The sequence below is a fragment of the Labeo rohita genome, chromosome 11 (genome assembly GCF_022985175.1).
Source record: "Labeo rohita strain BAU-BD-2019 chromosome 11, IGBB_LRoh.1.0, whole genome shotgun sequence".
In the NCBI taxonomy this organism is placed as follows: Eukaryota; Metazoa; Chordata; class Actinopteri; order Cypriniformes; family Cyprinidae; genus Labeo; species Labeo rohita.
This window is the reverse complement of record NC_066879.1, coordinates 10285398-10357486: the sequence shown is the minus strand read 5'-3', so window position 1 is coordinate 10357486 and position 72089 is coordinate 10285398. Positions and strand designations below refer to the sequence as shown.

Genomic DNA, 72089 nt, shown 5'->3' with positions numbered 1-72089 from the left:
AGTACAATTTTTAGGGGACTTGGACTTGTCATGGACTCGGATGCATTTTTACTCGGACTTGACTCGGACTCGAGCCTTTCGGACTCTGAAAATATGCCGAGTCCACCCGAGTCCAGAGACAGTTGACGGAAATGTCACTAGATGCATGATCACGGAAGTGATATTCAGTAATTGTATGTGTTTTTAAGTCTTGTCCAGCAGGCTACTTGAAAGCCGAAGAGTTTATGTGCGCACACTCAAAGTGCGCTCACAGAACGTGCCTCTCAGTCAGTGTGCGAATGCTGAGTTCTCTTTCGCTTCTAATATGGTCTGTTATTGTTACACATTTGCTCGTCTTAGAGACTATTCATGTAAATGAAGTCGGTTTTGTCTTAAGTAAACCTGAACAGTTGGGAGAAATACTGATGCGTCAAAATATTTTATCTGTGCGTCAGATCTTAAAGTGACAGCAGCATAAACCTGCAGCCGCCGACAGCGTCATAAATATTAATCAAACACCAACAAAAAAAGAGAAAGTCACTTTTCTTGACGGAATCACTTATTAACTTTAATAAGAATCATATTTAACATATACAGTGAAGATCTTGCAGTTTTATTTTAACATTTATTACTTCAAGAAATGTCTGTAGTAGTCTATTTCTGTAATAGCCTTTAAATAGACCTACCTAAAAATAAAAAAAAACAACTAAAATTCTATTTTTAAAAAGATTCTATTTTTTTTTTAATATATTATTTCATTTGTATTTTTGATTAATATATTTATTTATCCTTTTGTTTGTGAGTAATAGGCCTACTTGGAGTGTTTACTTGCCTTCCATAAGCTTGAGAGTGTTTTACTTACATTAGTTGATTATGTTATTATTATTATTATTATTATTATTATTAAATATGGTGGCAGTTTCTAGCTTCAAAGAAAAAAAAATTCTAACATCTTTGCAGCAATAGTTTTTATGGGTCCAAAACCACCTTGGGTGTGCATGATTTTCTAATAATTCAATGGCACATCATATTTTTTTATATAATTTCATTTATAGTAATTAATGTAACTATAAATGCATTCAAAAATAAAACAGGTGTGAGTTTGCTGTGACTTATGGAAACTATATGTAAGGCTTTATACACAGTGTGTGTCATTGTAAAGACTAAGTTTATCCCTCACAGCCTCATTTTCATCCAAGAAAAAAAGTCATATAAAACCCAAAACACACACAGCCACAATCAGAAATAAAAGAGGTGCATTTTCTGCTCTTAAAGGGGTCATCGGATGCCCATTTTCCACAAGTTGATATGATTCTTTAGGGTCTTAATGAAAAGTCTATAATATACTTTGGTTAAAAATTCTCAATGGTTGTGTAAAGCAACACCCTTTTTACCTTGTCAAAATCAGCACTGCAAAAATCATCTCATTCTGGTCGAGGCTGCTTTAAATGTTAATGAGCTCTGCTCACCCCGCCCCTCTCTTCTCTCTGTGGAGAGATGAGCCTGTTTACTTAGCCATGTTTAGCCGCGTTTAGCCACTAAACTTGCTAACTAGCACTTTATGAGGAAAGGCGATCACAAAGATTCATTAAAAAAAAAAACTTATACTCACTTCTGCTCTATGTGAAGCTGGATCATGAATGATTTGCGCGAGCATAGACGGATATATGTAGATTGGGAGGTGCATTCCCTTCACAAACAAACGTAATCTACTGCATCTTTAGCGGCTCAGATGTCGGGAGTAAATGACAACCACTATGTTCATTATTACATCCAGCAACACAACACCTCAATTGCTCAATCAGAGATATTCTTGTCTAACCTACATCCCTGCTCCGGCATTGAAACAAAAGAGGGCAGACTGTTTCAGCTGATCTGAGGTAAGACGCTAATGTCAATCAACTATCGTGGGAGCGGCCTCTTTCGGTGTGATGCCACAACGACAGACATCTACGAATGGCTCGATTTGAAAAAAGCAATATTATTTTTACAGATTAATTAAAAACCACTGCATGGATTTTTAGCATTATAGGGTAGATTTGTACATACACTGCCAACACACATTAATGTTCAAACAACATGTAAAAGTGAACTAAGCATCCGATGACCCCTTTAAGGTCCCATCCACCAAGATACCTACTCCTTTCCCCCCTTGAATTTATACATTTACTATATCAATGAATAAAATCAAGTACTGCCCTATTTATTACATTCTAAAACCTGTTACACTCTAAAATATGTCACAAGACATAAGTCAGACATAACATAAGTTTGCTAAGCAGAGCATGTACACTAATTATGAGATGTTGTGAAATCAGAAATCAGAATGGCAAGATCCACTAGAGGTTTGCTTTTTTAACATTTCAATTGACATTGTGTTTTTCTAGTTGTAAAGGTTAAAAACAGGGGTGCCCAAACTCGGTCCTGGTCCTTGGTTTAGCTCCAACTTGCCTCAACACAGCTGCCAGGGGGTTTCTAGTATGCCTAGTAAGAGCTTGATTAGCTGGTTCAGGTGTGCTAACTAGGGCTGGAGCTAAACTCTGTAGGACACCGGCCCTCTTCAGGACCGACTTTGGGCACCCCTGGGTTAAAACAATGTTAAGATACTGACAAACAGTAGTGTTTCCTTGAACTCGGACTCGACTCGGACTCGGCCCTTTGGGACTCGGACTTGAGTCCGACTCAACTTAGGTGGACTCGAACCCAACACTACTTCAGACTTCAGTCAAGACAGAGTATGTCGAAAAACTTTGACCGTATTTTCTCCCTCAACTTCGACATACCCTAACTGTCTTGAGCTAGAATGCACATAGTTCAGGGAGAGTAATACAAGATGAGCACTTGAGATTAAAAAGTATTTAAATTGTATTTTTTTAATGAAAATAACTGATTGTTTCGCTAGACCCTTCTTCCTCATCTGGGATTGTTTACAACTGCATTTGGGATTGTTTGAAGCCGCATTTAAACTGCATTTTGAAAGTTCAAACTCGGGGCACCAAATCTGTCAATTATATGAAGAAAAATCCTGAAATGTTTTTCACAAAAAACACAATTTCTTTACGACTGAAGAAAGAAAGACATGAACATCTTGGATGACAAGGGGGTGAGTACATTATATGTAAATTGTTGTTCTGGAAGTGGACTTCTCCCTTAAATGATGTGTGTTTCAATGTTACTAGTACGTTGTTCTTTCTTTGAATAGCAACGTGAATCTTGGAATGTGGTTCTGATTCTTACGTTTTTATGTGTTATCTTGAAAAAAAAAAAAGAAAATTGTTTTCCACATATGGTTTGGTTACACAAGCTTTTGTTTTCTATGTAATGTGTCCTTGAAGAACACGCTGTGTAATTGTATAGCTTGTACTGACATGTATGCCAAGTATTGCCTTCTGTGTGTGAAACGTTGATGGATTTCCAAGTTTCCATGTATGGAGCTGAATTCAAATGTTATCCTTATGTTGTGTATGGCTGGGGACAGCCTTTTTTTCTTAGCGGGGAATCTGTAACGGCCAAAACTATGTATTTGCGTGCATTATTTTATTGTGCAGTGTGCCCTTTAAGAGACTGATCACTTCACGTATAACTTGTGCAATGTGGTCATGACGCAGAAGGACTACGTGACTGTGCCTAACAACCACTGTGGATGAAGCTTGCTCTGTCTTCTTGTTATTATTTTCGTCTTTACTTTTGTTTGTAACGCCCTGAAAAAGTTAATCTCTCATGTATGAGAGGAACACATTGCCGTGTACCCGCCCTTAAATGTGTGGGACACAACTCTTCGTCTTCCATGTCTTTCATTCCATTAACTTAACGATTTATCTGGTTCAAAGCGTTACAGGAGCTAATGGACTTACAAGGTTTAGTGGTGGTGGCGTCACTTTTTCTGATCCAGGATCAGTGATCCTTAGCGGTTATATCTGATTTGAGCTTGAGCTTCAGAATGCTTTGTATAATGTAGCTTTTGTTGACACTACTTGATCAAAAAAGAGCTTTGCTACTGAAAAGCTATTTAATTAAGAAAACAGCAACGCTACCACCACGCTACTGAGAAATGTAGTTCTGTCATGACAACTCTCTGAGGGATTGCCATGGTAATGTACATGACATTGTAAATAGAAATAGATCGGAATAGATCTGCTACGCTGCTGCAGCAAAGCAAGTACAGAGACTTTATTGGCTACTGCCAATACATCCACAACATGCTGCTGTAAGCATGTAAGAAATGTTGCTGCTGCACATATAACATGTATGAATAACCCCTATAGCATACATAAATCACCTTGTAGCAGATCTATACAGGTGGAGCTGGGGAAGGTGAAGGGTTTCTAAAGCATGCAGTAAAACTGCTACAGCGAACACTAGTCATATATTTGAATGTTGAGCAGTAAGCTCATTGGCTATTGATACAGGAGAGAACTAATCAGCTGTGCCATGTGATAATGATAAGTACTGAGACGTGCTACTGCCAATACATCCACAACATGCTGCTGTAAGCATGTAAGAAATATTGCTGCTGCACATATAATGTATATGAATAACCCCCCACAAAGCAGGAGACACAGAACACAATACAATACAAGCCAATATATGCATGCCGCTGAATATGAGGATAAACTGCTGTAACAGCTGATTTGGTTACACTTTATTTTGATAATCCACTTTAGACATTCTACTAACTATAAGTAACTGTGCAAATACATGTCAACTAATTCTTATTAATTTGCAACTACATGTCTACTAACTCTCAAAGCAGACTGTTAGGTTAGGTTAAGGGTTAGTAGAATAAGTTGACATTAGCTTGCAAAGTTTAGAAGAGTGTTAGAAGATGCTAAGCAGACAGTCTACTAATACTCTAATAACTAGTTGACATGTAGTTGCAAAGTTACTTACTGTTAGTAGAATGTCTAAAATGGACTATCAAAATAAAGTGTTACCGTGGACTTGCATGTATCCATACACATGAAGATGAATAGACAAGAAGACAAGACACCCCCAACAAAACAGATCTATTGCCAAGACATATGTACTGCTGCTGCGCCGAAGAACCATGTGAACTGCATGCATATATATGTGTGCCTTGGCTACCACGCCAACCGGCTTAACGCCAGCACATTTCTCTGTAACTACTAGACTCATAATGCATTTCACTACAACAACTATGACTCCGATAAGCGTGTGCTCCTGTTACTGTGTGCAGCTGAAATCAACCACACGCTCATCACAGCTAATGAAAACATCAACCTTAGAGTAACAAATGTGAACTATATTATAACTATATTAGACTGCCAAAACAGCATTCTTCCATCCTAGAAACATTGCCAAGCTATGAAATATGTTACCTGTTTCTGATGCAGAAAAGCTAGTTCATGCATTCATGATGTCTAGACTGGACTGTTGTAATGCACTGCTAGGTGGTTGTCGTGCATCTTCAAAGCTACAGGTAGTCCAAAATCCAGCTGCTAGAGTCCTTACCAGGTCAAGAAAATATGATCTTATTACCCCAATTTTATAGTCTCTGCACTGACTACCTATTAGGTACCGCAGTAGTTACAAAATATTACTTCTTACCTATAAGGCCCTTAATGGTTTAGCTCCTGCATACCTAACTAGTCTTCTTCCATGCTACAATCCATCACACTCTCTAAGGTCGCAAAACTCTGGACTTTGGTAGTACCTAGGATAGCAAAGTCCCTTAAAGGAGGTAGAGCTTTTTTTGCATTTGGCTCCCAAACTCTAGCCTTCCTGATAACGTTCAGTGTTCAGACACACTCTCTCTGTTTAAATCTAGATTAAAGACACATCCCTTTAGGCAAGCATTTAAATAGTGCAGCTCAATCTTGTACTGCAGTTATATCTGATTAAATGCACATTATTATTATTTAGTTTGGGTTAAACAAATAAATTTTGCTTGTTTGAACAGCAGCTACGCTAATTATGTCCCCATTTGTTCTTCTGTTTCTGCAACGGGATTGACATCCCGTGGTAACTAGGAATTACACAAGCTTCAGCCTGGATCCAGAACACCTAAGAAGAGATGATGCCAACCCTTCAGAGGACCTCAGATGATGCCAACCCGGAAACAATATACAGCGCTACCAAATTTTGCTTTTGATTGCAACATATAATTCATTACTGTTAATAGTGTTTATTGTCTGTTTGATTACGTCATTAACTGATTTTTACCGTACATCTCTGCCATATGTATGTCAATTTAACATAGTCACCACTAGTAAACTAACTATATTGTAAGAACTTTAATTTTTTTGTAAAGCTGCTTTGCAAAGATTTGTATGTTGATAAAGCGCTATACAAATAAACTTGAATTTAATTTGAATTGAATTGTCACTATTTTCATAGCTTTCACTGCCTCTGAGACACTTGCATGGTATTTCTCCAGCTCTTTTTCTAGCAAAAATTCACCCATCACTAAATGAAGTGAAGACCTGATTATTGTCACAAGTCCATTGTTTTTGAATGTCAGTGCTACTTCTGCTATATTTTCACACTTAAAACAATAATATGGTATTCCTTGTTAACAGCATTAAGTCTGACTATGAGTATGATTCAGTAGATTATAAAAGACTTTTAATTGTCAGGAAATTACTTGTCTTTAAAAGTTTTGATTCAATATACTTACCTATTGATCAAAAATTGCCTTAAACCTACACAATTTTTTGACAATTTTTTTGTTTTATTTAGTACCTTTCAGGAGGGTACTTTTTTTTGCACCACATTTTATCACTCTTATAAAAAAAAAAAAAAAAAAAAAAAAAAAGCTTATTTTGCTTAATAATTTTGACAAACTTCTTTGGAAACTGATCAAGCAGGCTTGTTGGAATATTATATCTCCAAAGAACTGTTGTGATTTTTTTCTTAGAGACCAGGAGACGTTTTGGATATCTTGAAGCAGAAGTTTCTCTTTATTCAGATACTCGCTGCGTTGCGCTGCAGTCATCAAAAAAGTTGTCTGACAAAATCTCAGCACAGCAGAGTATATAGGTTTGAAGGAGTACATAGAGGTGGAATCAACCTAAACAAAGCATGCAAATGCAGTAGGAAATCAGCCCAGTAAAAGATTTTTCCCAGCCTTGATCTATTTAGCATACAAGTGTCATTCAAATGCAGAGGTGCTAAACAAAAGGCACAGTTGTACCTTGAGCTTAGACTTCACACTTAACTTGGGAAACCTGCCAGATGTTCAGGAACTGCATAAAGATAAAAGGTTACTGTCTCAGGGCTTGGGCTGTCTGCTCTTAGAATGTAAAAAATGTAAATCACAACCTTTTATAAATTTGTAATCCAACAAAACCCTAACATGTCTTCTAAGTAAAGAGTAATTGCTGAATTTGTTAGGTTTTAGAGGGGGTGTACTCATTTATGCTGTGCACTGAAAAAAGTGCAAATGCCTTGTTGTTACTTGAAAAAAAAAAGTTATACTTGATATGAAAAAAAAAAAAACTTTTATTGAGCTAAAGTATATTATTTAGTTATTTGAAAGTAAAACTAAGTTTTGCTGGTGTAAATTAAATTTAAAAAGTGTAATTTAATTTAAAAAGTTAAAATTACATGCTTTGTGGTGTGTGGGCTCGCCGTTCACTGTGGGCGTCACGGAGGAGGAACGCAACAACGTGGTAATGATGGCCACAAAGTTTAGTCAGCCACGAACCCCGGGACATTCGGCTATAATGATCACTACTCCGGTGCTGAAACATGACCGTGAAATGGTGGCCGCACTGGAACGCGCTCAAGTAATGGCGGTGACAGTGGAGCACGTTCACAAAATGGCGCCGACAGCGGAGCACGTTCACAAAATGGCAGCGAAAACGGTGCTCCGTCATGTCACAACTGCCACGAGTCAAGCAAAGTCACTGCTGTTGTTCCTGAGTCAAGCAAGGTCACCGCTGGTCTTCACAGGCCAAGTCAAGCCATAGCCGATCTCCGTGAGCCAAGTGAAGTCACAGCCAGTCTTCACAAGCCTAGTCAAGCCACAGCTGGTCTTAGTGAACCAAGCCAAGTCACGGCTGTTGTTCCTGGGTCAAGTCTTGTCTCACCTGGTCGTCCAGAGTCAAGTCACGTCTCGGCTTGTCTCCATAAACCAAGTCAAGCCACAGCCAATCTACATGAACCAAGTCAAGTCACAGCTGACCTTCATGAGCCAAGTCAAGTCACAGCAGTTCTTTATGAGCCAAGTCAAGTCACAGTTGATCTTCATGAGCCAGGTCAAGTCACAGCTGATCTTCATGAGCCAAGTCAAGTTATTGCTGTTGTTCCTGAGTCAAGTCACGTCCCGGCTGGTCATCCTGAGTCAAGTCACGTCTCGGCTGGTCGCCCAGAGCCTCGCCACGTCTCGTCTGACCACCCAGAGCCTCGCCACATCTCGTCTGACCGCCCAGAGCCTCGTCACGTCTCGTCTGACCGCCCAGAGCCTCGCCACGCCTCGTCTGACACCCCAGAGCCTCGCCACATCTTGTCTGACACCCCAAGCTCACAACCTATCATGAAGGCGAGCGTGCTGGATCCACCACTAGTGTCTGTGCGGGCTGCAAGCATCCGAGTGGCATCAGTGTGTTTAAACCCAACCATTAAAGAGGTCCTGCCATCCGCTGCTGCACTTCCCTTAATGGCGATAGCCATTTGGTGTGTGTGGGCTGCACACTGTGCTCCAGAGGTCTCGTCTGTTCACAAGTCTGCTCCAGATGTCTCGTCTGTCCACAAGTCTGCTCCAGAGGTCTCGTCTGTTCACAAGTCTGCTCCAGAGGTCTCGTCTGTCCATAAGTCTGCTCCAGAAGTCTTGTCTGTCCACGAGTCTGCTCCAGAGATCTCGTCTGTTCACAAGTCTGCTCCAGAGGTCTCGTCTGTTCACAAGTCTGCTTTTGAGGCCCTGTCTGACCGTGAGTCTGTACTAGTGCCCCCGGAGGTGGCAGTGCTGGCTGCAGATCCTCCTAATGGGGCCGCAGATACCACCATTGAGTCTCCAGAGGTGGCGGCTTACGCTGCAGAACCTCTGGAGATGGCAGCGTCATCTCCGGCATCCTCAGCGACTGTGATGCCTGCCGCAGTTTCCCCCGGAGGTGGCGGCTGAGGCTGCGGAACCTTGTAAAATGGGGACGTCTGTCCTAGCTCCCTTCACAGTGGCAGTGCCCAATGACCCTCACCTAGCCAGTATACTCAAGCCCAGTCCTGAGCCGACCACAGAGGCCATTTATGAACTCTCACCCTGTCCTGTTCCGGCCATGTTTGGACTCTCTTCTCCCGCCATCACGGCCACGAAGGCCGCCAACGAACTCTTGGCCTGTCCAGTCACGGCCAAGGTGGTCATCAACAAACTCTCTGCCCATCCTGTCACAGCTACGAAGGCCGCCAACGAACTCTCTGCCCGTCCTGTCACGGCCACACAGGCCGCCAACGTACTCTCTGCCTCTCTCCTTGTCGTTCTGTCTGCCTCTTCTGTCGCTGTTCTCCCCAGGTCCCAGTCCATGATGCGGGTCCCTCCTGCTCCGCTCTGGAGGGCTCCTGCGCCTCCTGCTCCGCCCTGGAGGGCGTCTGCTTTGCCTGCTCCGCTCTGGAGGGCATCTGCTTCGCCTGCTCCACCCTGGAAGGCGTCTGCTCCACCGCCCTGGAGGGCTCTTGCTCCGTCTGCTCCGCCGTGGGGATCTTCGGTTTCATCAGCTCTGTTATGGTGGTCCCTCGCTCACCCTGCTCTGCCGGTACTGCCTCAGTCCCCAGGTCCTCCACATTGACCTGGTCCTCCTTCCCTCGCCTTGCTCCGCCTCTGCTTCACCGCTCACCTGGACTGTTTGTTAAGAACGTCTGGAAGCCACTCTTTGGGGGGGGTTATGTTACGAATCTGGCTGGTGACCTTCGGTCTGCTCACCACTAGATGTCACCCACTCACATTCATATTACATTGACTGTTACACCACACCCCAGACTACGTTCCCCATCAGCCATTGCACTTACAGTGGGGAAAATAAGTATTTGACACATCAGCATTTTTATCAGTAAGGGGATTTCTAAGTGGGCTATTGACACAAAATTTCCACCAGATGTAGCCATCAAGCCAAATATTGAATTCATACAAAGAAATCAGAACATTTAAGTATACAAGTTGAGTCATAATAAATAAAGTGAAATGACACAGGGAATAAGTATTGAACACACTTTATTTAATACTTTGTAGAAAAGCCTTTGTTGGTGATTACAGCTTCTAGATGCCTCGTGTATGGAGAGACCAGTCGTCTGCATTGCTCAGGAGTGATTCTGGCCCATTCCTCCACACAAACAGTCTTTAAATCTTGAAGGTTCCTTGGGCCTCTTTTATGAACTTTGATCTTCAGTTCTCTCCATAGATTTTCTATGGGATTTAGGTCAGGTGATTGACTGGGCCATTCAAGCAACTTGATTTTCTTTCTTTGAAACCACTTCATTGTTTCCTTGGCCTTGTGTTTGGGATCATTGTCTTGCTGAAATGTCCACCCTCTTTTCATTTTCAGCTTTCTGGTAGATGGCAGCAGATTTTTATTCAGAATGTCCCGGTACATTTCTCCATTCATCCTGCCTTCAATAATATGAAGTCTGCCAGTACCCCTTGCTGAAAAGCAGCCCCAAACCATGATGCTTCCACCCCCAAACTTAACTGTTGGTATGGTGTTTTTGGGGTGGTGGGCAGTGCCATTTCTTCTCCAAACATGGTGTGTAGAATGCCAAAAAGTTCAATTTTGCTTTCATCTGACCATACTATAGTCTCCCAACATGCTTTTTGCTCAGCAATGGAGTCTTGTGTGGTGAGCGTGCATGGATGCCATGGCGGTTCAGTGCATTGCTTATAGTTTTCTTTGAAACAACAGTACCTGCTGATGCAAGGTCTTCCTGAAGTTCTGCCCGAGTGGTTCTTGGCTCTTGGAGAACTCTCCTGATTATTCTTTGGACTCCTCAGACAGGGATCTTACGTGGAGCACCTGATCGTGGCCGGTTTATGGTGAACTGATGCTCTTTCCATTTCCGGATAATGGCCCCCACAGTGCTCACAGGAACATTCAGCATTCTGGAAATGCGCCTATAACCATTCCCATCAGAATGCTTTTCAACGATAAGATTACGAAGATCTTGGGAGAGTTCTTTGCTTTTACCCATCATGAAGTCTTTCCTGTGTGCCTCCTGGGTAATGAGAAGCCTTTATAGGCCATCAATTAGGACTAAAGCAGCTGATATCAATTAGTACTGATAGGGGGCAGGGTTTCTCTCTCAATACTGACAGATTTCAGGTGATCTCCTGGCTTTCTATGCCATTTTGCACCTTGTTATCTTCATGTGTTCAATACTTATTCCCTGTGTCATTTCACTTTATTTATTATTACTCAACTTGTATACTTAAATGTTCTGATTTCTTTGTATAAATTTCATTATTTGGCTTGATGGCTACATCTGGTGGAAATTTTGTGTCAATAGCCCACTTAGAAATCCCCTTACTGATAAAAATGCTGATGTGTCAAATACTTATTTTCCCCGCTGTATCACCTGCATCTAGTCAGAGACCCTATTTAAGACCCGGACTTCCTTTCACTAGTTGCCGAGTATTGTATTTGCATTCATACAAAGCCTTGTCCTAGTGATCCTGTGTCTAGTTTGTTCTTGTTTTGCCTTGCTTTCTTAGTCTTGTCTCCTAGCCTTGTTATATCGTTTAGTCTGTATTACTGCCTGCCTTTTGGAACTCTAGCCTGTCTTCACGGATTACCCTTTTTGCCAAATGCAGTTGTAAACAATCCCAGCCGAGAAAGAAGGGTCTTATCCACCGAAATGATTGGTTATTTTCATTAAACAATACAATTTAAATAATTTTTAATCTTGTGGACTTCTCCTTTAAGTCTAAAAGATTTTTTCATCTGTATCATAATATTGCAGACGCATACCAGCCAGTATCCGGACAATTCCTAAGCAATACATACATGCTCAAGGTAAGCTTTTTTATATATTTTATGAAAGTGTATGAGATGATTTAATGAAAACTATGCTATTATTAAGGTATTGATCTCAGACATTTATGTGTATACTACTATTAATTCTAATTATTTTGCTCAAAATCTCTCACAGCAAGAAAAAAGACACTTTGGAGAATGTGATAAACGCATTTTTCCATCTCAAAAAATATATCTAAATTACAACCTATGCTCTCAATGGAAAATGCAGAAATGCTAATTTATGCGTTCATGACCTCAAGGTTAGATTTTTGTAATGCTTTATTGTGTGGTTGCTCTGCACGCTTAATAAACAAACTCCAGCTGGTCCAAAATACAGCAGCTAGAGTTCTTACTAGAACCAGAAAGTATGATCATATTGGTTTGGTTCTGCAAACGCTGCACTGAATTTTGCAACCCTATTAAACATCGTATACATTTTAAAATCTTGCTAATAACTTATAAAGCCCTGAATGGTTTAGCACTTCAGTACTTGAGCGAGCTCTTATTTTTATTTAGCTCCCAAACTCTGGAATAATTTACCTAACACTGTTCAGGAGGTAGACACACTCTGCCAGTTTAAATCTAGATTTAAGACCCATCTCTTTAAATGGGCATACACATAACACACTAAGGATTGTTAGGCTGCATTAATTAGGTCAACCAGAACCGGGAACACTTCCCATAACACACAATGTGCCTGTTACGTTGTAAGAAGAATGGCATCTACGCTAATATTAGTCATATAGTTAGTTTCATTCTTATTCCGAGGTCACCGTAGCCACCAGATCCAGTCTGTATCCAGTTCAGATGGTCAGTGCAGTCACCTGGATCCAGTCTGTATCTAGCCCACATGGTGGACCAGTACCTAGAGACGACCTCTATAGCTCTGGATGTCAGCTGAGACCAGGACAACTAGATGTGCCCCAGAGATAGGTCCTCTCCGAAGACCTCATCATCTAGATGCTATCAGGACAAGACCACGGGAACCAGATCCTCTGCACAATCTGACTTTTTTGCAACCTAGAATTAAACTGTTGGTCTCGTATGGCTAGAAGAGAACGGCACACTATTTCCTTTTTAACTGTAAAGCTGCTTTGACACAAACTGCATTGTAAAAAGCACTATATAAATAAGGGTGACTTGACTTGACTCTGCAAGTACAAGAAAAGCCCAGCCTGTTTGGAAGAAAAACAAACTTTTTTTCTTTGTTTGTTTCTACAGATGGACACAGAGACTTCAAGAGTTAGGTTCACCCAAAAATGAAAAATCTGTCCTTTATTAACCCTCATGTTGTTCCAAACCCATAAGACTCTGGTTCACCTTTGAAACACAAATTAAGGTGTTTTAAAGAAACCTGAGAGATTTCTGTCCATCCATTGAAAGTTCAGGAAACCAAAACTCTAAAAGAGTTTTAAAAATATTCTATATGAATTGAGTGTTGTTGTTTTTTTGTAAAGATAAAAGAAAGGTAAGATTGCTTTATGATGGACAGATTTAATTAAGGCTTTACAAATCAAAATAAAAATACACTACTATAGTTAAACCATGTGTTGTGAATTTTTTCGTAGAGACCAGGAGATGTTTTGGATATCTTGAAGCAGAAGTTTCTCTTTATTCAGATACTCGCTGCGTTGCACTGCAGTCATCAAAAAAGTCATCTAACAAAATCTCAGCACAGCAGAGTATATAGGTTTGAAGGAGGAGGAGTACATAGAGGTGGAATCAATCTAAACAAAGCATGCAAATGTGGTACAGGAAAACAGCTCAGTAAATGATTTTTCCCAGCCTTGATCTATTTAGCATACAAGTGTCATTCAAATGCATAGGTGCTAAACAAAAGGCACAGTTGTACCTTGAGCTTAGAATTCACACTTAACTTGAGAAACCTTCTAGATGTTCAGGAACTGCTAAAGACAAAAGGTTACTGTCTCAGGGCCTGGGCTGCCTGCTCTTAGACTGTCACAATATATATAACTTTTTCAGTTCATGTTGTTATATTGGAACCTATAACAAATATGCATAGGATCAGCATATTTTAAACAGATTCTTAAATTTGTAATCCCACACATGGTAAATTAAAAACACTAACCATACATTAACCATATGACCATTAACCGATGCCAGAGAATGTCTCGGGTTACTTGACTGTAACCCTGTTCCCTTAAAAAGCGGGAACGTGATGCCGTGTATCAATACGCTCACGGTTATGTTCACGGTTCCCCATCAAAAGCTACACTCGATGCTGCGTATCAATACGCTAATGAGAACAATCTTTGTTCGACCGGTTGTGAAGCATGTGTGTCAAACACGCCAAGAATTGGCCTAAGTAACCTCAGCAGGTGACGTCATTTGATTACGTGCACCTGAGGGTTATAAATAGATGTGAGACGTACAAATCTTCAGGTTACAGCTTTGTCTGAAGAGACGTCCAGGCACGCCTACAGTGCGGCATTGAGGCGCAACATCTCGTTTCCGCTTTTTAAGGGAACAGGGTTACAGTCAAGTAACCCAAGACGTTCCCTACCAAAAGCTACACTCGATGCTGCGTATCAATACGCTAATGGGAACAAGAATACCAACGCCGCTGCACTGGAAGTGTCTGGACCCGTCAAGTTTGTGTAGTGTGCGTGCACAAACATCGAAGAGGTCTCAGACATGACTCTGGGATGTTGACTCAAGGACATGAGAGCCGGAACATCATTGACATCCAAATGATAGAGTCTGCGAAATGTGTGTGGAGAGGTCCAGCCTGCCGCACCACACACTTGCTGCAAGGGGACACTGTCAGAGCCTTAATATAGAATGCAACCCACCTGGTTGAATGGGCCCAACTCCTAGAGGGGAAGCTTGACCGCTCTCCTCATAGGCTAGGGCAATAACATCCCTCACCCAATGTGACATTTTTAGTCTAATGACAGCCATAGTTTATGAAAAGCTGCTCTGATTTACACCACTAGCTAGTGCGGTGGACGTAAATCTGAAGAGCATGTACTGGATACAAAAGGTGAAGTCCTTCTTGCTCCGGTGTCGTGAATGGCAGAGGCAGAAGGCTTCAAGAATGGCTGGATAATAGGGTGAGGATGCAAAATAGCTTTGACCAGCCCAGGGGCAAAGCCTAAGCAGGATGACAAGACTGACAGAACCTGCAAATCCCCATTTGTCCTCAGAGAAGTAATAGCTATGAGAAAAACCATCTTCAGAGTCAGAGACCTGATAGGCGCTGACTCTCATGGTTCAAAATAGGGTCCCAACCAGACCCTTTGAGCACTAAGGCCAAGTCCCACGAAGGGACTGTCGCTCTGGTGAGCGGCCTCAACCGCTTAGCTCCATGAAAGAAGCGACCAGCTCAGGGGCAAAGCCTAAGCAGGATGACAAGACTGACAGAGCCTGCAAATCCCTATTTCTCCTCAAAGAAGTAATAGCCATGAGAAAAACCATCTTCAGAGTCAGAAACCTGACAGGCGTTGACTCTAGTGGTTCAAAAATAGGGTCTCAACCAGACCCTTAGAGCACCAAGGCTAAAGGCCGGGGATGATACAGTGGGTATGGAAAGTATTCAGACCCCCTTAAATTTTTCACTCTTTGTTATATTGCAGCCATTTGCTGAAATCATTTAAGTTCATTTTTTTCCTCATTAATGTACACACAGCACCCCATATTGACAGAAAAACACAGAATTGTTGACATTTTTGCAGATTTATTAAAAAAGAAAAACTGAAATATCACATGGTCCTAAGTATTCAGACACTTTGCTCAGTATTTAGTAGAAGCACCCTTTTGATCTAATACAGCCTTGCGTTTTTTTGGGAAAGATGCAACAAGTTTTTCACACCTGGATTTGGGGATCCTCTGCCATTCCTCCTTGCAGATCCTCTCCAGTTCTGTCAGGTTGGATGCTAAACGTTGGTGGACAGCCATTTTTAGGTCTCTCCAGAGATGCTCAATTGGGTTTAAGTCAGGGCTCTGACTGGGCCATTCAAGAACAGTCACGGAGTTGTTGTGAAGCCACTCCTTCGTTATTTTAGTTGTGTGCTTGGGGTCATTGTCTTGTCGGAAGGTAAACCTTCGGCCCAGTCTGAGGTCCTGAGCACTCACATTTCGTCCAGGATATCCCTGTACTTGGCTGCATTCATCTTTCCCTCAATTGCAACCAGTCTCCTGTCCCTGCAGCTGAAAAACACCCCCACAGCATGATGCTGCCACCACCATGCTTCACTGTTGGGACTGTATTGGACAGGTGATGAGCAGTGCCTGGTTTTCTCCACACATACCGCTTAGAACTTTTTGGCCTTAATTCTATCTTGGTCTCATCAGACCAGAGAATCTTATTTCTCACCATCTTGGAGTCCTTCAGGTGTTTTTTAGCAAACTCCATGCAGGCTTTCCTGTGTCTTGCACTGAGGAGAGGCTTCCGTCGGGCCACTCTGCCATAAAGCCCCGACTGGTGGAGGGCTGCAGTGATGGTTGACTTTCTACAACTTTCTCCCATCTCCCGACTGCATCTCTGGAGCTCAGCCACAGTGATCTTTGGGTTCTTCTTTACCTCTCTCACCAAGGCTCTTCTCCCCCGATAGCTCAGTTTGCCGGACGGCCAGCTCTAGGAAGGGTTCTGGTCATCCCAAACATCTTCCATTTAAGGATTATGGAGGCCACTGTGCTCTTAGGAACCTTAAGTGCAGCAGAAATTTTTTTGTATCCTTGGCCAGATCTGTGCCTTGCCACAATTCTGTCTCTGAGCTCTTCAGGCAGTTCCTTTGACCTCATGATTCTCATTTGCTCTGACATGCACTGTGAGCTGTAAGGTCTTATATAGACAGGTGTGTGGCTTTCCTAATCAAGTCCAATCAGTATAATCAAACACAACTGGACTCAAATGAAGGTGTAGAACCATCTCAAGGATGATCAGAAGAAATGGACAGCACCTGAGTTAAATATATGAGTGTCACAGCAAAGGGTCTGAATACTTAGGACCATGTGATATTTCAGTTTTTCTTTTTTAATAAATCTGCAAAAATGTTAACAATTCTGTGTTTTTCTGTCAATATGGGGTGCTGTGTGTACATTAATGATGAAAAAAATGAACTTAAATGATTTTAGCAAATAGCTGCAATATAACAAAGAGTGAAAAATTTAAGGGGGTCTGAATATTTTCCGTGCCCACTGTATACTGTCTCCTGTGCCTGAGATAAGACAACTCCCCCGACCGGAATCGCCCACAGCGAGCCGTCAAGGAGGAATATTAAATCTGGGAACCACACTCTGGTTGGCCAACAAGGTGCTATAAATAAGCAGCAAAACCTTTGTTGACAACCATGGCCAGGACTCCTGGAAGCAGAACAATCAGGAGAATGCGTAACAACGCAGCTTGGACCACATACGGGTGGAGCTGGAGAAGACATTGTGCGGTACATTGTGCTGTTTTCTGTAAAGCAAAGAGGCCCATCTCTGCTTCATAAATTTATCAAATGTGTCACAGCTTGGACAGTGATTCTGCTCCCACATTCATATGCCCCAGAATGTAAATCGACTTGATGGACAGTAACTTTCCCAAGCAGAACCTGCTGTGCTAGCCTGTTCCGGCAGCACAGATGCAGTCTGCCCTGGTGACTTAAGTGGCTACCACAGTATAGTCCCCCCGCACTAAGACATGGTAGCCCCTGCTGGAAGATGTATTTCAGGGCCCGAAATACAGCCATCATTCCGAGGCAACTGATGTGCCAATCAAGAAGATGGCCTCTCCAGATCCCTTGGGCTGGATGGTCATCCAAGACCGCGCCCCAGCCCGTGAGGGAAGCACCTGTTGTTAGCATATTGCGACGACAACACGTGCCTAGAGTGGGACCCAAAGTCAAAAACCGGGGGCTGAACCACACAGAAAGGGTACGAAGTCCTTAGCGTATAACCCTTGTATGACTCTGGGGATTGGCCCTTAGATTAAATCCCCTGGCTCTAAGCCACAACTGCAGCGGTCTTATGTGCATGGCATCCAAAGGTTTACGTGGATGCAGTCACCATGAGACCTAAAACGTTCTGAAAGTATGTAGAGTAGCTTTCTGGCCTTGCCTGAAATTCCTCAGGGTGTTTAGAATGGATTCGACACGTGTAGGAGACTGCTGTGCCCACAGTAGGATCGAATCTGTACAACCCCTAAATACATTGTCCCCTGGGCAAAAGAGAAACACTTTTCTTGGTGTTGAGTCTCCATCCCAGAGAGTCAAGCTGAGCGAGGACGACATCCCAATGTCAAAGCACACACTCCTAAGACTGGGCCAAATCAGCCAGTCATCGATGCAAAAGCTGCATCCATGCATTTTGCATATGTGCGGGGTGATGAGGCTAGGCTGAATGGAAGAACGCGATACTGGTAAGCTTTACCCCCAAAGCGAACCTCAGGAACTTCCTGCTTTGTGGCAAAATTTCTAAATGGAAAGTATGCATCCTTGAGATCATTCGTCGATAACCAATCCCCTGATTGGGTCGAATAAAACAATCACTGATTCTCAGCATTCTGCACTTGTACGTTTTTAGAAAGCAGTTCAGCCCACAAAGATCTGGAGTGGACGCAACCCCCTTCATTTCTGAGAACCAGAAATATTGGCTATGGCAGCTCGACTCTCTGTCTAGGAGGGGAGATGTTCTACGACCTCCTTGTTCAGCAGAGCTTACAATTCCAGTGTCAACAAAAATGCTTGTTCTGGTTTCACGGTAGTGGAGACCACGCCATTGAAACGCAGAGAACAATATGCAAATCATATGCTGTAGCCCCTTTGTACAGTGCTGTTGAATTTTCTGAAAGGGACACCGTTTGTGACACTTTGTTTTGCCGGGGGGGAATGTTAAATGTCTGGTGTCCTGAAACACGGCAGGACACAACCAAACATGTAACATCTTACTGGAGATCGCTGACCACCGAAACACCAGTGGTGGCGGAAGTTGTACAGCGATCCCCTAAGGGTGCCGGGAAGGTGCTCTTACTCCCCGTTGGATGTTAACCATGGACCTCCCAGAGGGGACACACCCATTGTCCTGGGGACAGCCTCAGGACCTCCATTTGGTCATAGACTGGTTTTAGGTCTGGCTTCCTCTTTGACTGTTGAGAGCTACGAGCCTTTCCCAGTCTTTACGAGGGAGCGTAAGACTCGCACACTGTCTCTTTATGCTTCTCGCCTCAGGGGAGCTGGACCGTGTTGGGACTGGGTGGCTGACAGCCCCGACACAAGAGCACGGTAGGGGAAACACTTAAAAGCTTCTTCAAGCCTCTTTGCCTGCCTGGACTCAGATCTTTATGAATGTCAGTCTGATACGCCTGCAAAACCGCTGTGGTATGCAGGGCAGCACCAGCATGATTTGTGCATGAAACGCTCTTCCTATCAGTGTAGATGTAGCTCTACATAGCTTGGTAGGGAGCGTTTACTTACGACTGATGATACGCTCCTAGAGGAGAGATAGCCCACTAGCGTCTCCTCCACCTGGGGTATCATCATATAGCTCTGTGCCTTGAATCCACAATAATTGAATGAGATCTCTCATTGTGGAGGTAACCAAAGAAGGGTAGAGATCACAGCTGAAGTCCCTCCCCCTGACCACCTGACAGAAAACTGTCATCTAGTTTGGAGTGTCCGGGGGTCTGTTGTTCTTATGGCCAATCCAGCTTTAATCTGGTGCATGAGTCATCACCTCGAGTAACTCCTCATTCATATATATAATCGCGGGAGGAGCGCTCGGAGGCGGCGCTCTAAATTCCAATTCAACAAAAGCAAGAGTTGCAGCATTCGCTGCCCGATCCAAAGAAATGCCGTGGCATGCTTTGGAAGTGGGCGCGAAAATCTCTCGATCTGGCGAGAGAACGAGAGGAAGGGAGGACCTGCCTCTCGAGCCTGAAACAGATCAAAGTGCGTTCTTAACGAGGGCGCAACGGCTCGTGCTTCGTAAGGAAAGCGAGCTGAACGTGAATAAGAAGTGAATCGCCCTCAAACGCAAGAGCTGCATGCTCTTACCCCTAACACTCCAAAAATACTCATGTGAGTCATCTGCAGAGATGAGCCGTAACACGGAGGCACGCATCTCTCACGGATAGCTCGATATGATGAGTAAGCTTTAACTTTTACTTTTATTTTTATTGATACTGCTTTAACATGACACACACATACACAATGCGGTCTCTGAAGACAAAGAAACCTGAAAATTTGTACGTCTCACGTCTATTTTAACCCTCAGGTGCACGTAATCAAATGACGTCACCTGCCGAGTTTATTTGACACACATGCTTCACAACCGGTCGAACAAAGATAGTTCTCATTAGCGTATTGATACGCAGCATCGAGTGTAGCTTTTGGTGGGGAACCGTGAACATGCAAATGTGATTATTAAAACATTCATTTTAAAATCTCAGGGGTACTTAAAGGGGTCATTGATTATGATTTAACTTTTTTAACTTTAGTTAGTGTGTAATGTTGCTGTTTGAGCATAAACAACATCTGCAACGTTACAACACTCAAAGTTGGATGCAAAGAGAGATCTTGTCTTTTACAGAATTGCTGATTATATTTACATATATATTTCCTTTATATGCAAGTAGTGTATGTAAATATACTAATTTGAAATGTATGTTAATATATTAATTTCTGTATCTGTAAATATATTATACTTCTGTATGTACATCTATTTTAAACATATGTGACTCTGGACCATAAAACCATAAGTAAATTAACCTTAACATGTTCTTCCCTTTCTATTAAAAACCTAAAAATGTCAGTCTTGTGGACATGATATAAATTTGCTTGCAACTGAGAAATACATTCAGGAGAGAAACACATTTTACACAAAAATATTTATGGTTTTATTAATATTTACAGAAAATACTACTACAAAGTGAAAATGGTCAAAATTAACGGCACATGAATACATAACTCAATCTTACAACAAATATAGAGTGGTGCAGGGATGACATCAGAACCTGGAAGATTAATTATCACTGCTTCCTTCAAGATTTTCTTATGGGGTTTTATTTTATTAATTTATGAATAAAATAAAGCCTGTGCTAAAAATAGCTTGATAGTACGTTGTTCTATAACAAACTACACACACCCATATCAAAAATGGAAATTTTGAGGCAGTTATTTTATTTGTTTAAACTGTATTTTTAATAAATATTTGATATCTGGGCAGTTTGGGGTGCGATTGTGTAGAGTATTAGTTGTAGAACAAAACATTCAAGTATCAAGTTGTTTACCACAGGATTAATTTTATTCAAATTAACAACCTTACTATAAAATCACATAGGAAAAAACATTTACAGGCCTATACCTTTTTTTTCTTGTTCTGAAACCTCAGTTGTGCTAACTTAGAATTAATGGCCTGGCCCAACTATCCAGAAGTTGCCTTTCATGGTGTTTTTTGACAGCATCTGCAAAACAAAACAAGTAAGAAGATGAAAAACATTTGGATTAGTAGACAGCCTACTCAACAACCACTTTCAAGGCCCAGAAAGATAGTAAAGACATAGTTAAAGTAGTCCATGTGACTCCAGTGGTTTTACTTAAATATTATGAAGTCATGTTACTGCTTTGTTTGCACAAAGACAATAATTTACCAATTTATTTGCAAAATATGAATCTCTACTAAAGCACCAAGATGCATGCATGTTGTGTTGAAGTCAGATCAGACATTAATAAAGTTTTTTGCACTAAGCACTGATGTCTTTCCTACCGTGCTGTTAGAAGGTAGTAGTTGCTTAGGCTATTGGAGGGACAGAAAGCTCTCAGATTTCACAGATGTGGCTTGTGCTGGGCAAAAGGAGTTCTAACTCCTTTTGCCCAGCACAAGCCAAATTTGCACACAGGCAAATTTTGATCTACAGGTAAAGTTAATGCAAACATAATCTGTTATGTTTTAAAAAAATGTTTGGTTAATTGTTGGGAAAAAACATCTGATGTGTAACATTATTAGATCCGTGCATTACAGTAGGTCTTAATATATACTATAGGCCATCTGTCACATTAATATTAAACAATCACTGACTGCTCTTGACTAAACTGTTTTTGTAGTTTCTACATTTGATTTTCTTACCTGAATGCTTCTAGGGCTGCTACTAACGATTATTTTTATTTCGACTAATCTAACAATCATTTTTTCGATTAGTCAACTAATCTATTGTTTTTTTTTTTGTTTTGTTTTTTTGTTGATGTTGTTTTTTTTTTTTTTTTATTAACCTATTTACTTTCTGATCAGTTGATGGATTCTAAAGTTAAATAACAGTAACTTCTGCTATTAATCTTTGAAAATTTTATTCAAACATTTTCATAATTAATACTTCACAAAAATAAATAATAGTAAGAAAGAAAGAAAATAATAACAAGACAAAAATATATAATATGAAGAAAATAGAGAAAGAAATAATAGTAACAATAATTAATAAAAGAAAGAAAAAAGAAAAAATAATAAGAAAAAATAGCTAAAAATGATTATAATAAATGTAATAATGTAATGACTTAAGTTGACAACATTTTTTGGTGGAAATAAAGCACATCATACTCTGACTATAAACAAAACAAGCTATAAGAACCGTTTTTAATTTGTTGAACACTTCAGTAGCATGAAAAGGAAAACAGCTATTCAAACTAGGAATATTACTTTAACAAAGCGGTCAAAGAACACTGAACAGTCTGTGACTTCAGTCTAATGTCAGTTATGTACTTTCACAAAAATCTCTGAAACTTGTCAATTATGTAAAATCGATCTCTTACTTGCATCTTTTTTGCATTTTGTTGTTTATGAAGATAAGAGAGAATTCCCTTAAGTGAGCATGTGTAAACCCATATGTCACCGGCTTTTGCGCAGTGCCTCTACTCGGACATTGCACTCCTATCTCTACAGAAACGTAGTCTGTGTGATCCAGGTCAATACAGTTAGGATGTGTCGAAAAACTCCCATCTCGTCTTCTACAGAATGCAGAACACTGCAGAGTGTTTACAAAGTGAACATACAAAGAAAACACTGCAGAGTGTTTACAAAGTGAACATACAAAGAAGATCAAACACCCTTTACAAAAAAAGTTGCAAGTTAACTCCAAAGTTGTTTTAGATTTTGCAATGAAAAACACAGAGATCAGTGGTTTAATTAAAATGTGAACAAGTCATCATACTGTTGTTGCATAAAAATGTAAAGTAAACAGGCAGGAGACAATGGAAACATTTATTTTCTACAAATAACTTGCATCAATCTCAAAAGAATCAAGTGCTTACCTATGTCTCTGGCTTTCTACATAATGTCTTTCTACATAATTCTGTGGTGTTAGCCTCAAAGTTGGTTTGAGTTCTGCAAAAAAGGACATCAATGGTTTAAATAAAATGTGAACAAGTCATCATACTGCTGTTGCATCAAAATGTAAAGTAAACAGGCAGGAGACAACAGAAACATTTAAATAAATAAATAAATAAATAACTCACATTAATCCTGAAAGAATTAAGCTCTCTGGCTTTCAACATCTACAAAAAAGCAAACATTCTTTTACTAATAGTAATAGTAATAGTTTTACTAATTTTACTAAAAAAGTGATATTATATGGAATTATGACCTATACTTGCCTTTATACCATCTTTCCCTCTACTCTGAAGAAGCCGAGCCGATCGCTTCCTCTCACACACAGTCTTCCGTGCCGTGAACTCCCGCCGCGGGCACAATGAAGACACAAAGCTCAACACGTTTGAAATATTACATGCAAAACATTACTTTTAACAATTAAAACTTCATTAGCCTCAAAATACTAAGGGAAGTCTTACACGACACCATTTCTTTAGGAAACTACTTTCAGTTTAATCGCGAAAAAAGGTGTTTACGAATTAACATGTAAATCTGTTAATAACCCTAAATCTTCTGTAAATATGACATAAGAAACTCACAGACGTTGTATTAAAGGTAATCTCTTCCACAGACGTTGTATTAAAGGTATCTCTTCCGTTCAGTAGAAGAGGCCGTTAAGACTATTTCTGAGGCGAAAACGGCGTCAACGTATTTTCCAATAAAAGCTCTTTTTCGACTTTTTCCACATTCCATGAAATCTCAAAATACTCCCGGACACACATAATGAATGATGACTTTACATTTTTAATCTTTACTTACCGAAAATCGTCCTTCACTCACTTTCATTTGCAGACGCTGAGAAAATGGCAGCTTCTCGCACTGGTGACGCCCGGTGAACACGACGTGCATGCTCTCTCTCAGGTCCGCGTCCCGACCAGCCATCTCAACCCAGCATTTTTTAGAGTATATATATATATATATATATATATATATAATTATATATACATAGTGGGGCCACACCCTTTTTTTTGCTTCAGGTGTCCATGTGACAAATTTCATATCATGTATAATATTTTATAGGCTTAAATGACATGAAACATGACATATATTGTCACATATATGTACATGTATTTATACATTCAACATGAAGATACATTTTTTAGTTAGGAATTTCATGCATTTGGGAAATATATTTTTAAAATATATTTCAATATATTCAACAATGTTTCACATGTATGTGAATATATTGCACTTCCATATGGGTAGCTCAGAGTTAACCCTTTAGGCGCCAGGGTTTTTTGGAAAAATGCTGGATTTTGACATCAAGATTTCAACAGCTTGTTGCTTGAAAGGACTTAAAGATCGAGATCTACTGTAAATTAGAAAAATGTTGGACATGGCCGAAAGTTTATGTGGTGTGTAAATATACTCATCTAATTTGCATAGTGTGACGTCATTGGGGCGGCCATCTTGAATTTCACAATATTCAGGAAATAGTAGATATTGAATTGATGTTTGAACTTATTTGTATTTTTTTTTTTTTTTTTCTTTTTTATCCTCATTCCAAATGATCAAAAAAGAGGAAACCAACAATAAAACAGGAGAAAGTACTAAATTATTACTATATTACTATACTATGAAGTAGTGAAACACATGTGAACAGTAGCCTAGTTTTTGATCAGTTCATCAGTAATATTCAGGAAATAAAAGATAATTGAATGGATGTTTGAACTTATTTATTAACTTACGTTAAACTTATGTTTCCCAAATGATGGGACTTACGATCACGTCAGGTGATATGATGGGTTCTGGTTCCACTTAGAACCCGGACGGTAAGTAATCTTGAAGTTGAACCTGGTTAGGAACAGGGCCCATCGGGCCTGCCTGGGGTTCAAGCGCTTAGCTTCTCGCAGATATTGGAGGTTCTTGTGATCCGTGATTATGGTGAACTGATGTGTAGCCCCCTCCAGCCAATGACGCCACTTGAGGCGGCCAGCGAGGTGGATGGTTGAATAAATCCTTGTTGCAATGCTTCCGCGATGTACTCCTTTATTGTCTGGCGCCCTGGGATGGACAGTGGATAGATCTGCCCTTTGGGAAGTTGGGCACCAGGCAGCATCTTGATGGCACAGTCCCATGGCCGATGAGGTGGTAGATGAGTGGCTGCTTGTTTACTGAACACATCCTGGAACGCCACATACTCCGCTGGGATTTCAGGAAAGATTTCTGGTTCTGGACTTTCGACTTGGGTTGAGGCTAGGGGCACTGGAATGGATTGGGGGAGAGGTATGTTAGATAGACACTGATCATAACATTGTTTGTTCCAGCGGATAATGTCACAGGGATCCCAGCGGAGTTCTGAAGTATGCAGATGGAGCCACGGGCGTTTCAGGATGATGCTAACGGTCGAATCCTCCAGTAACAGAAACCGTAGATCCTCCTTGTGAAACAGTCCAACTTATAAGGTGATGATAGGTGAAGAATATTGTACCCTCCCATGCCCAAGTGGCTTTCCCTGAATAGTTTTCACTGATAATTCTTAAAAATGACATTGACGGGTGAGTTGGAGTTGACTTGCGAAATGAAGTTGCCAGAGGAACCTGAATCAATCAGAGCAGAGACAGAAATAGATTGTTCTGAAGTGTGGAGAGTAACAGGTATCAGAGTTAGATTAGTTATTTCGACTTCTGATTGAATGGTACTCACCACAGAGCGTGGAGGTTTGACGGGACAGTTGCGGATGAAGTGGCCGTTATTGCCGCAGTACAAACATAAACCAGATGACAAACGGCGATTCCTTTCGGTGGGAGTTAGACGGGTGGTGTCAACTTGCATTGGTTCTGATACTGGGAAACAGGCAGCCACAGAAGCAGACTGAGGAGCGGTTACAGGTGGCTGGCAGGCGGCTAGTCATTGGGAAACTCTGGTGGTTCATTGTAGAAGGGATTCTAATCCAATGGTGTCATCATACAATGCCATGGCTGCGCGAATCTCCAGGTTGAGTCCTTGGCAGTAAGCACTGAGTAGCGCTGCTTCATTCCAACCACCAGCGTGCGGAAGTGTATGGTGTACTCATTGACAGAGGAAGTGCCCTGGCATAGACGGAACAGCTGATCGGAACAGCTTACCGGTAGCTGTGCTGAAAACGTAAGAGAAATGGCTAGTAAACTGTTCAAATGATTTTTATTATTATATTATTATTGGCATTCCAGATGGCTTTTGCCCACTGCAGGGCCTTACCAGTGAGGAGGGAAATGAGGAAAGTGACCTTTGCGCTTTTGGAGGGAAAACGTTGTGGTTGCATTTGGATGTATAGATTGACTTGAAGTAAGTAACCGCTACACTCAGCCGCGTCTCCAGCGAATGTTGCAGGCATGGCCATGGGACTTCCTGAGACAGATGCCGGCGTTGGTGCAGGTAGCAACGAAGCCTTGAGGGCATTCACCAATTCCGTGAAGGGGTCGGGTGCAGCAGGTCACATTACAGCAGCGATGAGACCAGAGGCAGAGGTAAGGTGCAAACCAAACAAGAACTTTATTGATAAGGTTGGAATATGGAGTGCAAATATGGGTTGAGCAATTATAATGCTTATCTGTAAATCCTTGTATATGTTGAGCTGGAGTAGCGAGTCCGTATGGGGAAATCAATCTTTTTTTTCTTTTCTCTCTATTACCAAAAATGTTAATGTATCATTTTCACATTGTTATTTTTATAACTCTCTACTTCTGCCCTTAAATACATGAACTAACTGTTCTAAACAGTTAGTTTTGAATTTAATTATGGCTTACTTATTACTTATTTGAATTTACTTAATTTACTTGTTTTTTGTTTGTTTGTTTGTTTGTTTTTCTTGCCCTTTCTGATGTAATTGCAGTTACATGATGAGCAGAGAGTGAAGGCCAAAACAGTTTATCACAGAAGGATAACAGAATCATGTTTTATTCCTCTGGAGGATTTGCTTTTGCTTTTGCTTTTGTTTACAGGAAATAATGAGCTCTCCATTGCTCTCCTGTAGTTTAAAGCACAGATGGTAGCTAATGTACTCTCTGATCATTGGGTGCCAGACATAAGCCACTTTTGATGAGTAGCTGCTAACATGTTTTACAAAATAAATAAATAAAAACACACACCATCAAATGTTACACCACCACAAATTCTGTTACACTTCTCCTCCTTTGTGTGTGGGTGTGTGGGTGACTGGAGGAGTGAGAAAAGCCAGAAACAGAAGTCAGGTACATGCAGCAAACACAGTGTGTGTGCATTTGTGGGTGAAATGATCTGTTCGAGGTGGGTCTGCATGTTCATACTACTTCCTCTTTTGAACAGGGATTTTGTTTTTCAGTTCAGCTCAGTTCAGTTGTGTTGTGTTGTGTGCTGCACTCTGTCTCTGTCTTTCTATCACACTCTCACTTTCTCTCTCCCTCCCTCCATCTGCTCTCTTCCCTATCTGTGTCCATCTCATTTAGTCTTTCTTTCTGGATCTCCATTTTGAGGCATGATCTTGACTTTGGTTTGGGCTCTTTTCTTTTAAAGTGCTGGCGCCCGGAACTTTGTTTTTAATGATATTCTCAGTGACTTCTCTCTTCCTCTTTCGCTCTCTCTCATATACTTTTTACATTGTGTTGTCACCATCACCCAGTCACATTTGCATGAATGACGTTTGTATTTCCTCCATCAGCAGCAGAAACGGCTGTAAGAAAACTAAAGAGGGAAGAGGAACCAAGGGCCTTTGTGGTGAGAGAGGGTGCCACAGTCACATGCTCTCTGTTACTCTCTTGTTCTTTTTACCTCGCAATGTTCCAAAGCTGGATTTTTGTTTCCACATTGTGGATTTAATTGGGCAATCTTTAGCTGCTGCCGTGTCACCATTAAATTCCAAGCTCTGGTGAGTGACCCATGATTGCACTATCTTTGAGCATGCAGACTGATCTTCTTCATATCTTTTGACGAGCTTGATAGGAATCTTTTATAAGCGTAATGATGTGATACATAGAAGACAGGGCACAGATTAAGGGATGTGAACAATACAAAGAACTGTATTGTTTAACTTTAACTTCATTTCTGCAAGTAAATAGGGATGGACAGTAATGTTATTTTAGTTCATATAATTTATCTTGGCTCTCAGATTGTTCTCAAACTTTATTTATTCATTCATTCATTCATTCATTCAATAAATCATGAATTCATAGTGATGTAATTTGTCAATTTGCATTTGTCTAATAGTATCTATCTTGTGAACAAGCTAAAATGTACAGCATCAGGTTTAATGAGTATGTAACAGTAGAGCCAGGTTTGTTTTAATAGAAGACAGGGACAAATTAATGACAAACCTTCTGCAAACCTCTCTGTAATTTATTGTTTAACTTTAAAGGCTAAAGCACCTCACAAGCCAAGAATCATCATAAATCTTTATTCATGTTATAAGAACTAAAATAGAAAATTTAAAAGACAAAAGGATGAACAAAGTTATTTATTTATTTTTAGTTTCATTTATTTTTTAAATGAATTAAAAGAAAGTGTTTTTACGCATTTCCATACATGTGAAAATAATCTAGTCTAGGTAGGAGGTCCTTGATGTTATCGTTTTTCTAGAAATGAGTCATAACTTTACCACCACCATTTTCTGCTCATACTCATCTGGTGCTTCTGCAATATGCAAATATTGACCATGTGTTCGCATTTAATATGAGATTTCTACTAGACTTAAAATTAAAGCCGTCTTGAAGTATCTTTACCACATTTTTATATTTTCATGCTTAACTGAGCAGAGGAAAAGGCAATTGTTGTCAAATGTAAACATAGTCTTACAATGAGCAAATTATTATTATTGTTTTATTTTTTTATTTTTCTTTTCAAATAAATCAATAATCAACAATTATTAAGATGGCATATCATTTTCTTTTGACATTCAGATTAACCAGCCTGCTCTAATGCATTTTGTAGGTTCTACCCTCTCAGTCCCTTTAAACAATGGTGATTTGTAATATGTTGTGAAATCTTGGTTTATTTGGCTTCCTATTACCTGCATTCCAATTTAAATTAGGGGAGGAATGCTTTGATCTAGAGTCCAGGCCTAATGAACTAAATAAATAAATAAATAAAATCGAAAAATAATGAAACTGTTTCTTTTTTTAGGTAATTAGTGAGCTCCGTCTCCCAGCATCACAAGGGTTGTGTTACCATGGCAACTAGCAAGCAGAGCTTTGTGAGAGCTACTGAGCCTCCGTGTTCAGTGTCTGCACAGAGAGAGGAAGAGATGCGTGTTAAGGCCCCTCTCACGACTATGTATGTCCACAACGTTCCTGCCCCTGGCCTGCAGCCATATCCTCAGGCCCAACCTGGAGCCTTGCAGGATGCAACGGTTGTACCACTGTTACTGCCAAGGATGTGTAGCAACTCGACTCTGCCCTCTCTGACACTGCATATTGCCAGCAGGGCTGCTTTGCAACAACAAAGGCTAGTGACTCCAGCAACATCAGCCAGACCTAAGTCTATTGGGAAGCATATTTGCCCACAGTGCGGTAAGGACTGTCTGAAGCCCAGCGTGCTTGAGAAACATCTTCGTTGCCACACAGGAGAGCGACCATATCCCTGCACTACCTGTGGCATTTCCTTCAAGACACAGAGTAACCTTTATAAACACAAGCGCACCCAGGCTCATGCCCGTCTTTCCAGCGAATCTGACAAAGGCACTTTCAGCAGCCAGGAGAGCATGGAGAGTTTAAAGGACGACTATACGAGTCCATCCTCTGAGATGAATGGTGAAGATTCAGTTGATATAAAGAGGAGTAAAGAAGTTCTTCCTGTAGTGACAATACCAAGTCAGGTAGACTCTACAGAGGCTAAGACAATGTCTGTAGAATGGGCATTACACAATGCTGCCGTGGTTGGATTAAGCACAATACCAGCACTTCAAGACAAGGTAAATTCTTTGAGAAAAACTGTGGAATTATCAGATGGCATGAAAAATAATACTGCTATCCAGCAGACTAGTGTACTGAGTGAGGATGGATGTACACCACTGATTACAAATCGTATACCTCTTCAGAGGCAGGAAGCTTTGTTTTCCAAACCATGGGATTCCCCCATGTTCCGAGGAAAATCTCAAAGCCATGACAGTACAGACTCCGGTTTCAGTGACAGCAGTGAGCATCATTCATCCAGCAGTCCTGGAGCAAGTTTGCATGATCCCAGTATGGAATCATTGACAGAAACCACTATGGAAAGGCAGGAACCAGGCACCTCCCAAACACCCTCAGAGATGACCCCTGACCCCAAATCCAAGGTGTCCATTCAGGAGAAACAAAAGCTGGAAGAACGTATTTCAAAGCTTATATATGAGAATAGTGTGTTGGTGGATAATAAACAACTGGAAAATGTGCGGCCAAGAAAGACAATATTGTCAAAACAAGGAAGCATTGATCTCCCTGTGCCATACACATATAAAGACTCCTTCCATTTTGAGATAAGGAGCAGCAAGCACACCTCAAGCTCACATAATCAAGACAGAGGAGGTGGGGCAATTCACAGCTCTGTGCCTACACAGGACTCCACTGGCCTGGAGCATGCACCATTAACACGAAGCAGTTCTTTACCCTTTGCTATGGGTGGCAAACCCACTGATGGAGCAATGAATTTACATCTTAGCAGAAGGTGTAGTGCAGGGCATGTTTACCCATTACGGTCATCAGACCAACAAGCACCAGGTCATCGCTCACTAGTTAGGCAGGTAGCGGTAGATTGTCTGCCCACTGCAGAAGTATCCCCAGTTGAAAGAGGTAGTATTAGCAGCCTTAGCTCGGATGGTGACAGTACTGATGTTGGAACAGAGCCAACTGTAAAAGGAAATTACAGGAAGAAAGCCAGAAAATTCGACTACACAAAATGGCACACTTACAAAGGTGGGACATTTACAAAACTCTACAATACTGAGAAAGACTGTCCACTGAAGACGAAAAAGTCTACACTGAGCTCTGAACAAAGCCTGGAAATTCAAATTAATCAACAGAGAGACAATGGATCTATGTCTCTGAGCTTTACTTCCTGTTCTGTTGTGACCTTACAAAATGACCCTAAAGTGTCATATACCAGCTTTGAAAATAATAAGGGGGAAAACATGGAAAGGGATGAAATAATAGCACAACACACTGACTTCCATATCCCATCAGAAAGGAAGAAACAGCGCACTGGGAATGATGTGCAGATGCTCAGTATTTCAGATCCTAGAATTGGAGAGGCGAATCTGTGTGGTTTAATTAGCCAGTTACCCCTGTCAACTTGTGCAACGCACGGTTCCATCGAAGTTCCAGCACAAAAGGTCAACATGCAAAATCTCCACCTGCAGGGTAGCTTCATAAATCAGTTCTCAAATCCAAGTCAGTTCCCTGGTAATACTCGTAGCCCTGCTTTTTGTTTTATCAATGTGAGTGGGACATCTGGCACCCCGTCTGGTTCTATCAGCAGCCCTACTGTCCCTAAAGCCAAGACCAGCTTTCCTCCCAAGTACCAGCTGAAGATTCCGTGTTCCACAGATGGAGTGTCGGCTTCTTGTTCTGGCTCCACTTTAGCACATAGCATTTGCTCAAACATTCCAGCTCTCAGACAAAGCTGCCAAACTACAGTACAGAGTAATCTTGAGAATAGTGTACTATCCTCAAAGCAGTGTCAGGGTGTTTCAGTAGTCACAACCTTAGACCAGAGTAAGCAAGATGTATTGTGTGCTGCAACCTCAATACCTATGCTATCGGTTTCCTGTTCAGAGCTAAATCAAACAAACACTTTATCCAAAGTCCTGACACTTCAGTCTACCGTGCCTACATCAATTTCACTTGTTTCTCCACCAGTGCAGCATCAAACATCTTTGCTGCAGAGCAAATGTGCAACACGTGTGGTGGAAAACCAGTTAACAGGTTCTGTATCATCTATATTAATAACCTCAGAGAACACTCAGCCTGTTACATCAATGAACACTTCAACAGTGAGTTATTGTTCAGAATCTGGTCTACAAACCTCTTCTTCAATAACGACGACACCTACAGAACAAAACTGTTCTGCCTCCTCTGTGATTGAATCAGGAAAACCCCTTGGTCTTACTGCAGACACCAAATCCACGGTGCACAGCACCGCCTCTAAAATTGCCACTGGTGACTTTCAAGGGTCCCAGTCTGAAGGAAAAATGATACTATTAAATGGTTCAACACAGGCTCAGAACACATTTTATGTACGAACAGCTGACCTCCAGATTGTCATGCAGCTCATTTCTGATGAACAGTTAGCACTTATAGAGCCTCATATTGAAACATCAACTTTAAGCACTTTAACAAACCAGACAACACTTTCACAGGAGGTATATAGCAGTGATGTGACTCGTGTATGCATGGCACAGGAAATGATAAATAATGGTGAGATGAGCAAAAAGAACGGTTCCAACTGTGAATCTGCCAGTCCAGTAAACAAAGCAGAAATTGTTTGCAGTTTAAACTCTCAAAATGATACAAATTTTGCAAATGGAAGCCCTCAATGCATTTCATCTTGGTCACATCCACAAACAAAGGTTCATATTTCAGCCTCAGTGGATTACAGTAAAAATTCACCTGAACAGTTGTATGAACCACAGAAGATACCTGAGAATTCACATGAGAGAAAATCTGATGTGTTTGATGCTATGACAGAGACACACCACAAACTAGTGGCTGCAGACAAACTAAGTGAACCTCATTTAGTGGACAACAGCTGTTCTAGAAGAGGAAATGACAAAGAACCCCAAAACTGGTCTGTCCATAACCAAGATTCGGACAGCTCTGAGGACCAAACACTGACAGAGATAATTAGAGATAAAGAACTGTTCTGTCTAACGGAGACGAATCACATTCAAACTATAACAAATACTAAACCAGTGGAGCCAAATGAAACAGGCCACCTCATGTCAGTCACATTACCAGGAAACTGTGAAAGTGTTCAAACAAAGACAACTACACAGCTCAGAACTTGTATCTGTGAGAAAAAGACTTCTGCAGAATCACAACATATGCGAAAAGTGCTAAACTCTGCAATACAACCCAATCAGAACAAGCCACACTGGGCTTCATGTGGCAGCTCAGATTTAGATACAAGAGAAATGAGAGAATGTGACAAGAGTAAGTTCGGTTGCAAACATGGAACCCTGGTGATTGAAACATTTTCCCCAGGACAAACACATACACAGTATGAATTCAAACAGGCCTTTTCTCTAGGCCCAGGTGACTTTGGGAATGACACTTATAGTCAAGTGAAAGCATCCTGTCCATTGCCGAACAGGACATCTAACAATCACAGCATTCCTGAAGACAGCATCAAACGTGAAGATGTCCATACACATCATGCCAATCTGGAATTATTTACAGGTGGGACCAAATACTAATAATGTAACTCTGCAAGGTAATATTGTCATGCTATTTGAAGTGTAGTGCTGTGCAGTTCTTGCATGTGATAGAGCAGCCATTGCTAGACATAATACTGATATCACTGGGTGCCATAACGCTTTCTCTCCACAAGGTGGTGACAAGAGATCTAAACTTGCACTAAACTAAATCTCTCCATGTTACTAGACAATACTTTGTTACAGTCTTATTTTTTTTTAATTATCTCATACACTCCATGCAGACGGGCTCTATGAAATACTGCTATTAAACACATTTATGATTCTTCTCTGACCTGAAAGATTATTGTCCTCCAACACTGCTCTTGGCCTATCAGAGAAAGTCTAATTTTCTGCCCACAGTTGTAGATTACAGTAGTAGATGTTTTATACAGGTAACTCTTCAGCTGCTAAGGGGCTAAGTTTTTTTTTGGTCAAATCACATGCTGTAGTAACATAAGAATATTACCAAAATATTTGAATTCTTTGTGAAATGTTTCAGAATTCTAAGTGGATAAGTACAGAATAGCCTTGGTATTGAAGCAGTCAGACAAAAATAGTCATAAAATGCAATTTAGAGGTTAAAGAATGAAAACTTAAGAAAATGATGCTTGCATAAAAAAAGAAGATGATTAGATCAAATTCTGAGAACACACAATTTACTAGTGACCAAAGAAATCCCATAATCTGCAACCATTAATGTTACATTAAAAAAAAAAAAAAAAGGTATTTCCTGTATTGACAGAGACATGCCAGAGACATCTCAGATTGGTATGCAATGCTACACATTAGTATTAGTAATTTTGTGGAAAAAGGGCAAAACTGTTGAACCATTCCATCTTGCCAGTTCAAGTTATTCAGTAATATCAGTTCACAAGCCAAATCTGTTTTGAATTCAGTAGGATAATCAAGATTTTAGCGTGAGAGGGTGAATCTAAGGTGAATATCATTAAGTTGTCATCACATTCTTTGCGGCGTTTTTCTGTCCTAACCTTTGTAATTCCACTGTGTTCCCACACTGACCTGATGTTTCTCTTATCAGAGTCACTTGTTAGAGGGAAACATTTGATCCTTGCAGCCTGTACTTGTAAACAGCACTCTGAAAAGATTCCCTTTCATTAGGTCACAGGTCACTTAAATTAGTCACAGTAACAAATATGAAGAAGGTCAAGGGTCAGAGGGGCTTAGAATAAACAAAACATACAGCCCCCTAAAGAAAAAGCTGAGGAAAAAGTCTATAGCTGCTTCATTAATTTTTTTTTTTTTAAAAAAACAACATATGCTTGTTAGGTATGTTTTGAAGCATGGCAGCTGGTTTAAGCTGGTCCTTACTTGTCATGTGCTGGTTTAAGATGGTCTTGAGCTGGTTTAAGCCAGTCATGTTCTGGTCCTAAGCAACTAGCTCCTGCTCAGGACCAGCTCATAACCAGTTTATGACCATTTTAGGAACATCTTAATCCAGCTCATGACCAACTAAGGACCATCTTAAACCGGCTTCAAAACATACCTAACCTAACCTAACTTTAGTTGGGTATTATTATTATTATTATTATTATTATTATTATTATTATTTCAACAGGAAAGTGAATGTTGATCCCACTATTTGAGATAAATAGTTGCTCAGAACAGAAATCTTAACTGTCCCAACTAGCCTGGACTGGCATGCATGGGTTTCACTGATCAGATGTGCTCAGGGATTTGACAGGATGCTCAGTAGAGGTCTCTAGGAGATGATCCCCACAGGGACCAGAGCAAAGACCCAGAGGTTAAAGGGAGATTTTCTGCCTGTCTTGATTCCAGACAGCTGACAAGCAATCTGAGAGCCAAATGCAGCCTCCTTTTCTGAGCAATGCTGCACAGAGGCATGCGCAAAAGTTCAGCCAAACCGGTTCCACCCCAGAGAATCTGACCGATTGTTTTTCATCAAGACAATCATTTTTATATCTCCACCGCAATAATATATAGTAGCATATGTTGGTTGGTGTGTCCTGATATACAATGTGAAACTGTCATGTTATTTTTTTTTTCTTCATTTGGCTGACATTTGTTTTTTGCAATGAAGCATATGTTCCAGGAGGCTGTATGGCAAAAATCTGCACATCAATTACATAAGTTTTCTGGCTGTTACTTTCGCATTCACATTAACAGTTTTATGTTGAGATTTCTGTGACCAATTTATCAGTTTTGGATAAAGAAATTTTTGGTGCCATAAAACCTCTTGAGTTGTCTATAAAAAAGCTGACGCAAACAACTGGGTGTGCATGCACTTATTTTATGAATGTTCATGTTTTGAACAACATAGTAAAAAGTAACACTTTTCCCGTATCATTATTGTGCTGCCTGCTCATACTCTTGCACAGTGAATATATTTCAATGCTTGGAACTGCCCTCATTAGACATACAAACAAAATTCTCTACACCTCTGATTCTCTGAACCGAAAAAACAAGCTGAGACCTGGCTTCAGGGACAGACTCCAAAACATGCTACATTTATTCATTCAGTCATTATTCTGCCCTCAGGGCCTGTGGAGGATGGTACCCTCAAAAGTTTGCAGTTTCAGAGGGATCCTGGGACAAAGAGCAAGGAATCAATTCCTGAGAGTGGAGATGGGGAAATAGCCAGCACAGAGGATGCTGTCAAGAACAACATATGCCAAGGCTTCAAAGACAATGGCAAAAGAGACAATAGAAAGGTGAGCAAGATTAGGGTGCCAAGCAGGGGCGTTTCTAGGATTTGAAAACATCCGGGACTGGTGCCAAAACATTAGGGGCTAGTGGTTAGACACAGGGGCTATTTTGTTAGACACAGGTGGGTATACCTGGATCCTTATAGGGAGGTCCAGGAGCATGCACCCCCGGGAGAAATTTGATATATTTTAAAGTTAAATTCACTAATCTGGTGCACTTAGAGAGTTCAAAAATAAGAGCTCCAAGTTAGCCCATGTTCAGTGTGCAAATTAAACAAAGAAAAAAGGTTTATGACCTGACTCACCCCTCTTTGGATCATGAACTGATCGTGTGAGCAAAGTCATATTGTGCTTTCGATTTTAGACAAACAAAATTATAACTTTACAAAAATACATTACACAAATAAAATAATACATTTGAAAATGTATTTACAACTGTAACAAATATATATTTGCATGCAAAAATAGGACCCCCCCCCCCCCTTTTTTCTACCAAATTCCATTTTATTTTTTCAAAAATTCTGTTTTTTTTGTTTGTTTGTTTGTTTGTTTCTGTTTTAATTTTTCTGGACTCCTATTAAAAGTTAAGTTATGTTTAGGGCCCTATGAAATGTTTTATTTTTTCTCACCTTATATTTTATTGTTACCAAATTTGGTTTAGCATGTCTGTTTATTTGAATGCATAAAACTACTGTTATTTATTTCTACAACAACCTTATGAAATTCTGTGTTGGGTATTTACATTTTTTCAGGTTATCAAATAAAGGCATAAAATATTAATTTATCTTTTAATAAATAAAAATGAAATTTTATTTTTGACAAACAAAGGGGATGAAAATTAAAATTTAAAAGATGGAAGAAATATTGTGCAACAAAGTTTGATTAATTTTTCAATGGTAGTAGCAGTAGTAGTACTGTAGGTACGTACATTCTACTGAATGATAGTAATGTATGTCTACAAGCTAAACCAAACTTATATTTTGACGGGTTGCCATGAATACCTTTAAATTTGCAGAGAAGGCAAAAGTACACACATCCTTCACTCAAGTAGAAGTACAGATACTCATGTTAAAGAATACTCTGGTAAAAGTAGAAGTACTGACTACACTTTTTTACTTAAGTTAAAGTAAAGAAGTATGGGCTCAGATATGTTAACAAATTCTGGAACCATTGACATCCTTACATTACCTTACACTTACATTTTCCTTTTCGGTCTCTTCATTTTCCATGATATCTCTCTGCATCTCACTTTGTGTGTGTTTGCTTTTTTTTTTTTTTTTTTTGTTTTTTTACTATTTTTCTTGTACCTGTCACTGTCACCATTTACTGTTATGAGCAGACTTGTCTCCACCTTGTTGCAAAACAACCACCTCATTATATTCTATTTGCAGTAACAATTTTATTTAAGTTCAATTTAAAGTATCACGTTATGAGCAGGTGTTGTTGTTTTATCTTAAAATGGCTTAAATACTGTAGATTTAAGAAAACATTATTTTCTAAATTGCCTAAATGTCAAAATTAGTACAATAATGATTACATCATGACAATATTTTTACAGAAAAATCCTAATACTAAACATGTTATTGCATTATCATTAGTCATATTTTTCTGTTACTACTGTAATTTTACAGCAGATAATAATGATGTTCTTTAGCATAGAGTATTTTGAGTGATGGTAGTAATTAAGTTTAGTTTTGTTTATAGTACTACTTTTGTAGTTTTGTCTTTGTTTACTTAGTTAAGCATTAAACTGCTAGCAACTCTTAGCAGCCTGTTTATAGATGAAAGTGACCTACACTTGAAGTCCTGAACAGGTCATTAGTTTTGCCTCTATGATCCACCCAGGTGCTTCCACTCCATTCTCGAGTCACTTGCAATGATTACTCTGATAGAAACCGTTTGGCAGAGACACAGAACGTTGCCAGTCAAGATTTGTTATTTGGTATTTTGCAGCTTAATATTTACAGGTACTAGTCCATATCGCAATTTGATTGAAGTGGCCAGCCTATGATTATTTAATTCAAACTTTGACAAATTCTGTGAATTCCTCGGAAATCATAGGGCGATACAAAAACATTTGGGGCTAGAGAAAAATCTTTCGGGGCTCGAGCGACGCCCCTGGTGCCAGGTGAAGTCCTGAAAAGCCATTCAAATCCCAGGAAAAATTTGGAATACACAGTCACGTGTTTAGCATAAAACTGGGCAATGATGTGACTAATAACAAATTTTACGCTGTGACAGTTTACTGGATCATATACTGTAACATATATTTTAGTGTTTTAAGAAATTGTTACTAGTTTTAAGTAATAAGTGGATCAAAAAAGTTTATCAAAGTTGTCCTAAGACAAGAAATAGTACTGTTTTGGTTTAAGGACAACTTTGATGAAAGGTTGTGATCCACTTCAAATGTTGACTACTGTAAACCAACCACCCTGCTATATGACACCTCTTAAGAGGATAGTGTGAGGCTTTCCACAATGTGTTTTAATTGTATGTTTCCTTTGACAATAGGAAGAGGCAATGGCTTGTGTGGAGCATCAAACATCTGCTCAAGCTCACCCACATTTCTCTCAGGAAGTGTCCCTCCACATTTCAGAGCCATTTCGGCATGAAAAATGGGGAGTTTCAAACAATCCAGAGGTATCTGTCTGCACAAACAATCTTTCCCAAACCTGTCAACTTCAAGGTCAAGGGGAATGTGACAACACCACCAGAAATGACAGCTTGGGTGAATATTTGGGGAGCAGTCCTTCTCAAGAGACAAGCCAACAAGAGATATCTTCACCAAAATTTTCCAACCAAACATGCAGACATCTTTTGGGACATCCACTCAAAGTGAATGTCATGCAAAATGAATTCCAAAAGGAGACCCAGACGAGAGGTCCTATGAGCTATTGGATTTATTCAAAAGGCAGTCAAGTTCAGACATCAAAACACAAAATGAATGGCACAACTGTGTCAGCCAGCTGTGGTTCTTCAAAGACTGAGGCAGTTAACGCAAGTATTACTTCATCTAGTGCTGGGTCTAGTTCTTGCAATGCCTCACATCAAATGTCTAGTCAAGAACTGCACACTCATCAAATATCTCCCCCAGCCATACACAGCAACCCCACATATGCAGGTAATAATAGTTACCTGCAACATGAGGACAGTAACAGCAGCAGTGATGATGAACAAAAGCTAGTCATTGAACTTTTGTAAGGTAGAAGTACATACAAAACAAGGCAAAACAAGGCAAAACAAACCATTCTCACTCACAAGGTGGCCAATACTGCCACATGTCCAAGAGCTCAGTGCGTCACTGTACAGATGGCAAACAAGCTTTTTAGCGGTTTACCAGCTAGCAATGAAAAACCTTTGCCATCATTAGGCTGACATGAAAGGTATAGTATTTTATCATCATGAATCTATATACTGCAGTGTAAGATTGTTAACATGACGTATGTAATGGTGATAATATGTTGATGTCAGGTCAAGGCTTAGTCACATTTTTATTATTTATTTATTTATTTTTTAATTGCAAATATTCAGAGGTTGAATATATATATGAAGAGTTCATATGCAAAAGCCTCTAAATTCATCTGACATTTTTCTTTAAAATTAGCATTTCTTTCCAGCTACTTTGTATAGGTTTCTGTGTAAGTACTGGTACTTCTGATTGGGCTGAGGCTGGAATTTAGCGAGTTTGAAGTAAAAGTATTTGGTAAAACCTTATGATTTACTTTGTGTTTTCCTCACACAGAGTGCTGCAAGTTTTCTAAATCTAAGATAGCTATGGATGGGCATGGATTCAAATTGCAGTCATTTAGACTTTTCTAGTGCTCTTTTGGTCTTTGCTTTCTCTCCATATTTTTCAAGATAGAGGAACAAGTGATTAGATGTACAAAATTAAATGCATAATTAATATGCAATACATCTTCCTGTAGAAAAAGTGTGGATACTTTTTAGCAAGCAAAATTACCAAGACAATTGTTATTAATTAATTTTATTAATATCAACATTGGTTAATGCATTAACTAACATTAACTAACAATGAGCAATACATTTGTTACAGTATTTATTAATATTTGCTAACATTAGATAATAAAAATACATTCATACGTATGTTCATTGATAGTTCATGTAAGCTCTGATCTATTAACTGATATAAACTTTATTACACACACACGATTATTCAGTGCCTTTATATTTTTTTTCATAAGTATGCTTCATGTAAAGTAACATGTAATTTAAATGGTTTATTTGTGTCAAATATGTGATTTATTTGACCGAAACAATCAGATTTTGAAATTACACAAACAAAAGAAAAAGCTTCTTAAGGTAACAGCTGCAGATTTGAACTTTTTTTTTTTTACAGTGTATTAAGCTGTTTTCATCATAGGAACCTTCCTCAGGACCACACAATGTAAGTTTTGTGTGGACATCACTCACAAAGACAGCAAAACCTTACTCAAAAACACCCACAGACAATCTTTATTATTTTGTCCATGGCCACAGGTGCATTTTATGTACATGAAAAACACCCAACCAGTTCCTGCATCCTCACGCTATCCTCCATCAACAGGTTCACATGTGCTGTGAATCATACTGCATTTCACAGCCTTAGGAGTTTCACCTTTTATTCTGTAAAGGCACCTGGGGAAAGCACGCAGGATGTGCACATCTTTATTGAGAGTGTAATCTCTTTATGTGACTCAAAATGCCTGAATAAGTATAAAGCCTTGGCCCAAGTATAAACTCTCACAATGGGGTTCCACAGAGATCAGTCACCATGCCATCAGTAAATGCAGTGATGCAATGAGTCAGCCAGTGTGAAGTTTCGGGCAATGTGACTAAAAGACTTTTACTCATCACAGACTTTAACCTTCCTGCATTGTCATCATTTCTAGTTGGCTAAATGTCACTTGCTTAGACAAAACTTGATGGACAATGGCTGTAAAGATCACTGTATAAGCATACATGTATATATGTACATTTGAATGCTAATTCAAATGTTAAGTGTTTTCAAATGTTTTTGAATTTATCTACTGTTAAAAAAATCAAGTGAACTTGAAATTTTCATGCAGATATACATATGTGTGATTTTTTTTTTTTAAATAAGCTGTTTAGTTCAATGACAAATCAAAAATCTTTATGTATAAATTCTATTAGTCATATGGTATTGTATGTATATTTGTGTTTACTATAAATTCTCAAAATGATGTAATCCAGCCTTTGCCATGTAAGATACAAGAAGCCTTGAAGGGGTTATAAGAATCAATTCATTTATTTATTTATTGCAACAATAGCCTACTGTTGCAATTGCATTTAAAACTGCATGTGAGATAATAAAATAGCAATTACTTGGCAACACCTTATTACACATATCACACCACAAATCATTTGAAAGCGCTTTGCAGTTTTGAAAATAAATGTGCAACAGCCACACTAAATACTAAATAATATTGTTATGCCAGTAGCATCACTACTTTAGTTAGCTACTCCCTAAAACTGGAAAACTTTGCAAAGGCCAGAAAGTATCAGTTAAGCATACTGTAGGTACAGTAGGTCAGCTATTTCTTGTCGGCAGTAACCCTGTCACCCTGTTCATCATCCTCAGTGGTTTAGCACATGGTCAAGACAGAGTAGATCCTATCGTTTCTTTCATCTTTGTGTACTGCAGAGAGCCTCTTGTAAATTCTTCCCCAAGCTAAAGTTAAAAGCATGCTTTTAAATCAGAGATACTCAAATCTGGCTCACAAGATCCACTTTCCTGCAAAGTTTAACTCTAACCCTAATCAAACACTCCTGAGTGTGCTAATTAGTGTCTTCAGGATCATTAGAAAATCACAGGTGGGCAGGTTTGATCAGGGTTGGAGCTAAAATCCACAGGAAAGTGGATCTCACAAGCCAGATTTGAGGATCACTGCTTTAAATCATTATTTAATCAACTTTAAGAAACAGTTTTTCTCATTTGCTAAGTCACACTTAATGAAACTGTGATCCACCTTCTTAGCACAGCGGAAGACTTCTCTTGCAAATGTCTTAACTCACCCTTTGTCAAAACAGTTACCAGAGATCTCATTGAAAGACCTCCAACTCTACTGGATTAACCGTGTTGAACAGAAGGAAAACATCGGATAGAAAGTTCTTGCATAATTATGAATATCTAATGCACCTGTGTGAAACTCCTTGCACAACTTTCAATCAGCAGTCAGTCATGATTCATCTCTAAAAGGTGCCGCTTCTGTGTTGCTATTTGCAAGCATTGATCTAAGAGGCCAAATGCATGTAAGGAGAGTAAGAGGCAGAGGGGCCCGAGGAAGAGGAGTTTGCATGCATGATGGAGGAACTGCAGCAAAAGGACAAAATAGAACTGACCATCCCTGGTGAAAAAAACAGCATATGCTGGTAGGTATGTTTTGTTGCTAAGATGCTGGTTAGGTATGTTTTGGTGCTGGTTTAAGCTGATCCTTTGCTGGTTTATGCTGGTCCTTAATAAGCATAAACCATCAAAGGGGCCATGAAGCCTGTCATGACTCTGTATGTTATCATTTGGGACAATGTTGCCTTCAGCCTATCGCCTTCTAAATGAATGGTTGGCAGCACATCCCTGTATGATCATACAGTTCCTCTCTGCATATTCTCCTTTTCTGAACTCAACTGAGGAGTTTTTTCTTTGCCTGGAGATGGAAGGTGTATGCACCAGCCATATGAGCAGATGTCCCTCCTGGAGGCAATAAATGCTGATTAACTGGTAATAGGTGTAGAGGACTGCCAGGAATGGATACACCACACAAGGAGGAATTTCCCTTGGTGCACTGCAAGCAAAAAACATCTAATGTGATACTGATGAGAACCTGTGGCATAGTCATCAGGAACGAATGGACTAAATGTGAAGTTCTGGGTATTTCAACTCTTTATTTTTTTAATTCATTTATTTTTTAGATATCTCCACCAATAAGTTTCCTTTGGTTGCTTTTTTTTAAGTATTCAACATTTCGGATTTTGAAAAGTATCATATTTCATACTAATAGCTGTATTTTGTATTTTGTTGTCCATTATGTAATGATTGACTGAAACAGTATATTAATTTCATCAAAAGTTTGATGGAAATATTTGCTTTTGTTGTATGTTTTTAATGTTTTGTAATTAGTCAGAAAGAGTCATTTTGCTTTTAACTGTTTTGAAAATGTGATGTCAGAGTAGACAAACTGTTTAACCAATTGAGAAAAACTTTAAAATGTATACAATGCTTATTGACCAGTCAATGCATTGTTGATTAAGCCAGATTAATACAATAATAACTATGATCATAGGCCTCTGATGATGAAAATTTGACAGAAAATCCATCAAGAGCTAAGTTGTAGCCCCATCAGAGACATTTCAGTGTAATTTTGTAGGCAAAAAAAAGACACTATTGTCTCCACACTAAATCTGTAAATGATATGAAACATCTCAACTCTCTATATTTGTGTCTGCCCCTGTGATTGATTGATTATTTATTTATTTATTTATTTATTTATTTATTTATTTATTCAGTCATTAATTCATTCATTCATTTTATAAATTCAATATCTTTGTAATATATTATAATAATCTTTTCTAATATATTGTTAGGTTTTCCTTCCCGGCAGTTTTACTGAAACAGTGTATATCTGTAGCTACTGTTTATTTCTGACACAACCCAGCACACCCTAAGACAAGGAGTTCCAAAGGCAGTTCCAAAAAGTCAACTACACAAAATAAACAGTTCACAGGTGCATGCTAGTAATGTGATTTTTGGCATTAGGCAAGACAACAACAAGCTATGTAACTACATTATTCTGAAAATACTTAACAATTAAGAACAATAACATCCTTACCTCAGTGACCTCACTCCCCAGAATATTGAGAAGATTCCCCACAATGTCAGGTTCACAAACGTTTCCCAGAATATCCCCATAAGTCCCCCATAACTCTCACCTGCTCTCACTCTCCCATCTGGTTCCAGTTACTGCCTCATTAAAATCCTATAAGTGTCTGGTCACCGTTAGACTACAGAGTTAATTTCCCTGCATACTTACCTTTTTGGCTTTCCTGTATATTCATGTATCTACTAATGTTGATACATTTGGTGTTATATTTACCTGTTTCATCTGCTGTACTCATAATAAACTGATTTGGGTTCTCACATATCCTCTAGTCTGTGTCTCCATGTAACAGATGAAGATTATCATCATCCAAAAGACACTGCAACCTCCAAAGACACTGCAACCCTCCATTTCTGGCCTTCCAGAACCCAGCTTTAAACCCATCCAAGTGGACACCTACCGACTATAAAATATCCAGGGGAGAGACAAATGAAAGACTGGTTTTGTGACCCCTACAAGCCACTTTGAATATTGGGTCATATTGTATGACCTGGTCAATGCCCCCTCCGTCTGTATTTATGAATGAGGAGTACAGGGATAACCTGTCACCCATTTGTGGTACTTACTGATCATAAAACCCAGAATATTTCAGAAAAGACAAATGAGTCCTTTTCTCACCCACTACAACTTTGCCATCTCATATCATCCAAGGGTCAAGCACATCAAGGCGGACACTCTGTCTAGGTTACATTCTGTGGAAGAGACTGCTGAAAACATACCCATCATTCCACCACGCCTCATTGACAGCCCCATACAATGGTCCCTCGAAGAAAGCCTCACGACCCTCGCCAAAGCAGCTGCCACTGAGCCCACTAGAATTTCACGTATCATCATATAATTCGTATTCGTTATGGTGTTATATATGTTTTGGGTGTTTCATTTTTAATTTTCTGAAAGCTTTAAGTGCAGTTAATTATTTGTCATGCTATCTGTGTAAACTGATGATGGCGTTGCCGTCAAACAGTTGATCACTGCCGTGTGTGTATCCTGTCGCAAAATCCGGCGAAAAGTCCTACATGACGGTAATAGTGTGATTAAGGTGTGTACATGTCAATACTGCACTTGGATAATGTGACTAAAATAGGAATACTCCACGTCTTAATTAGGGGCCAAGCACTGAAGGTGCGATGGTGCCTATTGTATCCATTGGTGTTCTTATTAGGGACCAAGCACCGAAGGTGCGATGGCACCTATTGTATCCGTTACAATTCTTCTTATTATTATTATTCTTCTTCCGCACTGGAAATGTATGGCAGCCCATAGAACTGCTTGCGGGAAAGTTGTGAAATTTGGCACACTCATAGAGGACAGTCCCATCATTGACCATAGCAAGTTTGGAGCCTCTAACTCAAACTCTCTAGCGCCACCACCTGTCCAAAATTTCAATAATTTTATGCTAATAACTTTTGAATGGTAAGGCACAGGTTCTTTTTTCCTCTGAATCCTTGGCTTATGCTGAGTCGAATGAAGTCCAAAATTCAAAAATTGTAAGGTTTAGCTCTTTTTCTATTATTTTTTTAATTCGTAAAACCTACTTTTTCGAACTCGTCCTAGATGGTTTGTCTGATTTTCACCAAAATTGGCTCAGATCATCTTCAGACCATGCTGGCAAAAAGTTATGGAATTCAAGTTGAATTTTGTCAAAAAAATGCTATATTTTATGAACACATTGATGTATCGTTACGAAATTCGGTATGTGTCTTCGGCACCATGCCCTGAAGGTGCTCAAAAAGTTTGGGGACAGCGCCACCTTGTGGCCAAAAGTTATAAAGATTTTACAAAAAATGCTAATAACTTCTGCTTACATTAGCCTATTGTAATGAAAGCGATCTCAATAGATTCCTTGGGTCATGCCGAGAACATTGATACCCATTATGCCAAAATTGGCCAAACATCCTGTCTGCCATTTTGATTAATGTTGTAAACCTACTTTTTTGAACTCCTCCTAGACAGTTAAAATTTGACTCGAATCATCTTCAGACCATGCTGGTAAAAAGTTATGAATTTCGCGTCGATATACGAAACCGTTTTCGTTTAGCGCATCAACGAATTTGCTGGAAAGATGCCAAACTACATCTGAGGCTGTATCTCTGCAAAGCTTTGATATATTGACACCAAATTTTATATGTGCCATTGTCACCTCACACTGACCACGCTACATGAATTTGGTAACAGCACAACCTATTGGTCAGAAGTAATACACCATTCTTTAAAAATTAATAATGAAATTTCCAAAAATGCTAATAACTTCTGATTCCATTAGCATATTTTAATGAAATAAAACATTCCTTGGGTCATGCCGACAACATACATACCAATTATACCATAGTTGGCTGAACTTCCTGTCCGCCATTTTGATTAATGTTGAAAACCTACTTTTTCTAACTCCTCCTGGACCGTTGGTCCGATTTTCACCAAATTGGACTCAAATCATCTTCAGACTGTGCTTACACAAAGTTATGGATTTCATGTCGATAGACAAAACCGTTTTCGTACAGTGCCACTACACATTTGAGGCATGATACCAAAATGATTCTGAGGCTGTATCTCTGTAAAGCTTTGACATAATGACACCAAACTTTGTATGTGCCATTGTCACCTCACACAGAACACGCCACATCAATTTGAAAACAGCAACCTATTGGTCAAAAGTGATAAGCCATTAAATTATATTATTATTGGTTGTATTCATGATTTTTCAGGCATTTCAACTGATATCAGCTTAAAATGGCTTTAATTACTCATTGTTGTGGTCGGTCTGTTGCTCCTTGCCATGCTTAGCTCCTCATTCTGCCTCTTTTGTGCTTGGCGCTGCAATTCCTGCTTGCAGCTATATTTTAATTTGTGTTTACTTAGAGTATGACTTTAGCCAGATTAAGGTTATCAAACATCTGTGTTTATGTGGTAGATTCTTATGTTCTCATGGTATTGTCTTAATCGTGTTAAAATCGGAATATTGTTGTCTATGTACTGATTGTCTGGTCACTGTTAGGCTACAGACTCAAATTCCCTGCATACTTACCTTATTGGCTTTTCTGTATCCTTGCAATAAAGGACTTACCTGTTTACATCTACCAGTTCCTGTGATCATAATCCTCCATTTCACTCCAGAGCCTCTTTCATAACTGTTTCCTGTAAAGACTGTGAGTTTCATTCTACATATTCAGACAGTCTTAGACATACCTGCCTTTAGTGTGGGTTCTCACATTCTCTCATCTGAGCATTTATGTAACACTTGGAAAGATTTTTTTTTTTTTTTTTTTCAGCAGTGGCCTTTATGTGGAAGTGTTCTGCAGACTGTGATTGTTATTGTTTATATTGTTTATAAATTGATTTCTGTTTTAATCCAAAATTGACTCTCATTTTAGAATTTAAATCTATAAGTGTTTTTTGGAGAGAATGCATTATTATAATAACATAGGGTGCTTAATATACTATAGCAACCACAAACTAATACAACCTGTCATAATTTTTTTTTTATAAAGCAGCTTGTAACAGCAATGTGAGTTTGAAAATGTGAAAAATGTTTCATGTATCCATTTTTTTTTTTCTGTCTTCTTTTATTTCCACTGTCACTTCAAGTACATGTGTTTTTGTTTATTTCCTAATCCTGTGGTGAAAGATAACCTGAGATTGTGAATTATTACAGTCAGGCTATCACTAAGAAGTTAAAATAACTTCCATAAAACTGCCAAACCAAAATTCTCGCCGCACAGTTCCCTGTGTGGCAGTGCAGGAAACATCCAGGGAAATGTGACCACATTCCTAAGAGAAAACAGAAAAAACAAAGCTTGTAGAAGAATGAAATCTGAACCACACTGGAGAGTTAATCACCAGCCGGTCCAAAACCACAGTCTTACATACAGAAGTAGAGAGAACTGGGAAGCAAAGAGTCCAAGCTATGTGTCTGTGGAACTAATTAACCTACACTTACTTATTAATAGGCTTATAATCATCATACCACAATTTCCTCAGAGCTTCTAATTCAGATGTACTTTTTAGACCTCTTTTTTAGTTTATTACTGCTTCTTTTAAATGTTGTGTGCTTTCATATTCATCTGCCTTTTTTGAAATTCTTTTCGTACTCATTTTAGAGTTCGAAAAAATCATGGATGGACCATATTGCAACAAATAGTAATGCTATCATTAAGGATGTAATTACACTGCACTAAGGTTAAGGCTAGTACTTGTTGTGTGGCAGAGTTTTTGCCTAATTGGCTTTGGAGGGGGAAAATTATGAGGATTATTAAGAAGGAGGCTGGTTTAGGTGAGAACTTACCTAAACCCTAACCTAAAGTAGCTGTAAATAAAAAAACACAAACAAAATTACTCTCACTGAGAGAATGGCATGTGGAGGCTGCAGAGAGCTTGAGCCTCATTTATAAAACATGCATATGCACAGACAGTGTTGGGGAGTAACTAGTTACATGTAACGAAATTACGTAATTTAATTACAAAATAAATGTAATTGTAATTAGTTACAGTTACTGATAAAAAAATGTGTAATTAAATTACAGTTAGTTTTGAAAAATGCCAGTGATTACAAAGGGGATTACATCAGATTTTTTTCACCCACCCACCCCCACTTACAGATTGAATTGACTTCTTTTAAATTGCATTGATTGCTCTAAAATGAGACACCAATGTTTCAGGAGTTTAGGACACAGAATAGGACACGTGCTTATTCGATAACTGTTTTATTTCCTATTTGGGTTTATGCATAAACTTTATTTTTTAAGATTGTTTTTTCCAAGGCATTGTTAGATGCTAGTTTTTCTGTCATAACTAAGCAAACATTTGATTTAAAACCCTGTATCATAGCTATTAAACTATTTCTTGTTATGATGTTATTTATGTTATGATCTAGTTATGACATATAGCGCAACTGCACTCATCGTGACCCAAGTTCGATTCCCCTCTCGAGGTCCTTTGCTGCTCCCCTCTCTCCTCCCAGCTATTTCCTGTCATCTCTCTACTGTCCTATCACAATAAAAGGCATAAAAAGCCCAAAAATATAAGTAAAAAAGTTGGAATTTGTGGTGGCTGTGCTTTAAATTATTACACAGCTCAGACTCATTCAGGGCAACTTAAGTCAGTGCTATATGCTTGATCATTGTTCTTGGCGGAAGCTTTGCATTTGGTTAGCTAATAAAATATTAAAGGTTAATTCAATATTATGTGTACAATTTCCTAATTCTGTCACCCTGGTATCTTGGATTTGCTCTATTGTTTCATACAAAGCAGCTGCTACCATTTTTTATTTATTTATTTATTTATTGTACACTGTAATAGATTATAAGATAACTAACAAACTAGTACTACTACTTAATTATTTATGTGGTGAAATGTTGTGTAAGAAAACTGGTATGACTGCACTATATCCTTAAAATGTCTAGTTTGAACTTGCTGTTTGCTAGCAACTGATTTCTTCATGGAAGCTTTGTGTTCAAATATTTCAACTCAGATCAGTGTTTTGTGTCTAATAATTTTGACACGAAACATCTAAATAATCTATCAAGCAGCTGTGTAATAAGTGAGATAATGTACATTCAGCCAGTTGTTATCGCAAAATAAAGATGTATATTATCCCTTACTTATTATAATCTTAATTCAAGTGATAAAGGATTTTGAAAGTCTGACAGTAATCAGTGTTGAATGCTACTGTAAGGTTAACTCTGCCTGGTTTAAATGTTTCAAAATGATTAACAGTTGAAAATATTAGAAAATTAGAAAAGTAATCAAAAAGTAATTAAAAGTAATAAGTTACATTACTTTAATAGAGTAATTGAAAAGTTACACTACTTATTACATTTTAAATGTAATCTTGTAATCTGTAACCTATTACATTTCCAAAGTAACCTTCCCAACACTGTGCACAGATTTGATCTTACGGTGTGTGAACACTCCCCTCCAATGTTCAGATTTATAAAAATGGTCTTTGAAGTGGAAAAGTGCTCAGCTATATTGGAGTTTAAGTAGGCATGCCCACTTTTCCCTGTGGCAGAATCAGAGTACTTCAGGTATTGAAATCTAAGCAGTTTGTGTTACTTACCATGCTGAAGGACACCGACTGGTCTTTTATCTGTTAATGAAATTAATTAGGGGGCATTACAAGATGGAGATCTGAAACCATTCGGCTGCGCACAATTTCTAGATCATATTCGGTTTATAGATTTCACGTCTGGAAGAAAGACAAATACATGCTTCTTGTTCCTCTGAATCACACATAATGAAGCACATTTGAGAAATTATCTTAGATCAAATATAGAACTAATCTATAACAAATCCACACAAATCCAGTCCATCCCTTGTTGTCCTCTCACATCATTTGGACTGTTTTGGCTTGTAAACGGTGCTTGATCTGTGCATTTTTCTCACCTGATTCAGGCCAGACATCTTTTTCACTGGAAAAAGGCAATATTATTGTAACGGGGAGTAAAGGACGAGAGGCGAGCGGATCCACTTGCGAGCCTTTATTATAGGGACAAGACAGATACATGGTCGTACAGGCAGGGTCAAATCAACAGTAACCAGGAGTGTCAGAGACGAGACGAGAGAATAGTCCTTTATGACGAGCGATAGTCCGATGGCAGGCGGCGAACAGTCGAAAATGAGGAGCCAGGCGAGGGAATCAAACACAAGGAACTAGAAACAAGAGAACGCTAAACAATGGGAAAAACACTAACAACAATCCGTGACTTGCATGGGGAAAGACTGGGGCTTTTATGGTGCCGCTGATTGGTCACATGTGTTGACGCAATCAGCGTGATGCATGACGGGAGATGTAGTCCGGGGTGTGGTACAACAGTCAGGGTGTGTGGGTAAGGTGAGTGCGACATCTGGTGGTGAGCGGACAGCGGGACACCGACCAGATTCGTGACAATTATGCATAGAGGACTCGTGTTTAACAACTGTTTAAGTTAAAAGCATCTTGATGAATTTTATTCATATAAACATTCACCTTTTAGCTTCACAAGACATTAATTGATGGGCTGGAGTTATATGGATTACGTGTGGATTATTGGAAATTACTTTGACTGAAATATAGCAGGAACAGCTCAGTTCACTGGCAATGTTCAGTAACTGATTCATGCAATTGCAGTGAGTCTTATAATGGCGTGGTAAAGACAGTCCCATTAAATAATCTAAAATTTATTTGTACTGAAAGTATAAAAGGTTACAGAAATGCAGAAGTTCAGATGGTCAAAAGGTTAAATGCTTTAGGAGAAATATAGATGGACAGCTGTGAAGAAAGGTTAGTGAGATGGGCTAGCAAGTAATACATTATTAAAGCTGTAATGAGTTATTAGCAAAGTAATGAGCTAGTCATGTGATACATTGTCTTGCCCACCTGTTCAGCTTTTAAAAAAGTAGCTAAATGATTAAACCACCTGTTGGGTAAGATCCTCCTGAAGTCAATGGAGAACTTCAGGAGTTGATTTGGTTCATCATGCACATTGTAAAACCCTAATTTATACTTTTATTTAACAACTATTTGAAAATGTCTTAAATAAAGCAGGTATATAAATTGCATTCTAACAAAAACTTATATATTGTAGGCAAGGTTTGATTATGTAAAAGGTCTCCTGAATAATGTTAGTTCTTTTATCCTATTTCTGCACTTTGCTTCATGAGGAACTTATGGATCATGGCTAAGAGGATAAAATTGCTCTCAGATGTTGCAGGGTTAAAAAGGCAGACAAGAAATAAGGAAGTCATAATCTAACATCTCCAGCAGCATTTTCAGATGAGTTTCAGACTAGATTAATGTGAGGTATGACCAGTGCTGCAGGCTGTAGAGAGCTTGGTCGCAACATGAATTATAAAGTTGTGGTGTTATCATGCAGATTTCAAATAAAGTTGGTTTATGTGTGTGTCACGCTGAACCTTTTTAGTGTCATCAGCAATCTTAAATATGTGAGTGCAAATCATATTCCAAGTTAAAGTATAAACCCTTCACTACTTACTTACCATATTAGACTTACCCCTTTGGAGTGACCTACTATTGATATAGTCTTTCTTAGGTAAAAAAGGAATGTTTTTATTTTTGTTTTCATTATTTATTCATACAAATTCCTTCTAAAATCTGTATATCTTTCTGCCATAGAAGATATAAGATGAAGTAAGGATTGCTGAACTTCTAAGTGATAACAACAACAACAACAAAAGCATCATAAAAAATATTGTATAACATTAGTCGACTATAATTTCAGTTTTCACTGGCGATCAAGAATCATATGGACACACATATATGATTATTTCATTTTTATTTATTTATTATTTTATTATTGTCATTTGTTTGCATTTGACTGCCCTAGTTTACATTATATTGCAATCATAAATAAGGGTCTCTTAAGGTGTTTATTGCAACAGGTCTCAGAACTCTAAAACGTCTCTAAACTTGCATGAGATATTACCTCTAGATGGGTCACCTAAAAGATCTGGGCATCCATTCAGGTTTGACATAGACTGGTAATTTCACAAAGAGCTTGAAATAAATATATGGCTAGGTTTAGATGCCCACTGTGATTTCTGCCTATTTCTCGCTCAGCAGATCGTTATCAGGACGTCAGTATTAGTTATCATCTATTAAGTGATGCAAAGCCCAAATATTAAGATATGTTATCACTAGCACCCAAAACCAGGATTTAATCACTTTATGGTCAATTATGGGTGTAATGTAAGTTAAATTCAGTGGGAATGTAAACAAATGAAACTGAACTGGCCACACAAGCAGCCAGTGATTAAAACCTTGCAAAAAGATTCCCAGTTAAAACCATATTGAACTACAATCTAAACAGCAAGACCACTTGAATGACCTAATATTTACGATCTCTTTATACATTCTTAACTCTCTACAAGTCTTTTGTGTAAGGTTTTATTCTGCATATGTCTCGTACCGGCAGGCAGCAGGGCCCCAAAGTAACTGTTTTTTCAAGATTAATTTCCCTGTGGGATCCATGTGGAATGAGGATTTTAATCCTGTGCTGTGCATTCCCATGATATGCAAGGTGACTTCTGATGTACCTCTACTTTCAGCTCTTTATTTCCATGATATTTATTTGACTTTATTTATGTTTTCTGTTCAAATACAGGGAAGCAGAGGGAAAGAAAAAAACATACTAATTGAAATATAAATTGAGAGCCAGGGTTTAATAGTACCTAGTTTAATACATTGACATCAGTTTTAAATTATTCAATTAGTACATATATTTCAAGAAAAAGTTAAGTGAAAATGTCAGGATGTCTTAGTATTTGGAATGTTCTGATTTTGCTTAATGACAGCAGAATAAACATGAGCTGACATGAATAAAACCGGATGATCGTGTTCTCCAGCATGATTTGTGGAGCAAGCAAGAAAACTGTCTGCACGAATGAGTTTACACTTTCAAACTTAACTTTCAGTTCATTAGTAACCTAGAGCATAATTCTAAATATTCTTTGTTTATTTTACACCATAACATTTCTCAAAATCAGAAAATGTCATTGTTCATATTTTCTTTGTGGTCTGCATTTAAACTACATTTCCAGTGTTATTATTAATTTATACATATTTGGAGTACTTATTTATTCAGGTCTTTCAAATGGGGTAAAACATTGCCACATGCCATTAAAAGGATAAAGAAGATTAGAATGGCATCTTATTTATCTTATATTACAGCACTATTAGTGCTACTATTATATTCTTAGACACACAGTAGGCAAGGGGCGGGGTGGGGAACACATTTCAAGTTATCTGGAAACTTGTTGACAAGTAAATACCTGAAGGCCAGATGTCAGAATTTGATTGTTACCATATGTCAGGGATGGATGGCAAACTCTAAAAACTAAAAGTAAGATAAGATGTCTGAACAAATTGCTTTGTTCAGACCCCATTCTGTTTATAGTACTGGAAGGAATGTTGGGGATAAAATAAATAAAATAAAATAAATCTGATATTGCAGTTTTTGGTTTCAAAACACTTTTTTTTTAATAGCCATAACTCATTTATCATAGTTTACCATGAGAGAAGCTTACAAACTGAACAGATAACAAAGATCTTGAATGATAGTATTTATAAAATTCTTTTTGTAAAATGATATGAAAAATGACATTTAGATAACGATACATTGATACATTGTAACAGTTATTTTATTTGCTAAGGATTCTTTACAGAACGAATATTAATAATAATACTTTCTGTATACGTCTGAAATTATATGTCTGAAGCATTAAAAGTCAGAATTCTGTGTGTTATTCAAAAGCATTAAAAGAGCAATGTTGAGGCAAAACAAGCACTGGTGATAGTTTACTGTCAGACATACTTTTTTATTACACCAATTTTCTTCCCACTGGACATGAACCACCCTCATGTCCAATTGTTTCTTTTTTTTACTAACAGCTCTTGTCTAAAGCTGCATTTTAAGCACAGGAGACTCCAGTGTGGTCCTTTGATTAATGGGTCTGCAGATAGAGCATGTAATTCATGTCTCCTGAGGTGGGGAAAAATATTGTAATGAAAATAAAATGTTGAAGGAAAGAAGGATTTTCTCAATTAATATCAGACCTCTGCATTTACCAGATTTGTTACTTATTGGAACACGTATTAGTAACCGATCTCATTTGATAAAGCGCTATTGGCATTAAAATAATGTCCCACCACGTGCGTGCGCGTGTGTATTTTAATGACACATGATAGCTGATTCAGCTGTAGAACTGAGAACAAAACACATCGGTGCCGTGTTCCAGCGGGTGGTGCCTCGCAGGCTGATAGGTGCTCACTATAAAACCCCAAAGAGAGATATTGAGCGCAACTCAAACCATCTGAATGCAGCAACTTGAGGATGATGTTCCGTCGCACTCCACTTTTATGTCACCCCGCAAATCTGAAACCACAACAGAGAGGTGTATTCATATGGGAATAAGCCAGTAACGAACAAAATGTTATTTTTCACTGCAGCTGGATCACTCAGAACCTCTGGTCAATCCTGGATTTTAAACTGACTTTGTTCACGGAGACTATCTGGAATAACTGTAATGGCCAAGGTGTCATTAATACATCTAGGAATTTTGCTTTTTATTGGACTAACAGTCGCAGTGGCCAACGGTGGGTTCAGATTGCATTGCATTTCACATGTAGAAAACGTGTGTTTCAGTTAATAGACAAAATCACTCTGCATACAATTTTAAAAACATGAATATACGCTTACGCAGATAACACTTTATATTTTAAGAGTCAGTCCTTTATTTTTCATTTATTTATTTATTTATTTGTATTTATTTATTTATTTTAAGAAATAAACATCTTTTCAATTTTGCCATGTAAATGAGATGTAATGGTAAATGCAATATCAGTTCCCGGGTGCAACATGCAAAAGTTAGCACAGTGATGTATAATATTAGGCTTAAGTGACTTACTGTTTAAAATTGATCGCAGTTAAAAGTGTGAAGAATAGTAGCTATGGTTTACCTCCTCTTGCTAACGCTACAGGTGAAAATACGCGCTCTGCCTAAATCTTCATCCAAAGGTTTGAAACCTTTTGTTTCGAATTTCTTCGGGGGTTCAAGACCTTCATTATTGGGTTGTGACCCCACTGCTTCAATATTTCTCACCCCGAGTAAACCTGAGGCTTGACTCAGAATTTAATACTTTTGATTCTGCAGCCTAATGTCACCCATATTACGGTAAATTGGATTTTTGACACTTAAATTCTTGAAAGTAAATTCTTACCATGTGAGTTACATTTTTGCGAATGGACGTCTATGATAACAAGGTAAAATGATTAATAGAAATGTGTCAGATAGAAAGGCGTTTATCAGCGTTTATAGTGTCCTTTTAGTCATACTGCAACATGAGATTATTTTATGTATAGAAATGCCATTGTTCTAATTAAAGTTTATTCATATTCAGGATTTTCCTCATTTCGTCAAGATACGCTTGTGAAAAATACCGCGAAGGATTTAACCAGAATATCAAGAGCCACTCCTAAGCAGGTTGGTGAGGCTGAATTAAAACCCGAAGCGTGTTATTTCTGCCAACTTCTAAAACCACACAGGAGAGCCAAGAGATGCACGTGTTACTCGTACAAAGACAAGGAGTGTGTTTACTACTGTCACCTGGACATCATCTGGATCAACACACCAGAGTAAGTTTCTGAGGCTGACTGAACTGCCCATTAATTAATAACCAACAGGTGCTGAAACCTATGAAATGTTTTTCTTTGCAGAGTGAGGTATTTTTAGTGGGACTTACTGTTCCTCTGACTTGTAAATTAAAGACAGAGACAAATGTGTTGCTGCATTATATTTTAACTGTATGTGATTGCTGCCTTAGAAGCAAAAGTAAACTATTGCATTTGGCAGTCTCTCTCAACACAGACACATGAACAAATGCTCTCCATTCTGTCAAAACTAAATTATTTATGTCCTGCCTCCTTCCCTATCACAGATAAAACTGAAAACTCCATGTGTATTTTAAACAACTCACATGCATCAAGCTTATCCAAAAGTTTCATAATAACAATTTATTGTTGGTGATTATGATTAACTTATCTCTGGTAGAGTAACTTGTCTTTATTAAGAGTAGCTGTGGGAAATGTTTAAGCTTCTGCTACAAGCTCTTAGTAAATTAGAACTATATGTTACCAAGTAAAGTTGTCATTTAAAAAAAAAAACATTATCTGTGAAATATAAAAACTTTTGATTAAAAGAATTTATCATAAGTCATGTTTGTAAGAATTGCAGCTTCAGTATATAAATCAGAAATCTTGAAATATAGGTCAACATAGCTACAGTAATTCTTTGCACTGAGAGTAATTAATATTTTCCGCCACTTGTCTAGGCACATGTCTAGCATATAATTCTAGCTAAAGAGAATGGACTGAGATCAAAGAGATGCTTGCATGACAGGATGTTTGCAGGAGTAACTCTTAGCAGATGAGGCCTATGGCTCTATGAGTACAGCTGTTCACATTTACTAAGCCTCAGAGTCTGCTTCATTAGCTTCCATACAGTATACACAAGAGTAATTTACTGAGGTGTTACTAGAAAACAACAAAGTCTAATGAACTATTAGGGGGCCTGTGGTGAGCTGAAGTGAATTAAGTAATCAATGTTAAAGCTATGCCTGTTATGTATGATCCATCTTTGTGTCAACTCTCTTGGGCTGAGATGTATTTTTAATGAAACACAAAGGTTATATGTTTTATTGTATTTAGTATTCTTACTGTTAAATATGTTGCATTTTCTACATAAATTAAACTTGGTTGCCCATGAATCTGCACATGCTGAACTCTCCAGAAAGCTCTGCAGTTTCAAGCATAATTGAAATTCAAATTTTTGCATGTCCTCTGCCCCTCATGTGCTTGTTTGTTAAATATTTTGGATAATTTAGCTCTCAAGAAGACTGCAGTTCTCTCCAATCAATATGTTTTACATTTTTAAATCCATGCTTATAGGTGTTTGTGCAGTGAGGTTAGAATTCCGAGCACATGTATACTTTGGGATGGCGTTCACAGTTTTCTGACTTCCACATTATGCATGGCTCAGTGTCACATTTCAGACCTCTTGGTAGATTGTGTATGTAACCTGCTCCGCGAGTGCACAAGAAAGATCAAACTAAACAGGGCGGTGAAACGCAGCACAAAGACTCTCAGCACATTAAATCCTTCTGAGTTAAAACTTCCAGCTTCTAACATCATAAGGTGGATGAAGACGTGATATACAGTTTAATTTAGAGGAAGAATTTGAACTTTCCTCAAAAAAAAAGAAAGAAGACTTGCAGGTTTAAGTCCTTTAAATAAATCAAAGCACTGAAAGCCTTTCTTTTACTGTTTGCCAGTGCTGCAGTAGTGTTTTCTGTAACTCAAATGTCTTAACCCTTCTGTATTGGCAGGCGTACTGTCCCATACGGCCTGTCAAATTATAGAGGCTCTCAGCGGGTACGGCGTTCTGCCGAAGGCAGCGTAGGAGGTCAGCGCTGCATGTGTTCTTTACACAGCGACCAAGAATGTAAAACTTTCTGCAGTCAGAGGTAACAACAAACCTTCAGACCACAATAATACCAGCACAGGCCCATTGAAAAATGTGTCTCTACCTACATTTTTGCAAAACATACACATACATAAAATATACTGCAGATTATAGTTGAAATTAACACTAGTGGCAGTAGATTATCTATAACTTTTATTGCCTTCTTACACAAATTATAATTACAGGAGCAGGTTATTGATTAATAAAGACTTACTGTGGTTTCTTGCACCTCAAAACACTTTCACCATAGTGCTTGATTTATTAACTAATACTTTTTCGCATTTGCATCATGTAATCAGCTCCATATGTTTGGTTTTTCTGCCATATTAAACTTGCTCTGTAGTTCACCTGGTGCAGCACTGCATTTGCAATGCAAAGCATTCAGTTATGCGTCCCATGAAACATGAGTCACGATCAAACAGAGCTCAAAGACTTGTGAAATGGCATGGCATTATTTTTAAACAGGACAGATTGTTACCTTTTTGGCACCACTCATTTTATTTCTGAACTTCTACAACCAATAATGCAATAAAACTTTGCCAAATTCATGTTATGTTAAACTGAATGCACATTTAGTGCCATGTACTGGGCATTTCACTTTGAAAGTGTTTCAAAATGTGCAAGAAGAAACGTAATAGAATTTTAGAGAAGTTTCACCACAGGCACATTTTTTCAATGAGTCTGGACTGTAAAACACAAAGTATGTGATATAAATTGGATGTGTGGAAATTGACATGTAGTAGTAAAACAGCAAAATGTGTTTTTAGAAATAACATTAAAGGATTAGTTCACTTCCAGAATAAAAATGTTGTGATAATTTACTAACCCCCATGTCATCCAAGATGTTCATGTCTTTCTTGCCATATAGCAGACTTCAATGGGAGCCAACAGTGCAGAGTTGCAGTTTCAGTGCAGCTTCAAAAGGCTCTACACGATCCCAGCAAGGAATAAAGGTCTTACCTAGTAAAACAACTGGTCATTTTCTAAAAAAAAAAAAAAAATAGAGAGAGACAATATATATATATATATATATATATATATATATACATACATATATATATATATATTCTTACCTAGTGAAACAATTGGTCATTTTCTAAAAAAAAAAAAAAAAAAAAAAAAGAGACAATATATATATATATATATATATATATATATATACACACATTTATATACTTTTTAACAACAAATGCTGGTTTTGCACTTGCTCTACGTAATCACATTGAAAAGGCCACGTATAGTTATTGTTTCGTCTGTGTACTTTGGTTAGAAAAGGTAGGGTAGGGTGAAAAAGTCCACATTTTCTCAAAATGACAAAAACAAAAAAAACAGGTGTATCGCACACTGTCAGAAAAAAAGGTACAGTTCTGTCGCTGGGGCGGCACCCTAAGGTACAAAAGTGAGAAGGTACAAAATCCTGGAATTTTTTCTTTAAAAACCTTAATTTCATTTTAACTGAAGAAAGGAAGACATGAATATTTTGGATGACATGGGGTGAGTAAATTATCATTTACTCCATTTTTCCATTCTTCCATTTTTTTGTTATGGAAGTGAACTAATCCTTTAACTGCAACCAATAGGTAAAAAAAAAAAAACGTAGGCACATACAATGGAACTGTTTTTATCAGTATATTTAAAAATGTTAATTTAACTTGTTTTCGTTTTTGTTGTTCTACTTCACTAGGGGCAGTTCAACATGACCGTCCATTGGAGCACAGCAAAGCTAATATTCACTCATCCGCTGGACTGCTTCTTCATTCTTCTGTCCCAACACTTGGAGAATCACCTCAGAGAAAAGGTTCACGTCTGTCCAAAAGGAAGGCCGTCAGAATTCCATTACTGAGAGGGAGAATTAAAGAGCAGAGAGAAGAAAAAACAATATTTAATGGAATACTTACACTGTCGACGTTAAAGCATTACATAACAGCACCTAAGCTAACACATCTGTGAAGTAGCTATGCATTGACTGCCACTCTTAATGTGACCACGTGAGTCACATTCAGGTGAGTTGTCTGTGAGGGTCTAAATCAGGGACTGGATCTGATTTCTAAAACAGACATGCATAATGGAGTTAAATAAGCATTTTCTGAAGGACTTATATTTGAAACTATTAAGACATCCACCACCATCATGTATTGTGTTTAAAGGACTTTGTTAAAATGCTGCTTAAATAATACATTTTAAAAATGTGCTGTACGGCAAACTCTACATAGCAACATTGGCTTATTTTAACCTGTAAGCGTTCAAATGTACCACTCACAAGACACTTCGTTTGAGTTCAATTTTACAGGAATGCTAAGGGGCTAAAAAACATATGTTTATATTTAATACAGTCTTTCATAATTTGACACATGAGTATTAAATTTTTTCAATAGTATAAATAATTAACAAAGCAGACAATAGGAAATTTCCTGGCTTTCCTCAAGCATAAAAGAAATCATGTATTTCACGACTAACCAAAAGATGTCCATTCTAAATGCCACAGTAATACACATCACACTTTGTGAATGATTGTGATACAGAGTATATGCAAAAGAGCATCTATTTATTCAACTAACCAAATATTTTTATCATACATTCTCCAAATTGAAATAAAACCATTTCAAACGATTACCATTTCAAACAATTACAAGATAAACCATCCTTAATTTATTCAGAACATTAGCAGTTATTTGATGAAACAAGGGAAAATACCCTAAAATACATTAAAGGGGTCATCGGATGCCCATTTTCCACAAGTTGATATGATTCTTTAGTCTATAACATATTTTGGTTAAAAATTCTCAATGGTTGTGTAAAACAACACCCTTTTTACCTTGTCAAAATGAGCTCTTCAAAAATCATCCCATTCTGAGGGATTGTTCTTTTCATAGACGCATTTATGTAGATCAGGAGGAGCATTCCCTTCACAAACAAATATAATCCACTGCATCTTCAGCGGCTCAGATGTCGGGAGTAAATGACAACCACTGTGTTCATTATTACATCCAGCAACAGAACACCTCAATCGCTCAATCGAAGATATTCTTGTCTAATTAACATCCCTTCTCCGGCATCGAAACAATGGAGGTCGTACTGTTACAGCTGATCTGAGGTACAACGCTCATGTCAATCAACTATTGTGGGAGCGGCTTCTGTCTGTGTGATGCCACACTGACAGGCATCTGAGAATGGCTCAATTTGAAAAAGGGGATATTATTTTTAAAAATTAAAAACCACTGCATGGATTTTTATCATTATAGGGTAGATTTGTACATACACTGCCAACACACATTAATGTTCAAACAACAAAAACAAGTGAACAATGTTAAAAAACAAGTAAAGTTTGCATCCAATGACCCCTTTAACTGAAATCAGTTCTGCCTGTTTATACTTTTCATGCTGACATACAGGTCATTATGTATGTAAAATTCTTGTACAGATTCTCTGTTTAATATTTAATTAAAACCTTTTTTATAACCTGTTTTTATACCCCAGAGTTGTGTTTGTACATATTGAGCTCAACTGTGAGAAACAAACATCAAACTAAAGTATGTTGTGATTATTCTGCTGAGCTAATTTGAAACTTGGCTCAACTGTAAAATTAATGCCTTCTGTCCTTAGGCTAGATTACTTTCTCTCATTACTTTGCAAAGGTACGACTTATCCTTTCGCAAGGGGGGTCAGGCAAGAATTGTTTGCTGTCTTGGAATGTGCCCTCAATACGCCCAGAGTAATAAGAGGTAATTTCCTGGTGCATGATGGGGTATGACAAAAACAGGTGTATTGCAGACTGACAGAAAAAAAGGTACAGTTCTGTCGCTGGGGCGGCACCCTAAGTAAGTGAAAAGGTACATGTTTGTACCTTACCTACCCCTAAACAGTACATATTAGTCCTTTAAAAGTATTTGTACCTTTTTTTGAGAGAGAGAGAGAGAGAGAGTGCAGTGCATCTAGGAATATTTTTTAGGTTGTTTTTCAGAGCATTTTTCTTTGGAAAACTTTACTTATCTACATTTCAAAGCATAATGACATGATTTTTACTGCAGTACATTTCATAAATAAAAGTTGTTGTTTGTTTTACCTTTAATACTTAATAACATTAAAAACGTAGTACTTTATTGTACTCAAGTAAATCTTTGAATTAGAGTAAGAAAGTATTAGTTTTCTAATATAATTAAGTATTTAATTATATTTAATATGAAACATAGTGCAGCACAATATTATGCGTTGGAATGTTGTGACGTAAAGTTTTCTAAAGAAAAACACTCTGATAAAGTACAGACACTTGAAAAGGACATTTACAGCAGAGTAAAAATACTTCACTACTGTCTGCCTCCGAACAAATTTTTTATTTGTTAAATAAGATGAACAGGCATTTGGATTTTAAGAGAAATATCTATGTTCTACACACAACCACACACACACACACAAAACAATTTCTCAGCTTTTTACAAGACCACCAAGAGATTAAAACAAGGAATGTTAATTCACATAAATCTACCACCAAAAACAAAACTTCTACAGCAAGTGTTGAGTAACAAACTAATGCATTTCTATAGCCATGGCTCTTAAGTCCAGAGTGAAGCATGACTACAGAAATTTTCCATGGGACGCTCCATATTTTTTCTGGAGCTCGGCAACATTCAGTTTCTTTTTGCAACAAGTAATAGCTTGATGTATCCCTTTAGGATGAATTACTGCATTTTAATGCTGACTTTGGCTTGCTGGCACATTTTATCCACAGAGCATGACAAAGCTATAGCTGATAGCTATAATAGTTTAAACAGAGCTCATTCTCATCTGAGCAAACAAGCAATACATTTGTCACCAAAAGCTACGGTACAGAATATATCAGTTTCAGTTTAGGTCATATAAATTTTTATAGTGCTTCAGACAATAGTGTTCTGACTGTGTAATGACATGTCCAAAGTGGACATAACACAGTGAGTCAACACTGTCTACACTGTCAGCTTCAGTGAAACATCTTTAAGATATCCATGTTGTATGGTTTCTGCAGGTCTTAAAATGGTCCACTACAATACATGACGATTGAAGACAAAGCCCAATTAGGAGGAATAGATGTATATAGCACAAGGTTTAGAGACGGGGAGGAGGTTCGTCTTACCGGAACTTCTGTGTTACTTTCCCTGGGGAGGCAGCCCTTATGTGTGGATCTTCTGGAGTGTGCGTTTCCGGGGATGGTGGAAGAGGAGGTGGTGCTACCCGTTTAGCCTTTTGCTAATGGGCGTTTCGCTTTGCCGGTGAATGTCTCTTTGTCAATTCTGGGATTGAACTGAAGTATCGCAGCATACTCCCAAAGTCGGTGATTTGGAGCTGGAAAAGAAAAGGAAGGAGCCGAGATAGGCTTATGCCACCGATGTTCCAGAGTCACTCTTAGCTAAGCCACCCGTGCTGCCAGCGTGGTCAGTGTTCGCTCTAACCACCATCACACATACACTCATTGCACTCATTTCTGCATATTTAAAAATGTTGTCTTTTGTTATGATTTGATTTTTGTTTTGTTTTGTTTTGTTTTGTTTCGCTAAGTTTTGAAGTGGAATTGTGGTGCTTAAGAGATCAACTTGTCCATATGATATGAACGTTAACGTGCCTCATTAAAAACAAAGAAAGTTGCATACAACTTTTTCTGTTGTGTTGCCTTGTTGATCGTTAACGTTAACGTTATTTCTTTTGTATGTAGCGGATGGTTTTTGTTTGTTGTGTTATCCAGGATGAATGAAATTAATATAAAATGTGGCAAGTATGTAACTTACTTGTCTGGTGCCCAAACATCATAACGAACATCTTTTTCGAGGCTTTCGTTCTGAGTGTCAAGTAAAGTCTGAGTGCAGTCATCGCTAAGAACAAAACGCGGTCTAGCGATTCAGACTCAGCGTCATCACACGGGTGACCTGGGTTCAGCTTCAGATGTTTTTTTGTTTGTTTGTTTGTTTTTTTTTAAATCAACTTTTGTTGTATTTTGGGCAACCACCATTACATAAGGTCTTTAAAATCTCTTTACTCAGTATTTCTTTTATCCAATACAAATATCCTTAACATCCTTAAAGGAGAAGTCCATTTCCAGAACAACAATTTACAGATAATTTACTCACCCCGTCGTCATCCAAGATGTTCATGTCTTTCTGTCTTCAGTCGTGAAAAAAAATTATGAGGAATTGAGGAAAGCATTTCAGGATTTTTCTCCATATAATGGACTTAATTGGTACCCTGATTTTGAACTTCCAAAATGCAGTTTAAATGCAGCTTAAAAGGGCTCTAAAAAAAATTCTGAAAATAAAAATTTGTATACTTTTTAAGCACAAAAGCTTGTGTAGCACTAGCTCTGGCATGCGCGTCCACGACGCTACCTACTATTGAATCACGTCGAAAGATCACGCAGAACATAGGCCGAACTACAGACCCAGTGATAACAAAGCGAATATGCAAAGACTTAGGAAGTGCAAGTAAGTCAAATGCTGTTTACAAACAAAAAGGTATTGTGTGAAGTTGTAGGAGAAAATGAGATGGAGTTTTTTGCCATACTCTACCTTTCTGAGCCGGAGTACACAGACACTGAATGTGAATGTGATTTGTAGCGTCGTGGACGTGCATCCCAGAGCCTGTGCTACAAGAGCTTTTGTGCTAAAAAAGTATACAAATTATTATTTTTCAAAAAAATGACTAATCGTTTCACTAGATAAGACCATTGTTACCACCTAAACATGACAAAATCTTTCTAATGTGCAAATCTTTGAGGGTTTGTTTGTATCCACAAAACATTGTCATACTCTTGATATCTTTCTGAAAGGTTCATAACAGGTGTTGCTTGTGTAAATCACACATGATCTAGCTAAGTTTAACCACTTTAAGATAAATAACATTATTGTCATTTTAGACTGACCAGCTTACATACCCTTCAAATTCACAGCTGACATCATTCACAGAGGGGAGATGCAAATATTGATTAATTTCTCACTTGTACTCTATGGGACCTATAGAACATGAGATAAAGCAGTGGTTTTCAATCCTGATCCTGGGGACTGAGTGCCCTCTTCACATTTTGTTTGTCTCCCTTATCTGACACTCTCAGTTCAGTACATGGACCCAGAGATTTTTTTTTACTATAGGGAGAAAAGAGGATCAGTACTTACTATTGGAGAATGCATAACGGCTAACTTGGATCACATGTCCCTTAATAACCAATCGCCTTGACATCACTAAATTTCAGTCAGAGTTGTGCGACACTCAATCGCCGTTTACAGACACCATAGGAATAAATAAAAAGTGCTGTAAGCTGAATCCCACCTGTTGCAAAAAGTCAGTGACTTCTCTTATAAAACTGCATTTTTTTGTGTGGCAATCTCTAAAAATAGTTAAATCCAAAAGTATTGTTTAGTGCAGCGTTTCATTGAACGTCAGTGCCCTCCCGCTCTGCATATTTTGTATGTATCTCTTATCACGTACGGCAATTGTTCTATTCGACCATGAAGTGCCCTGCGAAGTGGACATTACCAGATATTCCGCCATGATTCCAGTTCAAAACGAGTGTATATGTTCCATTCAAAGGGCATTAAAGAGTGTGAGATGTGAATTTAAATTATATTTATTTACAGAGGTATATGATGTCAAATTTCACACTTCTCTAGTAAGTTTTGTCTGTGTGTAAAGACGCTGCAGGCAGCAGCACAGCACAAATCCATGAAGGAACATTCCGAAGTGAAGTAAACTTCCCCTGCTCAGGGAGTAAGGAGCAGTGAACACTGTGTAGAGATGATGTCAGTCGGAACACAAGTCATGCACGTAGCTCTCTTCTAACGAGCTGGTTATCTGAATCAAGGTGTGTTAACTAAGACAGACATACAAAATAAGAATAGCGGGGGGGGACACGCTGGTTTAGTGTAAAACATGTTGAAGATTAGCAGATAGGCTGTCGATTCATTAAACGATGAGCCATTTCCTCTAAAAAGCTGTTTATTCAGCAAAGCCTCTTCTCCATTGACATCTATTTATAATGGCCTCTAGTCTCCTTTCCCACATACTGCCAGACTTGGGAGCATTAGCTTTAGCCGTTACACTTTTTCAGCTAATGGTTGAAGGCTTGCCTTCTAGTGGCTTTGCATGGATCTCTCTTCTAACGAGCTGATGATCTAAATCAGGTGTGTTAAATAAGGAAAAAACACAACATGTGCAGAGCAGTGGGTTCCCAGGACCAGGATTGAAAACCACTGAAATAAACAACTCATCTTGAGTTTTAACTCACTCCACCAGACATCATCCCACTAGAGTTACTGTCTCCTTATCTGCCTACAACAGGTCAAATAAGGTTCAACTGGAGATGACAGTCATTCACTAAAGAATATGAGTGTTTGCAGAGAATTTCAAGAAAACCTGACCATATGGTAAAATAGCATTGTTCACATTCATTGTAGCACAGTCATTTTTCAACATGATGCAGTTGTACAAACAGCAGACATAGCCACCCAACTCAGTTTAGTCGAGCCTTTGTTTGATCGTTGCGTGTTATACACACACAAGCGCACACCAAAATAACAGCAACAGCTGGCCCCTAATGAATTGTCAGGCCATTCTGACGGCCAAACTGTTGTCACGATATTGATTATGTTATGGCTTAATGTAGTGGTTAATAAAATAATGTAGTGAGTAGTGAACTTTTTAAATGTACCCTATTGTATGAACTAATAATAACTTGTTTTTAGAGATATATCTTGAAACAATAGTTGTAACTTGAATAAATGTAGATGTAACATTCTGTGGATACTGACATGATTTGCATAAAACTAAACATTTATCAAATTCCAGCAAGGTAAAGCTTTTGGTCAATAGCAGTTTTAAGCACCAGAATGTGATTAAGTAAATAAGCGCCTGTCTTATTCTTCAGCACACTGCTGTGAGGTCAGAGGTTATTGGTGGATTTGGTCTGATGCCAAATTTTATTTAAAAAAATAAAAATAAATAAATAAATAAATAAAAAAGCCATACATATTGCATTGGTTTTCGCTCTGATTTGGAAATAGCTGGGAATTAAGTACATCAGCAATCTATCAGACATTCTGTAAGAAAAGTCAAGTAAACTATTGTCTTCTTGAGGATTTGTTTTCTTTCATCCAACTAACAAGCGAAGGTGAAGAAAGAAGAAAGGCTTCTTGGTGTCTACTGGGAGTCATCTCATAGACATGGCAACACAAGCAAGTTATCAAGAGCAATTTGCACACTGACCCCAATAAGAGGAAATGTTTAGCTTTCTGCCTGACTGAAAAAAAAGTTCTTGAAAGTGTGTTTTTCTCTCTCTCTCTCTCTCTCTTTCTCCCTCCCTCCCTCCCCCGCCTGCCTGACAACTTAATTGTTAGTTTACTTAATTTCTTAGTTGCTAGTTTAGTTTTCAACCGGAATGTTATTTGAAGTTACAAGCAATTATTTAAATAAATTTAAAATCAATTTAATAAATTTAGTGAGTAGTATGTTTGGATCCTAATATTCAAAACTTCATGAAATGAAAATATCTTTTGAGATCACTCATTATGTTGTCAGTTATTTAATCAAAGTCCCACTTCGGAACCTGTACCTCAGCAATAATACTTTCACAGACATAGGCCTTGTATAATGTTCTCACCAAAATATTCAGGTTACACATTTCTCTAAAAATTTTCTGGTTGCCAATAGTTTTGGCTCAAGAAAAGTGTTTGAGTGTGCTGCGGGTTAAGAGTACACAGAAATACTACATTTGAAAATTCAATACTAATATGATATTAATAAATAAGAACAGCTAAAATATACCAGACAGATTTGTAAACAATTGAACTATTTTAGTGTAAATCAATGTTTTATATTGTAGCATTTGGGCCAATCAGACACACAATTGTTCATTAGATTTACCAAATCAATTATTCATTAGATTAACAAATAATCACAGACACCCTCATCCAATCCACTACACTGGGTGCCGGGACGTCTTCAATGGCCCACCAGGCCACCTCTGCCAGACTAAACCCAAAACTATGCCAGACAACCTAAATGTATCTCCTTCTACCTAATTCTCTCGAAAACAGACACATACTGCTATAGAAATTACTTCTTTCATTAATTCTTAGACAGACCTTTCTGTGAATGAACACACATATCCTCTGGTCACTGTGTATATTATTACTGTTCTTGTAAATACTTTTTAATACATTTGTTATGATAGATCACTAGTTAGTATAAACCCACATATACCATGTTTGGTCTCTTTGAATTTGTATTTTGCTGATCTAAAAGCTGGTGTATATTATATGTTGATATCTATGCAACATATTAGTGTTTTAAGAATCTTTAGTAGTTTTGTATCAACACCCAGTCGAATTACATATGCAAAATACCATGCTCTAAGACAAAGAGTCGTAAACTTTCCCTTCAAAAGTGAAAGTCACCATTGGCTCTGTGACCCCCCAGAGTTGTGAGCTCAATAGGAGAAAAAGTTCTCACATCAGTGACCCGTCGCAGTCAGTCTGCCGTTGTTTCAGACCCTAGGAGGATGAGCTAGGCAATGCAAGTACTGTACTTTTAACTAAATGAAACAGAGGTTTAGTATAAGCTGTAGGCCCTGTTTTAAAACGGCGCTGATGGTTTCACTCAGGTGGTTAACTGACTCTTTTCATAGCTACATTTTCTTGTTTCTCTAATGGGTTCATTCATCCAGTCTCACTTGCTCTTCCCCATGTATGAGTGATTGTATGTTTGCTTGTTTAGATTAGTTATGTGTTAGTCCTTCCCACACGGAAATAACCTATATAAACATATATGTTTTAATATAGGTTTTGATATAGGTTTTTAATATATGTGACATATATAAAATTGGCCGTTTTCCTATATTATATGTACATATGTGTGCACATAAATTCCATAACATGCCAATTACATGTGATACCAATTTCACGTGTTCGCACATAGGTTTTTTGCATTTTTTTTTATTAGTTAGTTCTTAGTTATTGCCTTGATAATAGAAAATATGAGCTAGGCATCATGTATGACAGTTGCCAAAGTGAGATATGAGCTAAAATGACCAGATCCTGCCATGAGCTATATAGGAGACATATCTTGTATGTACATATAGGGCTTTTTTGTGGATATAAAGAAGCAATACAGGAGACCTCTATATGGCCTGTATATGCACATATATGCACCTCAGTTTTGCCTATATGTGGCATATATACGCATATATGCAGCATATATATTATCATATATGTGCATATATACTGCATATAGGTTTCATATATGCGCATATATCCTCATATAGGTTCTTTCCATGTGGGTTAGTTAATAAAACTTTTGTGCACAAATTACGTGAGTTTCTGATTCTGTCACTGCTTGTAGATATTGTGCCTTTTTCGATTTCTGATCTAGCTACATGCTCTAATGCAACAGTACTTTAAAAAAAGTTATTTTCTGTGGCCAAGAAAATATAATTTCTTAGAGTTGATATGAAATTATAATGAATGTTCGCTGGACGAACAGATTAGTTGATGAAAACTGAATTCTGCTACAGTTATTACTGGCAGCTGATATAAATAATTGTAATTAATCATAATTAATTGTAATTATTTATATACATTTTCCTTTTGAGCTAATTTGCTACAACATATTGGAAGCTTAAAAAGGCCTGGAACTTGGTGTTTTGTTTTGTTTTGTCTTGTTCATGTGGTAAAGTGTAACAAACCCAGAACCGATATGGCATGCCTCTCCCTGTAAATTGGCAGGCAACAAAATTTTTTGAGTGTCTTCTAAGGCATTTATTCAGTCATTAATTTTTTTTTCAGGGCATTCTACTTATTAAAGCATTCCTCATTAATGTATGTTGGAATGCTGACAGTGATGATGTTGTAAGCTGATTCAGATCCACCTAAGGCTGTTATCGGATAATTTACTTCAGTAAAAACAATTTGATTTTAATCCTGACATATTTTGAGATTGTGCTAATGCTCAACAAGTAAAGTAAAGAACTACACACATAACTGTGGGTTATCTTCTGAACTGTGGATGTTTTGAAACACTACCATTTTATAATTTCATTATTTTTACATATACTGTATGTTTTCATCGATTTAACTTTTCACACTTGTAATTTTTTTTAAAAAATAATTATTTGAGTTTTGATTTTCTTTATAATTAATTTAGAATTTCCCCATAATTAAAGGGGTCATCGGATGCTAAGTTCATTTTTACATGTTGTTTGAACATTTATGTGTGTTGGCAGTGTATGTACAAATCTACCCTATAATGATAAAAATCCTTGCGTTGGTTTTTAATTAATCTGTAAAAATAATATTCCCTTTTTCAAATCGAGCCATTCTCAACGATAGTTGATTGACATGAGCATCTTACCTAAGATCAGTTGTAACAGTCCACCCTCCATGTTTTGATGCCAGAGCAGGGATGTAAGTTAGACAAGAATTGAGCGATTGAGATGTTGTGTTGCTGGATGTAATAATGAACATAGTGGTCATCATTTACTCCAGACATCTGAGCTGCTGAAGATGCAGTAGATTACGTTTGTTTGTGAATTAAATGCGCCTCCCGATCTATATATATCCGTCTATGTTCGCGCGAATCATTCGTGATCCAGCTTCACTTACAGCAGAAGTGAGTATAAGGTTTTTTTTTTTTTAATGAATCTTTGCGATCACCTTCCTAATAATGTGCTAGTTAGCAAGTTTAGCGGCTAAACGGGGCTAAAGTAAACAGGCTCATCTCTCCACAGAGAGAAGAGAGGGCCCGGGGCAAGCAGAGCTTATTTGCATTTAAAGCAGCCTCGACCAGAATGAGATGATTTTTGCAGAGCTCATTTTGACAAGGTAAAAAGGGTGTTGTTTTACACAACAATTGACAATTTTTAACCAATGTATATTATAGACTTTTCATTAAGACCCTGAAGAATCATATCAACTTGTGGAAAATGGGCATCCAATGACCCCTTTAAGACAATGATGCTATGTCCAACCCATTCTGGCCACGGTTACAAAACTCCGTGAAGTTGGCATCCCATAAAAAGAAATAATGACCGAAACTATGCCATTCGTTTATGCTACGTTTGTGCTGCTTTGTGCCGCAAAAACGAACGTTTGTGCTGGTTTGGTGTTTAAGATATTAAACATTATTTTTTTGACATTGTGACGTCACTTTCCACCCCATGTTGCCCAAATCGTCCCAAACCGGCGCAGTTCGTTTGTGCTCGATTTGTGCCGTTTGTGTCGTTCAAATAAACACTGTATCTGTTTTCCTTCCTTAGATATAACCAAAATATTTTCGGGGCTGTGACGTCACTCTCCATCCCAGTTCGTCTAAATCACACAAAACTGATGTCATTCTTTTGTGCTCGATTTGTGCCGTTGAAATTAACGTCAAATATATTTACCCTTTTTGTTTTATTAATAACAAAAACAATTTGAGGCAGTGACGTCACTCTCCACCCCATGTCGTCCAAATCTCTCCAAACCGGTGCCGTTCGTTTGTGCTGGATTTGTGCCGGTTTGTGCCGTTAAAACAAACCTGGTATCTCCGAGCGCTTCTTAAATATAATGGGTAAAATATTTGTTTGGGACTGTTACGTAACTCTCCACCCTATATCGTCGAAATCGCTCCAAAAGGTGCCATTCGTTTGTGCTCGATTTGTGCCCGTTTGTGCCGTTCAAATTTACATTGTATCTATTTCCCGTACTCATAAATAACAAATACAAAACGGGGCAGTGACATCACTCTCCACCCCATGCCATCCAAATCTCTCCAAATCGGTGCTGTTGGTTTGTGCCGGTTTGTGCCGTTAAAAGAAACCATGTAACTATGACCTCTCTTTAAATATAACGAAAATTTCAGTCCCCACCCCATTTAGCGC

The 72089-nt window shown here is 38.3% G+C and overlaps 2 protein-coding genes across 5 annotated transcripts; both read left to right on the top strand.

Moving 5' to 3' along the window:
• Positions 1–27508: 27508 nt before the first annotated feature.
• znf831 (zinc finger protein 831) lies at positions 27509–44475 on the top strand. 4 transcript variants are annotated; one of them, XM_051122936.1, is made up of 5 exons: positions 27509–27524; positions 27919–28122; positions 29373–33619; positions 36154–36326; positions 38832–41387. In XM_051122936.1, the coding sequence occupies exons 3-5, from the start codon at positions 29419–29421 to the stop codon at positions 39519–39521; spliced, it is 5064 nt and encodes a 1687-aa protein (XP_050978893.1). In that variant the 5' UTR covers positions 27509–27524; positions 27919–28122; positions 29373–29418; the 3' UTR covers positions 39522–41387. The 4 variants fall into 4 exon arrangements, 2 of the variants coding, with proteins under 2 accessions (XP_050978893.1, XP_050978892.1); XR_007828729.1 differs by lacking the exon at positions 27509–27524 and adding an exon at positions 42369–44475 and having other exon boundaries at positions 27591–28122; positions 38832–39703; XR_007828728.1 differs by lacking the exon at positions 27509–27524 and having other exon boundaries at positions 27591–28122; positions 38832–39703; positions 40678–41387.
• Positions 44476–54584: 10109 nt separating this feature from the next.
• Positions 54585–60034, top strand: LOC127173240 (endothelin-3). Its single transcript, XM_051122993.1, has 4 exons — positions 54585–55298; positions 56103–56337; positions 58086–58223; positions 59907–60034. The coding sequence occupies exons 1-4, from the start codon at positions 55229–55231 to the stop codon at positions 59920–59922; spliced, it is 459 nt and encodes a 152-aa protein (XP_050978950.1). The 5' UTR covers positions 54585–55228; the 3' UTR covers positions 59923–60034.
• The last annotated feature ends 12055 nt before the right edge of the window (positions 60035–72089 follow it).

Bases quoted from the DNA above. Each gene is read 5' to 3' on its own strand.
- znf831 (XM_051122936.1), top strand. From the start codon at position 29,419: ATGGCAACTAGCAAGCAGAGCTTTGTGAGAGCTACTGAGCCTCCGTGT. The intron at 33,620-36,153 runs GTGGGACCAAAT...TTCTGCCCTCAG, and splicing joins CAATCTGGAATTATTTACAG to GGCCTGTGGAGGATGGTACC. The intron at 36,327-38,831 runs GTGAGCAAGATT...CTTTGACAATAG, and splicing joins GCAAAAGAGACAATAGAAAG to GAAGAGGCAATGGCTTGTGT.
- LOC127173240 (XM_051122993.1), top strand. From the start codon at position 55,229: ATGGCCAAGGTGTCATTAATACATCTAGGAATTTTGCTTTTTATTGGA. The intron at 55,299-56,102 runs GTGGGTTCAGAT...ATTCATATTCAG, and splicing joins AACAGTCGCAGTGGCCAACG to GATTTTCCTCATTTCGTCAA. The intron at 56,338-58,085 runs GTAAGTTTCTGA...CTGTATTGGCAG, and splicing joins ATCTGGATCAACACACCAGA to GCGTACTGTCCCATACGGCC.